This window comes from Mycetomoellerius zeteki, unplaced genomic scaffold, assembly GCF_001594055.1.
Source record: "Mycetomoellerius zeteki isolate Tzet28-1 unplaced genomic scaffold, Tzet1.0 scaffold174, whole genome shotgun sequence".
Classification (NCBI taxonomy): domain Eukaryota; kingdom Metazoa; phylum Arthropoda; class Insecta; order Hymenoptera; family Formicidae; genus Mycetomoellerius; species Mycetomoellerius zeteki.
In genome coordinates, this window is record NW_017256696.1 from 927451 (window position 1) to 980285 (window position 52835).

The following is a 52835-nucleotide window of genomic DNA, read 5'->3' on the forward strand; positions in this document are numbered from 1 at the left end:
TCTACAATTATTCTTGAGCAATTACCAGAGCAGAAATTTGAAATCAGCTTACATGTATTGAAAGATGATAATCTTGCTACAGATCTTATAATAGGCCGTGATTTTCTTGATTCACACTGCATCATAGCTGTTTACCGGCCAAATATAGAAACAAAAAATGCGCCTTCGCGTGCGTTTCCAAAGCCATTGCTGCAAATTCTCCCATACACAGAAACTTATACCAGCGCAAACAGTTATAACAAGATAGAAACAGATTTTGATAATGAAATTACTAATCAACTAACAGGCTTGTTATTCGAAATAGATGATACGAGCATCGATATCGTCGATGATGATTATAAAGTCAAAGTACATTTAAAAGATGATTCAGTCTTCGCGTATGCGCCGAGTCGATTCGCTTGTAACGAGAAGTTACAAATTCGCGAGATCACAAATGATCTTCTTGCTTGTGGCATCATTAAAAAAAGCAATTCACCATATTGTGCACAAGTCGTTTCCCTCAGAAAGAAAGACAGTTGTTTACGACTTTGCATTGATTTGCGTCCGCTTAATCAACGAGTAATTAAGCAAAAATATCCGTTTCCAGACATAGAAAACTGTATAGATCTACTTAGAAATAAAAGCGTATTTACTCTCCTTGATTTGCGCGATGGTTTTCATCAAATCAAGGTCGATGAGCAGAGCAGTAAATATTTTTCATTCGCTACGTCCGATGGGCAATTCGAATATACTCGGCTTCCTTTTGGTTTTTGTGAAAATCCTTCAGAGTTTCAAAAGAGACTAGTAAATATCTTACAACCGTTTATAGAGGACAACAGAGTCATTGTATATATAGATGATATTATGATCGCCTCAGAAACGGTCGAAGCAAACTTAACGACTCTTCGAGATGTTTTGATGACTTTAAAGAAACACAGGTTCGAGATAAATCTTAAGAAATGTAAATTCCTTCGTTGTAAAATTGATTACTTAGGTTATTCAATTTCACATAATCAAGTTACAATTAGCGTACGTCATACTGACGCGATTAATAAATTCCCGCGTCCGCGCAATGTTACAGAAGTCCAACGGTTTTTAGGTTTAGCAAATTACTTCCGTAAATTCATTAAAGATTTTTCGATCAAGACTAAGCCGCTCCGAAATCTTTTATGTAAAACTACTGTTTTCAATTTTGATAATTATTGTGTTAATGCTTTTGAAAGATTGAAAAAAGAATTAACTTCTTTTCCAGTTCTAGCGTTGTATAATCCGAATGCTAAAACTCAGTTGCATATCGACACGAGTGTTAGTGGCTTAGGCGGAATTTTATTACAAAAACAGTTAACCAGTGACTGGAAGCCGATAGCTTTTTTCAGTCAGTCTTTTAGCCAAGTCGAGAAAAAGCATCACAGCTTTGAGTTAAAAATGTTAGCGATCGTTCGCACAGTCGAGCACTTTAATATATATTTATATGGTTTGTCATTTACGGTGATAACAGATTGTAACGCGCTGATGTACGCAATTACAAAATCCAACCGAAGAATCGCCAGATGGACATCAGCTTTGCAAAACTATACTTTTGATGTAAAACACAGAACGAGTGAACGCATGGTTCACGTAGACTCGCTGAGCGGCATTAATTACATAGACGCTCTACCGCTCGAGAGAAAACTTGAACTCAAACAGTTGCAAGATGATCATCTTAAAATGATAGCGCATAAACTAGAGTTCTCCGATAATGAAAAATTCCAACTAATCGAGGGATTAGTTTACAGAAAAAGTAATGATCGTCCTCAATTTATAATTCCAGAATCGATGGTGACCAATATTATTCGTACGTACCACGACGACATGGCGCATTGTGATATCGATAAAACGATACGAGGTATTGCGAATACATATTGGTTTCCGGATATGAGAAGGAAGGTTGCAGATCACATTGATAATTGCCTTGCATGCTCAATGTCCAACGCTTCTTCTCATACTAAGGAAAGTGAAATGCAGTTAGAACCGCTGTCGAAGGACCCTCTTAAAATTTTGTACATTGATTATTTTGGGCCATTCCAACAAACAGTGGATGGTTACCGACACATTTTCGTAATCGTAGATTCTTTTACGCGTTTCACGTGGCTTTTCCCGATAAAGCCCAAGAATACTAAAGAGGTAACTCTACTCTTGAAAATTTTTTTTGATGTTTTTGGTCCGCCTTCGGAAATAGTCTCTGACAAAAGAACTGCTTTCACCTCTTCCAATTTTCGATCATTCGTTGACGTCCAGTCAATTAAACACCGACTTGTTAACGCAGCATCATTGTGGGCGAACGAATTAATCGAAAGAGTTAATCGTTTTTTAATATTATCATTAAAGAAACTAGTGGATTATCCGGAAGGTTGGAAAGCCTGTCTTACCAAGGTGCAATATGTCTTAAACAATACTTATCATTTAAGCATTAAGAATTCTCCGTCCAAATTATTACTTGGCTATGATCACCTCCATGATCATACAGATAAGGCTCTTTCAGATCTGATTGATAATTTAGCTGCTATAGATAAAGATCTAGAAGCTAATAGATGTTCAAATCGCGACATTGCAGTAAAAACTACTAAGAAATTAAAAAATTATAATAAAGATTACGATAAAGGACATATCACACCCTCTCAATATAAGAAAGGCGAGTACGTTATGATTAAGAAACTGTACACGGAACCAGGTCAAAGTACAGAAGAACCCGAGTCGGCTTATAAAGGTCCCTTTGAAATTACGAAAGTCTTAAATAATAATCGATATCTGGTGTCAGCTATACCAGGTTTTAATTTATCTCAAAAATCTTACAAAGCAATTCTTACATCTGACAAAATTAAATCCTGGATTCGCCCGATGTAATTATAGGATTTCTAGGTGCAATTAATTAAGTACTGTTATAGTTTATAAGAAAACGAAATGTACAGTTATTTTTATTTTACAAGACTTATATTTTTGTAATGTTAATAATTCTCTTTCTTTTTCTAGTGTTAAATGTACATGTTAAAAGGAGTCATTCGAGGACAAATGCTTTGGCAGAATGGCCGAACTGTAAGAATTAACTGTAAGAATTAATCGAAAAAAAGTTAAAAAATTTTTTAACATTCTTTCGATTTTAGTATAAGATCCACTGCACCACCTCCTAATTTTGCGTCTACTTTAATCCTGTAAAAGGATTTTTTATTCCTTTCAGTCAAGATTTTTCTGTTCGAAGATTTTTATACGACTGTAATGTGATAATTTGGTCACTCCAGCATCCCTTAATCATTTCATCCTTGTCGTTTATCAAATATTAAATAAGGATAAACGATGCTCGCGAGCGTTGCGAGCGTTAAGTAGAAAGCAGCCTTACAAGCCTCAAAAACATAACGCTTGTGCCTGCGATGAAGCCCGAACTCCGATGAGATCGCTGTTTTTTTACACCGATAAAATGCGACACATCGACATATCTTTATATACTATTTCATCAATATCGCACTCGCACATACCCTATAAGCGCATAATATTATTTAATATTAAATAATATTTTAGGCATATTCTCAGAATATTAAATATAACATTTTACTAATATTTTACTAAAATTATATAATATTCCTGAAATATTAATGGATGGTTATATGTCCACTCCTAATAATATTATATGATTATTAAAAGTAACATTTATTTAATGTTACTTTAATATCGTATAAACATTATAAAGTATTATAACAGCATTTACTTTAATTTGTAAAACTGTTACATCTGTTCAGTATAAGTTTAAAAACTAAAATGATTTTTGCTCTCAGTTGTTGAACTGGATACGTACTTAAAATCACTTAAAATGTTTTTTTTAGCACAAGATGCAGCATAGACTGATAAGAACTTTTCGTTACTGGATTGTGAATCTAAATTGCACAAAATTAAAAATAATTAATATTTATTAATATTTTAATAATGTTTCAGGAATATTAAAATATAATACTTAGGTTTATTATATAAGTGGACATATAACCTCTATAGAATACTCCTGTAATATTAAAAAAATATTTATGATATTTTCGAAATATTATAATAACATTATTTTAATTTTTTTAATAATATTCATGTAACATTCTAGGAACATTTTGCGCTTATAGGGTACGTACAAATTTTTTAACTAATTTTTCGTATTAAGTATATGCTAAACCTAATTCTAAGTACTCAACATTGGTTCATGTAGAGTAAAGCAGTGTAATACGCCCCATATTTTATTTTTCTTTAATAAAACATGTTTATAATAAAAATATTTTTTACTTTTATTAAACAAAACAGTGATTAGTTTGGTACATAAAAATTGCACAAATGTTTTATTAAAAATCTAGTTATGAGATGCATTTTTTAAAAGGGCGTATTTCCGTCGGTGCTGTTAAAAATGCTCCAGTTGAACTAGAACAAAAATAAACTTAATAATAAATTTTTTAAATAAAGACAGTAACAAACATCGTTATTTTAAACAAGAAGCATAATAAAATTGAACAAAAGAAATAAAACATGTTTATTACTTCGTGATGGTATTTTATACCTGTCTGCTTGCTTCATTGATATCTAATTTTTTGTTTTTCACTTTAATCATAAAGCATCTTCGAGAGCTTTTGCGCCCCACGAGCATCATCTGGTGGTCTTTCTTTTGTAAGTTTTCGGCATTATCTATGAAAAGAAAAAGTAATAATTAATGTAATGAGGCAAATTTATCTTATAGAAGTGGGGCATTTTTACATTTTCAAGGTAAATATGCCTCACTATAATAGATACTAAACCAGCAAAAACTAATAACAAACAGTGATTATGTATTGTAGATTATGTTTCATAGTATTAACAGAAAATAATTAAATTTTGCAAAAAAAAAAATACTTTTATATACTAACATAAGATACACTTAAAAAAATTTACCGTCATAAGTTCAGTTTTCCTTTGACGAAAATTTTCAATTTTTTCGTATTTTTTTTATGCAAAGCACTTCACGCGTGAATTATCTATGGCTCTGTAAAACACACATTGCCACCTACCGAACAGGTAGGTGGCAGTGTGTGTAGGTATATATAAATTATTCGGAAAAGTTACTATTTCTCTTTTATATACAAATGAATTAAACATATGTTTTATGTTCCAATGTTGAACTTTGTGTTGTCTAAACATATATACATATAGCCGAGAAATTTACACCACATTTTTTAAAAATCAAAAAGATACAAATATTAAGAAAAAGGAAGTCAATAAAAGTCATTTTTAAGTCATCTGAATCAAAATTTTAATTATAACTAAAAAATGACGTAAATTCGGTCAAAATGACGTCAAATTGACATTATTTTGACTTTCCTGTTCTTCTTGGGTTTCTAATGATATAATCTTTGTTGGTTCTACTCTCTGGATTCCTGCTACCTGCTGTAGATTTTAGTTAAAATTTCGTTTTAAACCATATGTCTAGCTCATTTATAGTTGAAGCATGAGCTATTTTGAAGACATTAAAAGTTGTTATGGAAAGAGAATTTCCTTATGTCAATATTTGCACGGATTCAAAGAGCTGCTTAATGGCTCTAGCGGATTGTAGATATAATAAATTCAAACTCTGTCCCTTAATATGGGACATTCAAAACAGAATATATTCAATTAACAAATTCTTTCCAAATATAAATGTCAGATTTACTTGGTGTCCTGCCCATATAGGCATTAAGGATAATGAAATGGTTGATGCTATGGCCAAAGAAGCTGCTATATCGAGCTTAATAATAAGGTGAATTTTAAACAGTGCACATCATATATGTCGAGTACATACGATAAGATTACAGAAAATTTTTATAAGTCTTTCGAAGCGAATGCTGGTTTATATTACATCGAACTATCAGAGTACATAAATTTACAAATTTTTAAAAAACATAAAATGAAAAAAAAGATTTCAGTAAAGCTATATATATGAGTCATTATAGGTTATTGCTATACTAATGCATATTTTTTTAAAATCAATGTCAAAGATGATTCTCTAAATGTGAATGTGGTTTTGATTTCCAAGATATCAATCACATATTATATATGGGCTTGTCCATTATATGAAAACGAAAACAGGGATAGAATGATAAGATTATTAATTGATTTAAAATTATATCCATTTCCTTTAGCGTATATAATAGCAAAGGCAAATATAAAAGCATTAAACTATATAGTTAATTTTCTAAATAATAATATTAAAATTTAAATAGGGGCGGAATCCATAGATGTTGCTTAAGATTCAATCTGGTCTTAAACTAGTGCTTAAGATCGCAATTGATTCATAGATGTTGCTTAAGACCGAATCTGAAACTGAAACTTGGGACCATGCTTAACTAAGGAAAATCTCATTCCATAGTGAAATCTTAAGTACGACTCAAGATTATTATTAATCTCAAGCAATATCTTAAAATGCTACTACGGCTCTAATTGGTTCATGCACTACCCTGGTAGCAAGCTGACGTCAAAATAACGTCTTTTGACGTCAAAATGACGACCTTTGACGTCAAAATGACGTCAAAATGACGTCAAAATGACGTGTGTTGCTACCTGGGTAGCTTAAGACCATCTCGAATCTTGAATATCGTCTATGGATTCCGCCCCTTGTTTAACATTCAGAACAACAATGAACAACAAGGATACTCGAAGGTACTTCGATTGGTACCAGTCGGTACTCAAGTTTTCGAATGCAGCCAGCAGATTGAGGCCCCTGCAGGTACCTTTTCATGTTGACGCTCGACGCTCATTTTCGGCGTCAATATAAATCACGTGATAGAAATTGACGAATATCAAGCGTTAATTTTGATCATGTGACCTACTTTGACGCTGAAAATGAGCGTCGAGCGTCAGCATGAAAAGGCACCTTGAGTGTTGAGAGCTAGTCGTGGCTAGTCGGTCTGTCGGTTGCTGATAGTTGTCTGTGGTAGTCGGGATTGTTGGGAAAATGGCAGCGTTCATGAAGGCCGTGCAGACCAGAACGAGCATGAATGGCATAACAAAATTGTTCACGAATTTGTCTTTGACCTCGAGTGTTATTGAGTCTCCTAAACGTGCATTTCTTCGCAGGTTCGTTTTCCCCTCGAGCTGCGTCATTTATATTTTGTGACATTTCGTTCAATCTACCGGTACCTCCACAATGCATATTTGTAGTTTTTTCTTAGTTTAAAAGAATATTAAAAATATTTTCGCCATCTAATGTAAATATTTAATTTTTTTAATGTATAAAAACTTTTTGTCAAGTGATTTTTTATCATTTAACATATATAAAATGAGATTGAGGTTATATCACACCCGTGTTAGGTTATATCACATTATACTTAAACGAAATTTTTGTGACACAAATACTTGCAATTCGCGGTCTCGCGTGAAGGAACCACGGTAGTGTCGTTGTATTTGGCTTAGCATCGAGACACTATCGTGTCTCCTGAAACACTGGTATAAATAGACGTGTTTGATGTAAGTTTTGCTTACTCTGCAACTCTCCGGAGCTGATGGTGGGTCTATTGAATCCATTCAATATTTTTTTATGTTGTATTTGCAAATTTGAATTATTATTATTAAAATGAACTTTTTTCATTCTTATACAATTTATTAAGTCATTTTGGTTTCTTGTAATTAGTACTTTTTAATTCATATAAATGGATCTTGCACAAATCCAACTTTAGTAATTATATTACAGTTTCGACATCCAAGGTTAAAAAATAATTAGAATGAAAGTTGAAGATTTTGGATTTTTTATCTTTTAATGCGTTTTCTTTACAAATGCAGCACACCGACTTTGCACTGTGCGTTTATACATCTCACATCAGAACGCCGTGATTTGATGGAATTTTTTGATGATCCAAAAAATTGGGGAAAGAATGAGGTACGAGTTGGTCGGTCTTGGAAAAAGGATGAATTGAGATTGAAGAGCAATTCGGATCTCCACAAATTATGGTGAAATTTACCTATCCTGAGTTGTGTTTATTGAATTTTAGATGCTAATGACTTACAGATTTATATGTATAGGTTTGTCTTATTGAAAGAACGTAATATGCTTATGACTATGGAAGAAGCTTGCAATAATGCAAACGAGATCTTTCCAAATCCTGAACGTTTGAACAAAGTACAAGACAGCATGAGTAACTTGGAGTCGATTGTTCGCGAAAGAAACAGAGCGTATCATTTGCTCGAAACTGGGCAGACAGGAGAACGCCCTGGAAAACTTGTTTATAATTGCTTAGGTATAAGATCTATACCATTTATGTATAATAACTTTCTATGTATACTTAAAGTTAAAAATGTTTGGTCCTAGAAAAATTATAATAGAAATTACATAGATATAGAAAATAACTTCTTTTGTATACCTAAAGTTAAAAAGTTTAGTAGAAAAATTACGATAGAAATTACATAGAAGTTACAATAGAAATTACATAGACAAAGAAAATAAAATAATATTAGCTCTATTATCTCTTTGTAGGTTTAAGGTTTTATTATCAAATGAGACAATATTCTATTCCAAAGTTTGTAAACACGAAATGGTATAAGACACATTTGTTTGGTTTTGGTGGATATGCAACTCGCAAGTTTCTACGCTTGTACAGAGAGCAACTGTGGAACAAGAAACGCAAAGCAAGAACGTACGTAGAAATAGTCTTTGCTATTCGCTTAATACATACACATGCAACATGATATATTTCTCAATTAATTTATTTCCATTAAAAAATTTTTTTCAGACGTAACAAAAATCGTGTTGCAATGTTAATGAGAAAATTCCCGAATATGGATCTTGAAGCTGTGAAAGAACAGTTTCCAGATGTTGACATAGAAAAGACAAAAGCATCCAAAAGAGCAAAAAGCCATACTGTACCTGTGTAGGTGCAATTTCTGTTAATGCAAATTATTAAACGTTTTGAGATACTCGATTGCTAATACAGTATAAAAATATATAAGTTTATGTATGTAATATTTTTTTTAATCATGTCTCTTGAGATTTACATTTCAAAACATTTTAAATTAATTATACAATAATCACATAAGTAGTTTGTATGTAATGTAAAAAGACAAACAAAATATAAATAGTTCGATCAAATTCTTTTTAGATACTTTTATTAATTTTCTATTCATCATAAATCATGTATAGATATAAAAATAATATTCTATCTGGTAAAACTGTTAGTGAATTATATAAATACAATATTAAAAATTATATTATCGAAAACTTTAGAATCTCTTAAATAATGCATGAAATATGTACTCTATAGAGAAAATTGAAAATATGACACATAAATAAAAGAATATAAAATATAAGATTAAAAAATATTTACTATTATATATTATTTGTATAAATTATGAATTTAAAAATGCTTCATTCTCTTCCTTTTTGAAAATGTATTACATTTCCAAATATATAATGTAAAAAGATGAACAAAATAAAAATTATTCAATGAAATTTCTTTTTATATACTTTTATTAATTTTCTATTTATCATAACTTGCATCATAACTTGGTTACGTACGGTGATACAGAATTTTTGTGTGTGAAAGATGTACGGATGTAACATTTAAAACATGCTGGCTGTAACTTGTAGAAAATTTAATTCCGTATACTTTTCACACAGCACTAACATATAAAATCGACTCATCTTCGCGCGGTACTTATTTGTTTAATTTACATAAATCTGACATAGGAATCTCATGAACTTAACAACATTAACATTTATTACTTAACGATGTATCACAATCACGTATGAAGCTACATGAAATAATGCAGAAATCAAATATTTATTCACAAAAATATTTGGAATGCATCTGTTTATGTAGCTTTGGTAACATAAGATTACAACTTAAAAGATCATAACAAATATCTTATGCCCAACGATATTAATGTATGTTATAGGTAATAGTATTATTATGTCACAAATAAAATTTATTTTCATGTACAGCTTTTCTTATATATCGTTTCATGTTGTATTAAGTATATTTAAAACTCACAATAATTTTTGAAGCATAAATTATTTATAATCATTTTGGTATAATCTTTGTGTAACTTTAATTTGTCATTATTTCATAAAACAATTCTTAAAAAATTTTAATATTTGCATGATGCAACATAAGTTGATACAACCTATATTTGAACTAACTTAATAAGTCTAATATTACATTATGTTAAACTAAATTAATACATAATGCATATAATACAATTATTATGCTCACACATTGCACTCGTACATTTATAAAATTAATAGATACGAAATAAAATTTTATCACTTTAAAACTACATATCATAAGGTGATACATAGAAAGTTTTGATACTAAAAGTAAAACTAATTTATAATTATAAATAGCAGTAGGAATGTTAAATTATACATAAATTTCAAAAGCGATTTATAAAGTATTATTATTCTTTGTTAAAGCTGCTTTAAGTGATTCTGAATTTTAAATCATCTCGGACGAGAGATAAATATCTACTTTAATATCAATCGTGCGTATTCAAATGCATACTGGTTCGTCTCTTCAAATATATGTGAATATATAGACATTCATAGTAATCAATAATGTCTCACAGTTATCATTATATTACATTCTCTGCGTATTATTATAAATTAATAATAGCTTATTATGGTGGCTTACACTACAAGAAAGATAATGCACCATTTTGCGATTTCCCTAAATAGTTATCTATACGTTTGAGGCAACTTATATGCAAGGTAATGCTCAATCTCTCATCAACACCGCAATATAGCGAGAATATACTGCACATATATTTGTATCTTGAAATTAGAAATATCACATTATGCCATAAATTAGTCCAAATAAGGACCTCTACGATTCTACTTATAAGCCACAAAATAACACCGATTGTTCTAGTTCCAAGTGACAGATATATGGCACTTAATTTTTGCAACCAGAAGCAAAGATTTGTATTATGTTGTATAAGCGGATAAGTTATATCTCTTTGGCATACGATATATTAGTGTTTGAATTTTGAGATTCATAGTTACCTGGATATTCGCGTGCGTTGTTACGAGAGTTCTGCTTTACGTTCTATTTTACGAGTCTCTTTTATGGCAATATGATAAAATAATTTCTCAAATGACGGTGTATATATTGTCCATCGGTAAATCTTCCATTTATTCTAAAGCTGGTGGCAGCAAGTACCGCCAGGCGTGTTCCAAATCTCTGCTGGCATCCGAGCAACGTCGCTGCAATTTATCCTCCGGTGGAAGTGTTGCCATAGGAAACTCACCCTTAAAAATTGAGAGATTATATTAACACTTGTATTTAATATTACAATTACAAAGTCTGGCCACGAACGATTTTGTCAAAACCTCATAAGAAAGAAATATATATCTACTATATGTCTACTATATATCTTTCTCGTAGGATTTTGACAAAATCATTCATGGCCAGATTCTGTTATAAGGTCTCTAATTATAATATGTTGCTTGCGTTATATCTTACCAAGTTTGCATCGGTCCACAATGTCTCCAAGACTTCTTTAAAAGCACAAAGTTCAGTATAATTTGTGAAGTATATAACCCAATCGCCACTACTTTCATGTACCTCTCGACACGCGAATTCCTACAAATATATGATATATGATAATAAACTCCATTGGCAAATTCCAATTAGCGACAAAACATAGAATTAACAATCTCTATGCATATTCTATTTTTGACTAATATATAATTACCAGAATACACCACGATTGCTGTAGCAACGGCACCCTGAACGTTGCTAGATCCTTGATGGAAGCACACGAGAGCGTTTGACCTCTCTGCGTACCAGGATGAATCTCTTTCATCGCCACTAGGTGTTTCGTGGTCGTGATAAGACTGCAAGGTAACGGCTCTCTTTTTTCCGTACTATCGAATAGACCTGATGCGCTTTGAACGAAGCTCTGTAACCACTCGGAAGCCACGTATTCGTCCGGAGCAGCAAATTGATATGACTTGTTGGGCTTTAACAGTATTTCAAAGGTATGCGGCCGATGAGAATTGGGAATCCTCCTGCATCCTTGGCATAAACCGCCCTTTAATGGTATGGCACGTTTGGGAAGCCGCTGATTCGAATCCGTGAACATATAAACCACTCCACCTTTCAGTACAAAATAGCCGGCCTCCCAAGGATGCGTGGGTGCATTCGGATGTAAGTGTTGGTAAGTATGTGGCCGGAACATCAGATCACCTTCTTTCATCGGCCCACATGGTGTACTAGGCGGTGACATATGTTCGTCTTCCATATAAATAAGGCTGTAATGTTCTATTTTCTCATCCTATAAAGATAATAAAAGAATTAAAAATAGATCTTGCAATATAACACAGATATCGATATATAAAATGTTTATAATTGGAGGAATAATATGAAATAAAGAATATTCTGTACCAATATTTCTTTTTAGAACTTATAATCACTGAAAATAAAAATATAAAATATTCTACCGCGTTAAAATAAATTCTATTTTAATAGAATTTTAATTCTAAATCAAAATAACAAATAAAATTTTTTTAAATGTGACTTTTCGATTGATACATTTCTTTCTAATCTATTTTCAGAGCTTATAAATTTTTCAAGAAACAAAACTTTATCATAATCTCTAAATATAGTGTACGCACTGGATGCACAGCTGTGTCAGTGAGAATTGAATTCCTCAGAATGTGCATATCTTCGTAATTCAATTCTTTAACAGCAGGAAGCCTCGGTTTCGTCGGCGATCGTCTCATGGCCATCTCTAAGTGGCTGATTAATTCTGAGGTAGTTTGCGAGCTGCCGGTGGAGAACAGATATTGCATTTCGCAATCGGCGTTGGAAATTAAAATACTTTGTGCATTTGGGCCGATCTATAAAAAACAAATGTATACTAATTTTAGTGAAATACATGGTACATCAAGATAATTAAGTATGTAAATAAGGTTGTAAATAAAAAAAGATAAATAAGTTAAGAGAAATATAAGTATGATAATTTAAATATTTCTTACCATAATAACATCTAGCTCATTATAAGGAATAACGAATTGATTACTGTAAGAATGGTCCATTTTCGAGCAAGTTAAGTATAGCGTCTTGTCTGTCAATAACGCGATCATCGGCTTGCTTTCGCCGTTTGTCATGTATGAACTTCGCACTTTGTATACTTTATATAGCTCCTCCGTTTTGTCACGATAGATATGTCTCTTGAAAAGTTCACGCAACTTTAGGCTTACTTTCTCACCACTGAATTCCTGCTTCTCGGCAGCCACGTTCTCTTGGATCTCTTTATCGAGATTGTCGTTAAAATCTTTGAATGAATCATAGCTCATCTTAATTCCTTTGATATATAAAGTATTCGCCTTCGGCGGTTTCTTGTTCTTCTTAATTTCGAATTTTCTCTCAGTAATCGATTTCAGAAATCTACTCAGTAACGACGTCTTTGACGGTGCCTGGCGCAAAGGCGGCGCCAGGAGTTTACTGCTACTCTCACCCGTTAGTATCGCCGTCATGTTGCGCTTCTTCGACGGTGAGACCAAGTGTCGACTACTCCTGCGTTCCTCCAGCTCGGATGTTGTTACACTATCCGCATCCGACCAATCATTCGAATTTGCATATTTCTTCGGAGTCAATGATTGCGGCATTTCCAGCTTAGATGGTGGATCTTCAACAATGTTACCGTATGCCTTTTCGACGATATAGGCTTCCTGGGCCTCATTCTCTCCCAATTCTATTTCCATCTTAGGCCTCAGACTCTTGCCCGGATCCTCTTGACCTTCTGGCGCCCCGCGCTCTAATAATGATAAATTACAGTTGCACCTACAATTACGTTGACATGGCATATCAATGCACAGTTTTGACAATTCCTGCTTATCAGCTCCATCACCATCAAATGCACTCGACGATGACGATGAGAAGCAGTCCGAGTAGCAATCCGAGTGCACGTTCCTGCCAACATTTTCATTTTTCTGCATGTACGGCGAATCTCCATGCGCACACCAACTGTACCTGCCTTTCTGAGCGTCCCTCTTTAAAACGGAACTAGGTAGCAAGAAACTCATGGAGAAATCGGCAAAATTCTCGTCATCTTCTAGTTTCATCGTTTTCAGTATGTCTTCGTGAAAGCTGACTCGTTTCTTGCTTTCGCCTCGCTTTTTTTTACGCTGCCTACGTTGTACTATGCCCTCTGAACTGGAGGAAGATAGAATGCTGGCGTCGGTCATATTGATCGTGTTCAGGATCCCGTAAGGTGCATCCATGTTGTCACAGTCAGAGATTGTCATACTCAGCTCTAATAGATTCGTATCATTATTGATTAAATAAGAATTACGAGGATCTATGTTCTTTTTAAAGCTATAGGCAGGACTTTCACTGTAATAAGTGCTTCTCTTACCAAAGTCCTTTACGCCGTTATCAATTTTGTTTGTTTTATCCAGTTTGGTTTCATCCAGACTCTTACTGTAGAAATCGTAGTCTTTAAGAGTCTCTAAACTGGAGCAATTCATTTCATTGTCATCCATTTTTCGCGTTACGTTCTGGTTAACTATATCATTTTTTGTCATCATAACAGTCTGAAATTTAGTAATCGCTGGTGATTGCGTTGGCGTTTTGCCATCCTCACTCGAGTCACTAGATCCAAAATTCTTATTGTCTTCCATACGATTGTTGATAATCGTCTTGTACCTACTATTCCGGTATTTAGGAATATCATCCATTGAATAATCCTCCTGTTAAAGTTGACGAATTCTAATGTATTATTCGGAGAACGTGGAGATTTTTCTGTACAGTTTTGACCAAATCTATATCTTACCTCTTTGTAACTGCTTCCATCAGTTTCATTTGCAATGTCCATGTCACTATCGAATGCGACGCCACTGTCTCCCGGAGAAGCTAGGCTCGATGAAACGCTAGAAGACCTTAGATGCAACGATAAGACTGTTCCCGATGGATTTACGCTCATAGGCCTCTGTGGCATGTAGTTGCAGATATCCAAATATGTCACATCCTGTACAATTTTTATATATAACAATGTTGCTTTATTACACAGTATATCACAATATTATTGACTGCACATTAATCTAAATTCCGATAATTTTATGTAAATATCTTTTTTTTTTTAGTAACATGTTTATAGAAATTTTCCATGAATAAGCAAACTGAGCGATATGTAGTCCATACGAAATAAAGTATGTACTCGCAAATAAAATGATAATCTCTTGCCCCTTGCAGCTCTATATATAACAATCTATCAAACTGCATATACATGTGTGATTCTTGTTATGTGATTGATGTTATTCATTAGTATGATAAGTGTAACCAGGGGGTGATATTGGTATCTGCTTAAGGATAAATAGAATAAAAATTACATGGTGTATTGAACGTTGAACAGAGAAGGAGAAAGTTGATTCGGTTCTTCATAAAAGTGTTATTGCTTGCTAAATGCTTCGTAGACTATTTATAATTTATTATTTATTACATCGATTTAACATACCAATTGCAATGTGAAGGACACGTTTTCCAGACCGGCGAGAAGATTAATCAATTGATTGGTCTTATCAGCATCTCTCACGAGTGCATGTGGAAAGTACTGTTTTTTCAACGTCTTCGTGTCTCGCAATAAACAAGCCAGATAGCTCTCAAAACTGCCTTCGCTTAGAGTATGATAAAGCCATGCTCGACCTGTGTAATATGAACAATTCAAGAATATTAATGAAGAAAATATTAAAATATGTTTATGTTTAGATGCATTTTTATACACAAATAAATATGTACTTTTAAATAAAGATGCATAAAATCTCACAGTTCACAGAAATTTTTTTAAGCTAATTCAATGAAATATAATTATATTTTGCTCATATAATACAAAGCCACGCATTATATGAGAATTTAATAGCAAAGGCACAATCGTTATTTTTAATCTGTTCAACAGCTTTATGATAAGATAGCGCTATTGAGCTATAGTTATATATGTCTATTCAGGTACATTTTAATTCGAGAGTTGAAGAATAGAAAGTGCAGATATAAAGCTATTGTTCAATACATTATTCCTGTGACAAGACTTCAAAGCATACCTTTTCCTATAGAAGTTAGTACACTCTGCAGTGCATGTATGACCACGACTGTGTCCTGGTGACTAAGCTCTCTAGCAGTACCCCAATATCCATGTCTCTCTACACGTAATCCATGGCGCAATGCACGATCCAGCCAATAGACCAACCAGGAATCGCCGTCCAAGACCACGGTACCGTAGAGACTTTGGGCATAGACCTGCTCGAGACATATACATATTACTCTCATTAATACAGAAATGTATGTACAACAAAATAAAAATGTATTAAAGCACAAAGAAATATGACTGAAACGTAATGAATCTCAATGTTTTCAATATACAATGAAATTTAGACACACAAGGTCTTGCTCTTTTCTAGATGAACTAGTTCACACTAATTGTATGCACTTAAAATAAAGATACAAGTTTTAATGCAGTCCAGTGCAATGACAAAAAAACAAGCCTATAGTCTCTTCTTACAAAGGAAACTTTTGACAGTTAAAAGCAGAATTGTTTACACGAAATACGCTTTTATATCATGCTTTTATTTTCGAATGAGCACACCCATTTTTAGCCAACACCATTCGCCTCACTTCTACTGATACGCAAGTGATCCAAAACTGTAGTCAATTCAGATCTGTTCTTTTTAATGACGTTTTGCACGGAGAAGAATAAAATAAGTGCGCGATCAATAATCACGGAGTGAAAAGGACACATGTCAAAAGGAAGCTTCAGATAAAAAGGACAGAGCTTTTATCAGCTGTTCCGTACACAACGCACATCCCGCGCGAGGCTGTCAATGAAATGTCAGCGCAGCCCATTGGTTTCAGTGAAAGTGACTCACTTCTCGGCAACGTCGTGGTCTCGTCGTTACAGACGGAAAAACGCAACCAACAAGGCTTATTGTACGTTTCTTTATCAGAGAAAAATTTTGCGTTTATTTAAAGATACAACGGTGCGACATCGGAAGACTAAGGAATGCTCACACGTTGCGATCGAGCACTCGTCTCTCTGTGTGCAAGCGTTCGATTTGGAGCCGCTGCGTCGCGATTAACTCACGAGCAGGTCGCGACGTCACAACGGTACGCATATATATATATATATATATCTCCTGAACATTACATATGTATACACACATACTCCGAAACAACTTTCCGAGGAGCGCGTGTCGCCTTTTTCGTTTTTCTTTCTTACCTTTTTCTAAAAAGATAATTTAATCTGTAATGATATGTACATCTTCTGTGTGGATACTCCGACTTCTCCCTTTTCACAAAATATGTGAAATGTACGAAAAAGCACGATCAAAACGAAATAAATTTCATCTCCGTTTTGGTTACTTGTAGTCTAGATTTTTTATTCACTTCTTTTTTTCGTGGATCATTGAGTAGCTTTCGACAGATTCTCTGAACAATTTTTTATCTTGTTTTTGTCGCACTTTCTAAAATAACACAAAAATCCATTCATTTCATGTTAAATTTCTACATAAATTTTTAATCAAATCGGAACAGAACTGAATGGGCCCCGAAACGTTCTCAGATTGGAGATGCTGTTGAATGTTACAGAAATAATAAGAGTAATTGCGGTGTGCGTGCGTACCTTATTTCGGGCTGTTCGTCACGACTAAATGATTCATGAGAAAGCCTGTATAAAAACACGACGTGCAACAAGCAGTTATAGCGATACATGCAACGAGTATATGTACATTGAGCAAGACTGGCGTTTTGCAGATCGCTCCTATTTCGAAATCTTGATTTCCGATTCCAGATTCTGACCTATTCTTACCAATACAGATTAACTTTCATCTCGGTTTAATTCACTCGTTATCTTTTTCTAATTCTCAGAACTAGATGAAAATAAGTAGTTTAGTTTAAACAATTGAAATTTAAGTTAATCTATATTGATAAAAAAAACTTAAGGAGAATAATGTCATTTCTAGAAGTTCAGATTAACGTTACCTTAATTTAATTTACACTTTATTTTGTTTTATTCTTAGAACTAGAAAAAGATAAAAATTAGACAAGTTAAACAGAGTTAACTCTTAAGTTAACTCTTAGTACATACGATTCGTGTCTTACGTAATTAAATTTTTTTTCTTTGAAATACTAGAAACACTTGGCTAAGTAATACTTGGTCTATTCTTTCTTTTTTTTAATACACAATTTTATAAATACTTTCTAAAGATGTCAAAGTAGATGTAAGAATTATTTAATAATTTTTGTATACTTGTGTTGAAAATTAACCTGGGACACGAATGCCTCACAGTGTATAATAAAAAACTGGAAAATCATCGTGTATATACATTTTGTCTTGTTTTTGTCGCACTTTCTAAAATAACACAAAAGTCCATTCATTTCATGTTAAATACATATATGATAATACATATATGATTAGGTCAATCATACATATTTCTTTTCTTCAAAAAACTAGGCATATCAATTGATTAGTTATAACATTCATATACAACTTTTTTAAATACACAATTTTATAAATACTTTCTAAAGATGTTAAAGTATATGTCATTTAATTTTTGTATACTTGTGAAAGTGTTGAAAATTAATTTGAAACACAAATGACTCATGGAAGACCAGAAAATTATTGTACGTATTAAGAATTAAACTTAACAAAAATGGATCTGGGTATCAACGACGAAACTTTTTTTCCCTAAGATGAAAAGTGCAAAATTTCTCCATTAACTTCAATGGTAAAAATTTTCACTTTTCACTTTCCATCCCAGGGATAAAGTGATTGATACCTTGACATTCGAAAATTGCAAACCGATATAATTAAACATCAACAAGGTCTGGTCTTGTGCCAAATAAAATAATCTCCACGTTTATCTTCCTGGCGATGGAAATGCGACGACTGGCACTAGGTCAGGAATGACAGACCGGTGCAACGTCGTCGAGTATAGACTTCGATATCATAGTCACGCGAAAGTGTTCTCTATAGCTGTCTCACGACTACGAGACTGACGAGATCATAATTGACGTAATAAGACACACTTCTTGCGTCTATGAGCATCCGAGATCAAACTCGCCGAGATTATACAACAATAATTCCGATTTCTCCACTGTTTTTCTCCACGTAGTGTCCAAGGCGCCCGACTATTATTAACTACATCAGTTCGATCAGCGCTCTTAGGAGGTACCCATGCTTTCAAGAGAAGAAGGGAAAGGCACGTAAGGAGCTGTACGAATCGTTGCACAATTCACGAAGCTTGTGCATCGCATGCGGCAATAGCATAGCGGCAAGCAGGTATGTAGACATATAGAATTATAGAAAGAGACGGCCTTGGCGGACCGGGTGTTCGACGACAATCAGTCGCTCACCAGTTTGACAGCCTTTGTGAGTTCCTGCAGGATCCGGCCCTTGGAGAGGACCTTGTCGGTGCAGAGATCCATGTCCTCGCGGCCTGACGACGGCATCTCGTCGTCACGCGCTCTTACATGATCCACGTCGCACCAACGTAAAAACGGCTCATACGTGCCGCGGAGAACGGTGTCGAGAGTACGACGGAGCAAGCCGGGCCAAGCGGCGGCACCCACGACGCGGATGCTGGTGTCGCACGGCTGACGAGTCGCGCTGCTGTCGTCGACGGCCTCGTCGCTGAACGTGCTCATTGATTTTAGTGGGGCGCAAGTCACCCGCGATTTTCAAGCTGCGACTAACCGGCAGAACGTCCCCGGCGTCTTTATGTCGACGTTCTTCCTCCGCCTCCTCCGCGAATGTCTTCAGCAGCTCAGCCTCTATCTTTTAAGATAAACAGTGGAAACATTCTTCCTCCATTCTGCTTTCATCCTTGCTCTTCTCGTTTTCTTTTCTATTTTCGAATGCTTTTCAAGAATTATCATGTTAAAGGAATATATATAAGCCCTGAAAAATTGAAGAAGATTTTAACATAATTCTTTCTTATGCTCACAAGATGGATTATTTGGACTTACAATTTCTTATATTTTGTTAATGTGATACTTTTGTTTATAAACTTTTATTTATCTTGATAAATAAACTTTTGTTTATCTTGTACTGCGTTTAAATTCTGAATTCATATATATGTTTAAATTTTGTAATATTTTTGTTGGTACTATCAAGTATTATAGATTCTGCATCGATTTGATTTGTTTGTAATTTATTTTTATTCATAAATTTTTACTTAAAACATTAATAAATAATATGCTAAAAATGTGATATTGTTACGCATTTTTATGAAGGAACTACGTAATTACATGTACGTTTACACAATAATTAATCTGTCTCGGTAACATTCGAATAACTTTCAGTAATTATTAATAATCATTCGCGTGTTTTTTTGCTAAAGAAACAGTTTCATTAATTAACGCAATAATTAATCCGACGTCTGTATCAAATAATTAAATAATTTTTGATAATTGTTCATATTTATTTTTACAGTTCTGCAGTTTTAAAAAAAATTATCAAAATGACGAAAGTTCGATTGTGCTTAAAAGTCGAAAGAAAATTAACACGGTTCTTTTTACACATTAAAGATTATTTAGATTTCCAACTTATGATTTACTTATGTAATATTTTTGTTGATTACATGGACCATTACCTTTTTAGTTCAAAGATGCGCTTGAGTTCTGAATTCATCATACATTTAACATTAATATTTGTAATATTTTATTGGTATTGTTGAATAACATATATGAATGCTGCAACGATATAATTTAAGGATTATAATAACGTTGTGGCGAACCAACAACGAATGAATGTTACTCCGTAATTTAAAAAAAAACAATGCTAGATAATATTTACATGTACTTTTTATGAGAGAAATAGCTTCCTTGATTAACGTAATAATTATTCCGACGACCGTATCAAACGATTGGTTTTAATTACATTTATTTCTACAACTTTAAAAAAATTGCCATATCAAAACGACGAAAGTTCGATTGTATTAAAAAATCGAAAGAAAATAAACACCGTTTTTTTTTATATAAATTGCCACATCAAAGCGACGAAAGTTCGATTGTGCTAAAAAATCGAAAGAAAATAAACACTGTTTTTTTTTTATATAGAATGTGTTATTTAAATCTTTAACTTCTTATGTTTTATTTATGTATAATATTTATTGAGTACATATTATATATATATGGACTATTCTTGTGATCTCAAAGGTGCGCTTAGCTTGAGTTCTAAATTTAAATAATTAACATTTATTTATGTTTGCAATATTTCGTTGGTATTATCGAATGCAACGATATAGTATAAGGAATGTTATTCTGTAGTCCGTATTATAATTTACAAAGAAAATTAAAAAACAATACTAGACAAATAATATTTACACGTATTTATTGTGAAACAAAATTTCGTTGATTAACGCAATAATTAATCCTCGGTCACATGAAGTGACCGGATTCATAATCGCTCGTGTTGTTTATTGACGGTTAACTTATAAACTTATCTGCATTTTGCAGGCGACGCTGTTCAGAAATAAAAGACGACGGTTTGTTTTGTTGCTGAAGTTGTCGACGAGAGAGAATCCTGCAATCCGCAGAATTTCGATTAAATTCCGCGAGTTTAATTTTAAGTGCGTCACTTCGATTCAAATGCCAAGGTTAGTTAGACCAAGTTAGACCTGGTTAGACCCTCCATAAAAACTGCAGTAAACACAAGAGAGCCACGAAAAATTTCTATGCTCGCAAAAGAGAGGAATAATTGCAAAAATACAGTAAATTTTCCTTTGAAAAAGATCGCACGACAAAAAGGAAGTTGGAATAGAAAAAGGATGTATTTGTTTTCGTTTCATACCTCAGGTTATTAATTACCTGCGACGATTCTATCGACGGACGTTAAAAGTGACGATTTAAATCGTTCGTTCAATTTTCGCGCTATAGATGGCGCCACGATTCGTATAAATAACGCTGGACGTGACTTGATCATTTTATCAATAAATAAATAGAAACGCTGGAAACAAAATGATTATACATAGAAAATTCGGAGAGAAAAGATCTATATTTTACATTATTTCTTCTTATCTCCTTCTTTTGTTTATTATTTATATTTTATGGTAATTATAAACAAGAGAGGATTCGACGAGGTTGATAGGCCGAAAAAGAATTATGATTTGTTATAAAATTGATCTCGGCAATTTATCAAAATGTGGGAGATGCATGCGATTTACTGTACCGCATTTTCTCGATTCAAATATATTCGGGGGACTCAACGATGAAAAATGTACATTGGTTCATTCGCTGGCGTGATTTATTCGTCTCTATCCGGTGCACACTGTCCCAGCTGGTTTAGTACGTGTTTTTATCGAGTATCAATTTTCAATTTCAGTTTCGATCAGCGGCGACGTTTCTTTTATCTCACATAAGATTATTTCTTCTTCTTTTATCTCCAACGAGAATCTATATAGCTTCATCACAGAGACTGATATAAGAATTATGAGCACAATCATAGACGTAATAAGAATGGACTGCGGATTTCTTATAAAGTGATTGCTTATGTAAAAAAAATCCGGTGACTATTTCCGAATTAACGTTAACATTGGGTTATAAAATATGACTACTGAGTTGATTTGTAGATTTATTGATGAATATTATAGGTAAAAAGTATCGATGCGAATTTAACATCATGCAGTATCTATATTAATTCTCAGTGTGTTGGTGTTAATATTAATACCAATATGATATGAATTTAACATCATGATTGTACCATTAGTATCCATACCATTAGTATGGATTTAGCATTTAACACCATGAGTATTAAATCTACGATGATTATATAAACACTATGGATTATAAATCTACATATTGGTGAATATTAACACCAACACAATGAAAATTATATATATATACATATATTAAACACTGCGTAATGTTAAATCCACGTCGATATTTTTTAAAGTATATTCGCCGGTTCGATTCTTTACAAGAGATATAAAAATTTTATTGTGAGTTTCGAAGAATTAAAATAATATGCTGATGTAAAAAAAAACAAAGTATCAATTGTATAATAGTAGTTAATGTATTAGGCCGAAAGCTGTATTCTTCTTATTTTTCTTGAGAAAGATTGGATAACATTCGCGATATTAATAGTGTCTAAAAGGATTCAAACAAGCATGCTTTTATACATATATATATATATATATGCGTATATTTGCTAGTTTTGAGAGTACATAATACTATTAAAATCGTGGACCGTAAGTTTATATAAATAGATAACAACACTGATTTGTAAAACGACGATTACAAATTTAATTTGTGATGATCTTCTGAGGATCCTGCCTGATCCAGTCCGGTCTTATTCTCGCGAGGGCTGCTCGAATTCGAACGTGGATATTTATCCGAAGTGCATTTGGACTTTGTTTTTGATTTACTTTTGGAGTTTCGTACGCGCCGTACAATCTCCTCGATGCATCTTTGATCCCTCTCGCTAATGTTGAAACTTACACCATTGTTCGCGTATTCTTCGAGCTCTCTGAAATAGTAATAAGCTCCTTAAAGTCGCACAATTGTTACATCGAATATACTTAATTTTAAGTTAGAGTCAGCAAAAAGACTGGCTCGCCAGAAATAGTAAAAAGAAAATTTTAATTAATTCTTAAATTGAAATGAAACTCTAAAATTGAATTCGTCAAATAGAAGTTAAGCTTCGTAAGAAATAAAAGCTCGATTTCAAGCTCTTGTTTTTTTTATTTCAAATCCTTTTATTGATTTCAAGCTGTTCTATTTTTTATGAAGTTTGATTGCTACTTGACAAACTCGACTTGAAAATTTAATGTTTCAATCTAAGGATTAATTAAAAATTTCTTTTTACAATATAAAGTGGAACCAATCATATTAAAGCATCACTAAGATTTAATTGATTAGTTTTCTGTTGAACGCAGTCAATATAAATTAACTTATTAATCTCGGTTCAACTTTCTCTTCATCTTTTTTTAAATTCTTAGAACTAGAAAAGTTGTAGAGTCAATTGAACCGAGATTAAAACTAAACTACATTAGTAAAATTAGGCATTTTCAGAATGTAGTTGTTTTCAGAGTGTCTCTCGAATATATGAAATATATTGTATGGGCCTCTTATTCTGTTTGTTTTCTGTCATAGAGATAAAAAGTTGACGAAAGAGACAAAGAAACGTGATTGTCAATGAAACAGTCGCGAAGAAAAAGGTAAAAAGCAAATAAATAACACAGAAAGTAAAAACACATTGTAGATTTGTAGATTAGCCTTAAAGCGCATGAAAGCGCGCGCGGTTACGTTCAACGCGACCGCGGCAACTTCACGGCAATCGAATCGAAGTGGAATCGCGTCGCGATCATTTCGCTGATCGAAAGAAACGATTTTCCGAGTGTTCCACGTTATTGGCATCGTTCGACGAACGTCGTGAATGGTCGCGAATGCCCCAGGATGCAGAGGATATGAAGAACATGGAGTGTGCGACCGATGGACCGTTGTAACGAATTAATCGAGGCAAGCAGTTTTTGTTCATTCGCGATGATCATCGCACCGACGCGTCCGCCATATTCGCGAGCGTTTTGCGTTGCAAAACTTCGAATCCTTCGCGATGAATTTTTTACGAGTGCGGTTACCGGAACTTTCATTCCTCGCAACCTCGACCGAAAACCCGTGAAAGATATCTTTTGCTTCAACGAAAACGCTAACACGCCGCGTGTATAATAAGCACCAGCATCGCATTTCCCGGCAACTGCAATTTTTAGACGAAAGAGAGAAAGAGACGGATGATGAGTCTACTATGAATAAAATAGATGTGAGGAGCGTTTTTACCTCTGACGTCGGTGCAGCTTCGCAATTAATTTGTTCAGGTATAGCGTTTCTTTCTGTATTATTTTCAGCTCCGATTCTTTTTCCTAAAAATGAAAAGCCACTGATACGAAACAAATTTTCATGTTTATCGATTAATTAAAATAATTCTCTAAGATATATATATATGAATTTTTTATATTTATTCTTATCGTGATATATGTTGCCATAATGAATATGAAAAAGTGTAATTTTAACTATCGCGTATTAAGCTTTTCCACGAAGATAATACATGAATAAAAATAATATATTAATTCATGAAAAGAAAACTTTTGCTGAATATCTAAAAATTTAAGTATATACATACATACAGATTTTAAAATAATTTTGTTGGATCATCAAAATAATTATGTGTAGGAAATTCAAACATAATAAGAAAAGCTGCAAAAGTTTTGCCGTTTTAGCAATCAGCTTGAGTATCTTATACAGGGTGTTCTAAAACAATAAATACTTTAAAAATAAATTCTTTAAGAAAAAAATCTCATACGAAAATCCAAGGCTATGATAGTTTTTAAATGGGAAGAATTTAAAAATTATAAATGACATTGACATGAATTTTTAAACTCTTCCCATTTGAAAATTATTTTACCTTGAGCATTTTAACATTAGACTTTCTGTTTTAAAATATTACAAAGAACTTGTCTGTAAAATATTTAGTCCAACATCGTCAGTGTTGGGACACTCTAGTTATTTTGGTAATACAACAAAATTTATTTTCAAATTCTATCTACTTAAACTTTTAACAAAACTGTTCTTTTCATTAGTATTAATTAACAGCAATTTAATTAAAAATAATCTTGTTAATTCAGTAACAGTTTAATAGAACAAATAACATTATATTAAAGCTAGAGTATTAGTACATGAAAGTTGTTTTTATTAATCTTTAGAAAGGACGGAAGTCTACTTTTAAAATCTTTTAAAAACAGTTTTTCCTTGAATAAGATTTGTTATATTTCATTGTATATTTTGCTTCAAAATATGATATTATTTCAATGTTATTACAGTAGCTTTCTCATTCTGCAAATAATAATACTGTTATTAAAATAATAAAATTATTTTTAATTAGATTGTTGTTATCTAATACTATACTAATTCAACATTATTTTTTTTCATGTAAAATGCATAAAAATATTTTTTAACACATTGATTGCCACTGTACAATTAAATAATTTTGTTCATTCTTCAGCACGATATTTTAATGCTACTTAATTAAATTTATTTTCATCGAAACAATAAAATTTTTATTTTTCTCCAAAAAATTAAATTGGCGAATAACTAATGACACCTATTTAGATTGTCAATTATTTAAGTTGATTCATATTTGGTAATCAACATGTTAATAACTGTTAACAGTAGCAAACCGATGTTTTAAATAATCAAATTTCACGCATATCGTGTGTCGTGCGTACAAATGAGACAATGCAACCTATGTTAAGGCCAAGAATTACACCAAAACATTTACATAATTAAATCTTTCTCGATACGAAAGTTTGCCCGATAACACGGCACGCCGCACGTCAATCTAACATTCTAGTTTCTGTTTCCGATGTGCTATCGAGTTGTCGGTTATCGATATTACCGTCAAAGTATCCGTAACTGCACGAAGTTCGTCCTGGCGAGTTTCGCAAAGGTGACGCGCGGTGATCACCTCTGCGGTCAGTCGTGCTAATTGCTGTCGGCAATTCTGCTCGCGCTCCACCGCTTTATCCCAGGCTTCTTCCCGGGCGATTACGGCGTCTCTCAAAGTCCTCATATCCCTTTCTAGTAACTCAAACTCCGATCTAATCGAGAATAAGTCCGCGAAAGAGAAGGTACAGTGAAAAAGTGAGATTAAGCGAGCATTATTCAAAATATTCAATCGGCTTATCAATTTCCATTGATGTTCGATAAAAAAAGAAGAGTTCAAATGATCAAAAGAATTTACAAGAATTTTCTCCGTTTTTATCTAATAAGCTTCTTAGCCAACGGAAATTTTTAAATAAAATTGCTTGAAGTAAACTGTACAAAAATGTACTGAAAAGTAATTTAGGCCTATATTGTTATCTATTTTATATAGCTTAATACAAAGATGTTTTGTAATAATTTGAGACAGAATATGAGAGTGATGAATTCATCTTCAATCTCTCTGGAGAACTTACTTCGTGATTGTGATCTGCGATTCTCTTTGGCATCCCTCCAATTCTTCATGGCAATCTTTGCAGGTTTCCCAGATTTGTAATCCGCAATTTATCTTGGAAACTAAATTCGTCGAGGAGGTGCATTTATTTTCTAAGCGTACCTCGTTATGTTTCTGAAATTTACATAGAAAAGTAAATTTTCATTTAAAAATGCATATATTTTCTTATATTTTATGTACACGTGAAATTGCGGTGATAAGAATTATAGAATTTTGCATTTCTGAAAATATTAACGTTTATGATTATTATCATCTTTTTTCTACATTATTAATTTTAATCTTAAGTTGCAGTTTTAATATAAAAAGTTTTTATATAAAAATTTAATTAAATGTGTATACATATATAATAAAACTTGAGATTATAATAAACGAGAAAATAAGAGAAAATTTATGACAATAAATAATAACGTGATAGAATACCATCAGAAAGAATTAATATAATTTAGGAAAAAGTTTAAATATATACTTTATTTCCTCCGTTGTTATTCTAATAACATAGTTATTTCATTCTTATGTTGGTTATTATTTATTATGCAATCTAAATATTGCAGCTTAACATCTTCACATATATCATTTAATTATATTTTAGAAACATTTTTTTCTTATTCAATAAATATTATTCCTACCGCTTGTTTCGCTAATATATCAGCTAGCTGGAATTTCTCTTTATCAAGTTTGCTTTTCAATAATGATACATTCTCTAATAGCTTCTCCATTTTAGTCTCATCTTCTTCCAGCCTGTACATCGTTTATCTTGAGGGGACTTGTTCGAAACGCACTTATCAAAACGCGAATGTAATTGCATTGCACAGGGTATTTATTTAACGAAAACGTAATTACGTAATCACGATGGTAATCTCACCGCTTCGCCAAGTTCGTATTTTCCGCGACGAGATCGCGGTTTCTGAGATGCAGCGTTGCGTTGCTGTCTTCTAAGAGCTTTAGACGAATTTGCATTCTCTCGATTGAAACCACCGGTGCCGATTCATGATGCCTCGTCGATTCATACGTATGTGCATTCGCGATTCTCCTCATTTGTATATTCGAGTCTGGAAACGGCGGATCGCTCCTGCCTACGACGCGGGCGATTCCGAACTAAATTAATATTCATATTCTTCTGCGACTGACACGCTTCGAGTCGCATTGTTTGAAACGTACGTTAAAGTAAGACCAAGAGACGGTGGATTGATTGTATCACATAAGTTGTAGAAATTAATAAATCGGTTAATTGTAAGTCAAAAAATGAGTAAGTAAATTCCATGATCGAATTCTGTTTTTTATTAATTTTTATTTTATTTAAATAAAAATGTACTCAAGACTCTGTAATCTTTTAAATATAATTGATCTGAAGAATATAATTAGATAATGAGGTAGCAAACATTAATGATATTGCAATCAAATTTAACTGGATATTATTAATATTCGTATTAATATCTATAAATTAATGACAATGCAATTAAATTATTAATGTATGTAATAAAGTCAGAATCACTAAAATCATTAAAATAATGATTATGAACATTTATGTCTGAAATTTCATATTTTTTAAATAATTTTATAAATAATTTTTTTGAACGTTTTTTTACCTTCTCTATATATCTCATTGTTACTTTTGTTTAAATTTGATGACTTCCAATTTGCATGATTTCTGGAGTAACTTCCTGAAAAATAAATAAATGTATTACTGGTTAATATAAAATAAATTATTGGTGTAAAATAAAATAATATTGAGTCACATTTGATTCAGAATATTGCATCTTTTATGTAAGGAGAAAGAAAATGTAATAACAGAATTCATACTTTGAACTTTTTTGTATTCTTAATTTTTCATATTACTTGTAAATCATAGAAGCAGTCTTACTTTTACTTATTTTTTTATGCATATATCTAATTTATGTATATAATTTTTTTGTTCTAGAACTATATGATAAAATTCGTATTTATAGCAGTTTTAACTGTATTTGGAAATTAAAAATACAATTAAAACTGCTACAAATATGAATTTTATAGAGAAATTCTGTTGAATATCTCTTTTTCTAAGAGATTTTATTCTAATAGAATTTCTCTCGAGGGAATATAAATTTTGCTTCTATATTTATTATGCATACTGCATCTCAATGCAATTAGGTTTTCCTTGAAATGTAAAAAACTACGCACTATTGCTGCAGACTGTAGGACAAAGATTTCTGACAGCAGACGTATGGCAGGCTGTTGTATAGCAGCTGTGAGGATACTTAAAATCCAAGTGCATTCGATCTCGCTGCGGGTCCATTATTCGATAACGAGTGCACGACATTGTGTTTTCGCATTCATGCCAATTAGAATGGCAAAAATCTCCTTTTGTTATGATTTTTCTTTTTTTATTGTGATCTTTCCACACTGATTTTCGGAGCCACTCGCTATTCTGGAAAGAAAATTTTTATTTCGTATTTTGACTAACGCATTATTATTTTTTGTGAGAATGCATTTCTTATTTTGATTAGTTTTTGAAACGGCATAAAACGAAAATACAAAAGTCACGTCGTATTCGAATTACATTACTTCTTCGTGTTCAGTCGTTTCGAATTTATTCCACCCTTTCCAACTAAGAATAAAGCAACTTTCGCACTTTTGTCCCTGACGTTCACCAGAATGCTGACACCTCTTCTCGTCCCTTTTCTTCACAAGCAGTAAATAACGATTACTGCGAATCCGCTGGTCATGGGATCGGCAGGTCCCCCACAGATTTGAACGAAAACCCTTTCCCTCGAGTCTTCACATATTCTCGCTAAAGGGGATGGGAATGAAAAGAACACGTTACGTAAACCGCATTTGCTGCATATTCCATCGTGAAATTTCGTTGAATCTCTCAAGTGGGTTACATTAGTTACTAATTTTCTTTGTTTCTTTTGTTTTTGGTATCTTTTGCGGCAGAGTTCGTGACTATTAATAGGCAAACTCGAGGTATAAAAATTATAAAAACCCTGCTAAGTATTATTATTTTGAGAGAAATGATATTTTTTGTATAAATTATTCCGCAGATATTGTATGTATGCCTTAAACCCGTAAGCCTGTATCAAACTAAAGATTGAGATTGAGATTGGATTAGAATTTAATCAATCAAAAGAAAGAAAACCAATATCATATCAGCTTTAGTGAACTTTGCTTTGACTGGTCAAATTCTAATGCAATTTTCAATTTCAATCTCTAGTCTGATACGGGCTTTAAACAATTCAGAAATATTTAATTTTAACTAAGAATAACACGCTAAAAATGAAGTATAATGAAGAAGTTAAATTCGATATTTTGTTGGATATGAAGTGCATGTAGATAATACATGTATTACCGAAATGAAGCGATGCAGATATTTCCGTGTAAAATGAGGAGCGTGAAACGATTATTCTGGCCGCGTTTGACTTATCATGGCGCCGTTGGTCTTTACAGCTACGATTATACGGGCCGTAAAAGTGAAGGCAACGGAGGCAACGAGAAATTTTATTTCAACCGAGCAATACACGTCGCGTTTTATCCGTGCAATTTGACGTCGTCATATGTAATATCTATGTATTAAAGACGTTTACGCGTTTACGCAAAATGCGTATTATGTGATATAAAGAAAATTTAAGCAAACGATTTATAGGGATATATTAAAAAATTTTGAAACACTTGTTTTTATTTTGCTTTAAATATAAATTTAATATTGATATAAATTATAATATACATCAGTATGTTAATATAAATTAATGTATTAACATATATTCAAATGTAGGTAATTATAAATTTTTTTATTTGCATTTGTGGTATACTCGTGATATGTAAAATGTAATGAGCAATAAAACACATAATAAACATAATAACGTATAAACAATAAAACACGTGAAATTTATCGGCGTATAATTGTGAGAACAATAAGAGATTTAATTTTATTTAGCTTTTGAATTTCTATAAAATATCTCAAATTTAATTAATTAAAGTTATGTAATGTTCTTTATTATATTGTATCTATTATATTATTATTACAATAGAAAACATATTAAATTATTCATTAGTAAAGGTTTTATCAGAACATTTTTACAACTAAAAATTGAAAGAAATAAAGCATTTAATAAAAGAATAAAGTACTATATAGGAATCACACACACAAAAATTAAATTAAATAATTTATAGCTTTATTCACTTTTATCTACAGTACCATTATCGATGTGTAAACGAACAATGTCACATCGCGTGATAATTTACATTTTACATCATAATAATTTATGTCTTCCTCTTTAATACGATACGATTAATAATAATATAATTTTGAGTATATACCCGTCTATTTTGCGTTTAAAAGATATATTACATATACATCGTTGTACTCATTGTACGTATAATTAGCATGGAAATCTTACAATTAGTTCTGCAATACGACGAATAGTCAAAGTTTAGCGAAGATATGAACAAAAGTTTCTGAAATTCCATTTTAAATACGATTGATAAATTAAATATATACAGTTAATACAGTTGCGCATAAATAGATCAAATGAAATATGTGTTGTCGTAAACGTTAAATAAAAAGCCTTGCATTTACATCAAATTATCGATAAATTAGTGAAAAGGCACAAGAAATTCCTATATAAAAGTCAGTCTTAACAAAGAATAAAGTAATACATTGCATACAACCATAAGTAGGTAACAAAATGTTTCTTTATCTCTGATATTATAAAACAATCCAATTTAAGTTATTGAACGAGTGAAAAGATTGCATATAAAAAAAAACCTACGCTCGTCGTGTAATTAGGCATTGCAACAAAGTGTAATCATTCCCTCTATAATTTAATTGGAAGTGGTTACATAACAGGATAGCCATATAATTTCTTGTTTTTTTTTCTATATTTTCGTTTTCGCGCAGGTTTGATTAAAATTTTCGAAATTTATCCTATAGAGAATATTAAGACACATCGACGATCGAACAATTATATTATACTCGGACACGCGCGATTATTATATCTATGATAGCGGGAACGTAATAGGGACAAAATAACCATCAGATGTGCTGCTGTATTTTTTTACATATATCTAAGCATCTTCCTCTCTATTTATCATAAATATTTTATTTATTCTACCGTTTACTGACGTATAAATCCATTCAATTTATCGGAACAGCGCGTCGTCGATCACTGCGTAAATCATAACGCGGAGAGATCATGCAGAGAACATTGTGACGCTTTAAACAATCATAGCGCTCTCGTGAGAAGAATATATTACACATTAATATGTCACACGCCATTGTGCATTATTACATTACGAAGATATATATACACGCGGTAGTTTCGTTCAGTTTTTATTATATTATACACACATAAATGCGTATGTACACGTATACTTTGAGCGTATTATTTTCCACATAGGCTGTTCGATGGCTGGTTAGATACCTCTTATTCTGGTGCCTTGAAACGTAAAAGAATATTTATTTTTTTCCTTTGGAGCTGACGTAAAAATCTGTAACAACGTCATTACTGACGCTAAGTTTGAAAGATTCATTTAATTTACATTAATTAAAAGGCTAATTGATTTTAAGGAACTAAAAGGACATAAAAGTACAAAAAAGAATAAATATTGATTGTAAGTATATTTGAATGAGAATAATCCGCAGATGTAACATAAAAAAATTAAACTATTTGATTTTTTTGACAGTGGATACAATAGATCCACCACCAGCTCTAAAGGGTTAAGATAATATAAAAAATACACAGAAAATTAATTGATTACAATATATGCACACAATATATGCAAACCACAAAGAGAACTGCTTAAAAATTAAAATTTTTTTCCTCATAAAATGTGTTATCTTTTTATTCATATATGCAGGGTACCCCAGAATTCAATATATACCTTAAGGTCAATCAACTGATTTTAATAACATATTCAAGCAGCTTTAAAATATACAAGAAGGAATAGTTCATATATTCCAGGCAAGCAAATAAAATGTATGTCAAAAGCAGACGAGGATAAAAGGTATCTTTAACAATCGATCGAGCCCGAAAAATAAAAATCTATCTAATCTGATTAATAAATCGCACAAGTAGCAGGAAACATATATATTATTATCGCACTTCAAATGTTCCTCTTAATACTGATATCAATGTTTATGCCACTATTGACGCATACACAGTTATTTTAGACTACTTTACGACTATTTTTGACTTAAGCAGTTTTCTAAGTCTAATTTCTGTGAAAAGAAGAGTTATATATATAATAAAAGAAGATAGTTATAAATGATGATCATTTTAACGTTCTTTTACATCATCGTAATCAAGAAAATAAGCTCTGAATTACAGTTAGATCCATGCTAGCTAATACGATTATTGCAAGAATGCAATACAATCTATTTTACTGTAAAAAAATAGCTTCAAGTAAATAATTTATATATCTCTGAGATAAGAACTATTTCATTAAACATCTGAATTATATATTACTTTACATATAAGTTTTAACTTGAACTATTTATATTTATTTATTTAATTTATTTTAGAAATGCGTGCAATTACATGATTTTGGTCTTTTTCTTGAAATTTATTCTTGTTCCTGAAAAAAGCTTTTTGAATTTACATATCTTTTAGGTTACATATATCTAATTGGAAAAAATAAATAATGTATAATAGTATGATATGTTAACATTACATATAAATGTTAAGATATTCATTTATAAATTTTGAACGAAATATAATAGATAAATTACACAGTTTTCTTGATCGTAGTGCTTAATATATATATAAAATTGTTAATATTATTTAGCACATTTTCGAATAAAGAAAAACATTTAAGTAATTTTTAAGCTCAGAAAAAATATAATTGCACAATGTGAATTCACGATAGTTAATAGAATAGTTAGCATTGCGCGTTTGAATCTATATATTAAGAAAAAAAACCTAGCTTTATCAGTCCTTTGTTATTGGACGGTGCGAGGAAGTTATAGGAGATCCATCGCAGGTAATATTATGAAAAAGTAGCTCTTTTTGTTGTTTTTGTATGCTTTTACATAATTTTTATTTTCTACAAGATTGAACCTCCTTTTTTCTCCTATCCTTTCTTCCTTTCTTTTATTCTCTCTCTATACTTATTACGCAATAAAGTACGATAATTCTATGATAGTATTTCAGACAATCTTTTCTTTAAAGTTTAAACTACGGCTAATTTGTAATTTATATAAAGTTGATTCTTTGTTTAAAGAAATTTTATTAAAATTAATGTGAAAATTTTTTAGCGAACTTTGGCTTAAAACTTAAATTTCTTGTACATTACTTAAAAACTTCCTAAAAGCATTTTAAAAAGTCAATATCAAATATTAGAAATATTTGTATAACTATTTCCTAAATTGAAATTATTTATCAATACATACATCATTTGAACATAACAATAACCAATAACTAATAAAACTTTGTCATTTATTTATAACCTTCAAGTTTAATTTATAAGAAATTGAACTACATTGAATTTCTAATATATCATAATTTGGAATAAATAATGACTTACAATTAGTCATAAATGCGAAATAAACGACGTTTTTTTTATTTTATTTCTTTAGTACTTATAGCTTTTGATAATAATAATAATAGTTCTGACAATGAGATACAATGAAATATATACGTCCAAACATATTGTATGTCTACACTTATTTCATTTTTAATAAATTTCAACAAAATTATATAATTACTGACTGCTTCTAATCAAATTGAAAGGCTTTACAGTAGAATTATAATATAAATACTTTTATTTTCGCTACAATAGATAAAATAAAATTGTCATGTTACGTAAAATTTTGTAGTATGAGATCATCCATTTATATAAATAATCGATATACTTTACATATATAGTTAAAGAGATGTCAATTCAAGACTGTTAACTGGATTATCAGTTAATCTTATTTCTAAATTAAAATAATTGTTACGTTATCAAGTTGATAGTCGCGCATTGTTAGAAGTACCTTATACATTTTTGCCTAAATTTCTGTAATCCGTGAAAATTGATCTTTGCAGAAAAGATATAAAAAAGCAATACATTAAAGCACATATCATTCATAAAGCACAAAAGCGAAAACTTTTCAATAATAAAAAAGTTCTTGCAATCGCGTGTTATTTGGTTCTCCCTTTTTTTGGAAAAATTATGTAGGAAAATTTGGAATTGATATTTGGCTTGCATAATTTTTTCAAATTGCATATATTTGGTCATTATGTACTTTTAAATAAAATTTTCCGGAATATAAATAATTCATTTTTCTGAATTATTCATAAGAAATTTACGTTTTTTAAGTAATAAATATAACCGATTCAATCACTAGCATAAGCGAGTTAGTTATACTACATCTGTTCCGAATATCGGTCTAAAATATCAATCTACGAAGAAATGTATGCGCTTGAATTTTTGAAAGTCACGATTTTTAAACTAGGGAGACCATAACGCGTTTTCGCGACGTAGAGTGTAACATAGTAAAGTGTCCGCTTCTGCGAGAGGAATGGGCCGTCAAGGATGTCGTCACGGTCGTTCTCGTACTGCTGGTCGTCGTCCCGGTACCGAAGCAGTGTTGCGAATTCGTCGGGCACCAACCCGAAATCCAGGAGATTGCCTGCATGTTCCTACCGAGCAACAATTGCTGTTTAACGGAGAAATTCCGAGGCGAAAAGTTGCTAGGGAAACGTTGCCATCTTTGCGGACGTTGTTTTGAATTTATGAAATTTAAGGCATTAGAAAGTTTTAAGGTGAACGCACATAGAAGTAGAAGTAAGCAGTAAGCAATGAGACGTAAGACTGCCATCTTTCATATGTATAGATATACTGACAATGTTAATTACTTACTTCGTACGTCTTACTGTTTACTGCTTACTGCTTGCTACTTACTTCTACTTCTATGTGCGTTCACTTTGAAACATTTTACTTTCTATTCTGATTGTTTTTAAAAAGAATTTTACTGTTAAAATTTTGTTATAAGATCTTTATAAAAATCCTGTTTAATTCTGGTCAATTGAATGGTAAAATAATGATCATTAATTATTGTAATGATTTATTACTTATTTTGAGTATTAAAAGCATTGCTATTCAATACTTTTCGAAATTTAAGTTTACGTCTCACGTAAATATAAAAAAAGCGCTTTTAAATAAATCGCGCTTTTAGAAAGTTTTTAATAAATCCGTTTTTAAACGCAACAGGATTAATTATTGTACTATATATGAAATAATCATCAATTACGTTTAATTAATATACTCACCGTACGGTTTTGCAGAAAGGGGTACTGAAAAGGCAGTAGATGATTGGATTAGCGGCCGAATTGAGTGGTGTCAAACTTTGTATAAAGGTAGCGACTGCGATATTTGTCTGAGTCTTTCGTATGTGTCCATAAACTTGAAGAAGGTCGAAGACTATGTATGGACTCCAACAAAGGATAAATACTGAAACACAGAATTATTTTCGCTCATATTGCGTGAATCTGACAATTTATATTGTGCGTGCATAGTGCTAGTTAATTGAAATTTACAGAAATATTAGGACAAAAAACAATAATTTCATGATATATATTAATAATTGTTCATTCAATAAATTAGTTAACCTGGCAGAATGCAGCAGTAATTATAACGTCACTTTTAATGCATGCGCTGTAAATAAACACGATTGTTCGCACGATTATTCGCTTTTAATTGAGAGTAATTGTTTCTATCGTAAATTACGAGAATACTACGAAAATCCAGACAAAATGATAGTTTCAAGTTTCTGCCAATTCCATTTTATATAACAAATCTAACTTAGACTATAACGAAACGCTCCATTTATCTTTTTGCAAACACGCTTTGATCTGATTTATAGATGTGCTGGCTTCTATTTTAGAGATAGCACTCATGATTTTTTGTTCAAAAGAAAAGCTTATATGTAAAACAATAAAATCTCGAAAAGATGGAAAAAGAAAACAAAAGGAAAGAAAACAATGAGATACATCGGCATAGATTTATGCAACGAAATATAAAATACGGAATGGATTTTTTATCTGTAATATAGAGTTCAATACATTCATACAAATGAGGCAAATATGATTATGTAAAAAGAATAAATTAAATTACAAAATAAAATTAATTAATTTTATTTTGACTTTGATTAAAATAAAAATATTATGAATTCTAAAAAATGGATCATGTAAAATATTTACACTTTCATACATTTGCACTATTAATATAAAATTTTAATTTTAGAATGCGTTAAAACTATTATAAAATATTATTATTAATGTTTCCGGAGCTAACATGGATCTATTAATTAGATATCACTCAATTATAAATAGCTTTGTTCAAAAATATCAAATAATTCAGTTTTTTTAAGTTACATCAATATTATTCTTATTAAAGTATACTTATAATTAGTATTCATTTTTTATGCTATTTTGATTACTTGTAATTAATGTTTTTTAATAAACATAAATTAAATGGATTTTACAAACCCAGCAATAGCAGTTAGGATAGAATAAGACAATTCCGAATATAGGGTAAATACGAACGATATTATTGCAATAATATATTAAAATATAGAAATAACCTCTCTTATTTCTCGAATTCAATGATAATCAATATACGTTTAATATTTTATTATTACACGTGACCATAGAACGCACTCATCGTTTAAGATAAATATTATTGTTTTCAACTATTTTGATATAAGAGAAAATAGGAAAATTGCGAATACCTAAGGGAAAATTTAAATATATCCAACGGTTATTTATCAATTATAGAAGTCTTTATTAAAAACATATTATAGCTTTAAACTACAGTATAATTAACATTCATAAATTATTTATGTAAACTAAAATTTTAAACAAGAAACAAACCTGATTGCACAGCATTGCTTCGCTTGGCGACACGGCGTAATTGCGAACGGTAAGGTTTTGATCGTTTTTTACAATTTTAGTTTACATTATATATACATATATATAATATTATATATATAATATATGAATGTTAATTATTGTAGTTTAAAATAATTGGAGTATTTTTTTAATAAAAATTTTTATTATTTGATAAATAACCATGGTTTTACATATTTAATTTTTCACCGATATTCGCAGTTCGCCATTTTGAATATGTTATAGATTTTGGCGTCAGCTCCAGAGGATTATGATATTTATAATAATTTGATTGTAGTATAAAATTAAATTTCTATGTTAACTTTATGAATATGTGAAAACGCAAATTGGATTTTTAACTTTAAATGATCTCTAAAATATTAAAATCCTATTAAAATTTTATATATCGTATACATATATGTATACATTAATCTCCAAAATTCTCTGATAGTACTTCGGAGATTAATTAAAAGCAATCATTTTATTATAAAAATTTCGATACATTATAATTACAAATAATAGTTTTCAAATTGCAGGCAATCAAGTTAATTATTACGTAGAGCTCTTTACGCAAAAAAATATTTTGCTGCTTCAGCTAGAATTATAGTTGGTTTTTGTATCCAATAGAAAATTATGTATCATACGCATAGAATTTATAGCACAAATCTAAATTCTATCTCTGTCATCTATATGATTAGATGCAATACATATACCTAATATCGCAGTACTTGCTAGAAATTTATCTATCCTAGCTATTTTTCGTACTTAGATAATTTTCGCTGTAACTGCAAGATCACTTTTTTGTGAATGTTATATACATGTATTATCTTAATATCTGTTATTTTCACTGTTCAGCTGATTGATGTGAACGATTATTGCTTCGATATTATGTACATTATAGCAGTTAACTAATATTATTTCTTAACAGCAAATTTTTTAACTGTTAGACGTAGATTATTTGGTCTTTTTTTTCTGATTAAGATTCTCAGTCAAATGGAATTAATTATTATCTTAACGTTATATCTAACACTGATGAATGTCGAAAATGAAGCTTGTAATGCATGACAATAGCCCGACCATTAAAATCAGTTTAATTGATACATAAAGTCCAGATTGTATATTTGCCGTTGTATTTCAAAAATACGCACCGACGAAAGTAGGGTTGGCGCGTGACCTCGGTAATTGTTTGTACTACACACACCGCGTTGTGTTTACCGCGCGCTAGGCGTACAGATTGCCGCGTCATTCGAGACTCATCAAGTGCGTGTAATAGATAAAGCCAGAAGCCGTTCCACGTGTCGTTGTTTCGTTATTCCTAGGAATCCGTTCGAAACAAATTCTATGACAAAAGGTTTTCTTGTTATGAATGATTAGCTATTGTATTATTTATTATCCACCGCGATTTAATTTTTACGATGCATAAACGTATCTAAATGTCGATTACTTTATAGATTCATAGATAGAAATCACGACGACAGAAGCTATAAAAGCTGTTTCATTACAATATGTACGAACGATAAATATATTTTTCTCTTATAGAGATTTAATATTGGAAGTGATTAATTAGTAATTACTTATTAAAAACATTATTGTTCAATCGTCATTGTTTTTAATATAATTAAAATAAGTAATTAATCGTTACCTTCCAACATTGAATGGGATTTCTATAATATAAAAGCTTGGATTTGAATACTGGCATTGCTCTTCGAACTTTCAATATTTGAAGTTTATTCGAATGTTATTTTAGGATTGAAAGTATGTTTTATCGAATCTAATGAATATATAATAAAAAGCAATAATTATTAAGTACTTGTTTTTTTCACAAAGTTCATACATTAATTTATGAAATGTGACACATGCGAGTCGTAGTTTTATATGATCGTACCTTCTTAAGGTTTTTTTTGTATTATATCGTTGCGGTACAATGATTGCATAAAAGCATAAAACTTCGTGCACGGTATTATATTTTAATAATTAATGCATGACTGTAATTTACAGTGTTATCGTGAGGGGGTGCTACAAACAAGGAACAACACCTCAAGTGAAGAGGAGGTTTGAGAAAGCATCGAATGACGGCGAAGTAACCGCATAAGGTAAATTTTAAGTACTTGCTATTATATATTACTTGTTACTTGCCGGATTTAGCCGTTATTTTCTGTTTCTTGTTAATTAACCGATTATTTGGATAGCTCACGAATAAGAATTAAAGGGAAAAAGACTTTTATCTATAAAGAAATTATATATGTAACAATTTATACTTAAAAGAAAAAAAGACATTTTTTTTTAAATTACATAATTACTTTATATTAAATATCTATTTGAGAAAGATGAACAAAAAATTCAATGCAAGCAATTATTACTTTTTAACAGTATAAATTTTTTGGAATATTACAGTTTATATTTTATATTTGCATTTTACAGATCAACGCAGTTTAAACTTCGCCACTACGATTGAGGTATGAGTAAGTAAAATAATTTTTTAATTGAAATAATGGATCTATGAAAAAATTTTTTAGATATTTATATAGACATATATATTAACTTTAGAATATAAATGTTACCAACAAATGTGTAGCTCATAGATTCAGTATATGTATTCAAATGAATGGGCTAGGATAGATCAATATTATCATTTAATCCTGGAATGCGTGTACATTTATCTGTAGATTTATTGTGTATATCCTTCCCCGGTATGCACTTGCACACATACCAGCTCATTATATCAATTCATAATTCAACGATGCATTTATTGACACATTCTGTATCTTATGATACAGAATATTAATTATACACCAGTCGTCTCAAATTTATGGGATAAACTCGCAAGCGTGCATATAAAAATATTAGGAAATATTCCACATAAATAAGTTTAGCAGACAGTAAATAAACGATAATAAAGTATTATTTGTACAAAAAAGAAATTTTTAAGTTAAATAAAGATGTAATATCTATTGTACTTTTTACCAAACAAATTACACACAGAAAAAGTTTTAGGAAATGTAATTAACGGATATCATAAACACACACACACACATATCATAAAATTATTTAAACAATTTTTTAATATCAAATATAGTACAAATAATTAATTTTTCGAATTTATTGAAAAATAAACGAGAAGGATAAAAAATACAATATTATAGTAAGAAAATTGCTATAATATAATTTTTAAAAATATAGAAAGATATATTTTTCTTCAAACTTCTTTATATCTAATAGATATAGAAATAATCAATTGTTTTCTTTATATGTACGATAATTGTGTAAATCAAAATTAATTGATATAAATGATTCAATAATGAAAAGAAATTGGCATTGACAAAACAAGGTACGGAAAAGTTAGATTTTATTAGCTGTGTTGGTTTATTTATCTTCCTAAATATTTGAAAAATAGAATTCTAAAATGTGTGTTTATTCTCCACTTTTTGCAGAATTAAATGTTGTATAAACTAGTAGAGAAAAGTACCTAATCTATTTATTATATATATATATATATATATAGAAATTTTTTCATAGTGCATACATCAACAAAAGAAGGACAACAAATATTTCATAACCACGTGTATTAAATTTTAACTATTTTATTTATTAAAATCAACGCACTAATACTAACTGTGTTCGTTTTTATATTGTATCAAAGCTAACTTAGTATTTCATAGCCCAGCCATCCATGTTAGCTCAATAGTAATAACTTTTATTTATTTAGATAAGCTACACGTAAAAAATTAAAAATCAATTCAATAATGAAAACCAATATTATCGGAGAAAATAATATGATAGCAAGAGATAGTACGTGTGCTATCATTGACGAACTTAAATGGAATAGCTTATAATTTGAAAATTACTATTGCGAATGTGATAATTTTTCTATTAAGAGATTTTTTGTTCTATACTTAATTTTTAAAATACTTTAACTAATCTAATAAATCTATTAGATAAATTTTTAGTATTATGTATTGTAAGACATACTCTATATAAATAATATAAATAATTCTAGAGTCATACAAAAATTAATATTTAAGAAGTGGTGTTTTAGAGGAAAACAATTAGATTCAAACATTTCGCTGCTTCAATGAATCAATAAAAAGTAATTGTATTTATCTGCAAATATTTTTTATATCAATGGTTATAAAAATATATATACATTAAATTATTTGTTATCGACTTGTACATTATGGCGTTTGAATCTTATAAAAGCTCTAATCTTTTCTAAATCTCCTTTTTTTTTTAGGACATCTTCATTTAGTTTTTTCGATATATTAACGAACTACTTGTCATTTATTTTTGTGATTCGTTAATATATCGAAAAAACCAAATAAAGCTTTCTCAAAAGAAAAGGAGATTTAGAAAAGATTAGAGCTTTCGCAAAGTTCAAACGTTTTACCGCCATAGTATACGAATTGATAAAAAATAATCAATATATATATATTTTTATAACCATTGATGTAAAAAGCATTTGCAGATGAATACATCACTTTTTATTAATTCATTGCTAAAGCAACAAAATGTTTGAGTCTAATAATTTTTTTCTGAAATATTATTTTTTAAATATTATTTTTTTTGTATAACTATAAAATTATTTATATTATTTATATTGAAATGTTATTTATTTTTAATTACCAAATAAATAATATTTCAATATGACAAAACAAAGCATTTATGGATTATAATATCAAGATACTTTTAATAACAGCATAAAGCACTTAATAACTTATTAGGAATTAAAATTAATTATGAACGAAGAATTTTTGATCTTTTTCTCTATTTAAAGTTGAAAAGCCAAACATCTGTCTTGTATAATTTCGTTAAGAAAAAGTCAATTTTAAATTTATCTTATTATAAGTTGTTAGGAAGCTTCATATTAATAGATATTATTCGAGGACAGAATATATAGCTTTTTTCCTTTTTCAATACATCTGTGACCAAAAAGAAAATTAAAAATTGCTCTTGTAATATCGATATTGGAAAAACTACAGAGAAAAGTCGTCAAACGTGAAAAAACTGGGTGAACATCTGACGCACACAGAGTAGGATAACTTTTTTTAAAATAGAAAAACAGTTTCAAACAGCCTACGGCTAATTCATTTCTCGTTTGAGAATATTTATGTGAATTCTGTTATTCCAATAGTTATTGTTAATGCATTAATAGTTTATAAAAAGTAGAATAACGATGTAATTGTAAAATTCGTTAATGTGTAGTTTCATTATATTATTGCTAGTTTGAATGAAAGATTCGTAACGACTGTAGTAGCAAATAATATAAAAAAAGTCTCTTTGGAAAATTTTTACAAGTTGTATACAAAACGTAATTCGAAGAAATCTTTTAATCTCTCTCTGTTCTTTTAGCTCTTTTAAATCGCTTTGTGAATATAAGAACATAATGTTATTTTTCGTAAATTATAAAGGAGGTTATTTAAATTAAGTTAGAAAAATTAAATATTTGTACGTGAAATAAGAAACATCTAATATTTTTTATATTACATTTTTTTATTGAATTTAAATAATTAGATATAATAGACAAATTAATGCATGCATACTTGGAATTTTAGCAAATCTATCCAAGACTTTTTTTATAATATAAAATTTTCGATAGAAATATTTCATCGTGCATTCTCAAATATTGTTACGATTATTGAAAAGAAACTGTATATGGTATTTTTCACCATGTTACGATTGATAATTTTACACTCGAAAAATTCGATTAAACATAAATTGGATGGTTCGATTTGTAATTCGCGACGAGTGCACACCTTTCTAATAACCGATCAAAACGTACAAACATTTCTAAAGAAAGCGATGAATGATTACATCTCTCACAACTGATGAACGTACGTATATATGTATTATTTCGAGAGCGAGGATATTATCTCTCAAATATAATACGTACACATTAGCAAGTTTTTTAATTCGATATATTGATTTTATGATTTTAAAATGAGCAATTAAAAGAAAGTTTATCTCGTTATTTTATTCAAAAAAATTTGTAAACGCTAATGAAACTAACATAGAAATTAAAAACATGTGATCTTTTCACATTGAGCATAAAACATTGATTAAAAATACGCGCTTGTATGTCTTATACTTCGTTTAATGAAAATTTTTTTTATTACTTAAAGAAAGAAAGAGAGAAACATTTTATACTAATATAATAATAATAATGAGATATTAAATCTGTTATTTTTGAAGTAGAAAAGCTAATTCCCTATAATTATAGATTAATTTAAAAAGTAATTTTTAAGAGAAATTTCAAGAATAATATGTGAAAAATTTTATATCTTCAGAAATGGGTTAATCTCACTTTTACTTTTCAATATCAATGTTTACATTAGAATAATTCTTAGAAATTGATATAATTATCCGATAATCTTGCTATTATTACAATAGCGATTATCAATTTTATTATTAACAATAATAATAGAATAATTAACAGGAGTAAATTACAAATGTATTAATATATTCTAAAACAATAAGATGATTTCCCAGGTAGCACATATTCGTTTAAAAAACGTTTCACAAATGTTTCTTTGAAACGTTCCAATTGGCTCTTGAAAACGTTTCTGATTGTTTAAAATGTCCATTCGAAAAACGTTAAGAAAAATGGTTTTTTTCTGATAAAGAACGTTTAAGAAACAATCGAAATATCGCTTAAGAAACGATTAAAATACTATTTTTGTATATATATATATCTGTGACAAAATTTTCTTTTTCACAGAATTATTAAAATAATGTATTCACATATATGTATACATACGTATTTTTTAAAATAAAGTTGAATAAATCATTAAAATAATGATTTTCTATAATAATTTATTCAATTTTAAAAAATGTATATGAATACGTAAATACATGATTTTATTATTAATTCCGTACAAAAGCGAACTTTTAAAAAACGAAATAAAGAAAATATTGTTCTTTTCTTCTTCTTCTTCTTCAAAAAAAAATATATTTATATAGATTAATACACTAACATTAGAGAAATATCATTTTACAATTTTCGCAACAGTTAACGAGATATTAATTACTAAAAATTGTCAAAAATTGGTATTCAATAATTTTTTACTCAAACACTATCTACTTTACAGAAAAACTGCAAGAGACAAAAATTGTTTATTTTCTTTTCATAGAACTCTAAGAATTTTTTCAGAATTTTTTATCAACTTTTTAGTATTGCATTTTTTTCTTATTTTTACCAACATACAAAAATATTAAAAAATTCTGGAAAAATTCTAATCTATGTATTAGATATATTACAATATGTACAGAGAATATTTCATAACTCATTATGTCATAGTCTGTCTTCGGTATAATATACGATCAGCTAAAATAATCATGTCTCGTCAGAAATTTTATGTTTCTACAAAATGACTTTATACTGAGATTCCACGTGTCAAGACTGATGGCTCTATAAAAACGTTATAGATACGGTTTATGAGAATATTTATGGAATTCAAAACACATACACACGCGTACTAAAATATCTGTTAGATATGTCTTTTAAAAAAGGATTATCTAGGTAAGCTCTTTTTATAAGATTATTTTTGGCATTACAGTAATTCTTTTTCATATATCAAATGTCCAGTATTTAATTAATGAACTGAAATTAATTACACTGAGAATCTCATCGCTCATGAAATAAATGAGTAGAATTCATATTTTTCATCCGAACTATATTAATTTCTTTAGCCCGTTTCTCTCGGAAAAAAGAACATTTCGTATATAATATACGATCCCTTCCATCTTAGTAGATTCTCACAAGAATATCAAATAGCAGGATCGTTTGCTTATCTCCTTGTGGTACGCCGCGCAAATAAAACGGCTCACCAATTTCGTATCAAAGAAACATAGGAGATGCTGGATAGAAACTTATTACTTTTTACTGTCGCGAAATATTGACGTAGTCGTCTTTCTGTTATCATCATCTACGAAAGTACTCGTATACGTCAAAGGAAAAAAAGGAAACTTCGTACCTTAAAGCAGATATATTATGGTTTGTCGGGACCTAATAACTTTCCTCATACCCATACGAATTTGTGAAAGAATGGTCATAAAATTATATGCCAGACGCTGAAGTATAACTTCATACGAAGCCGAAGAATCTTATATAAATATTTGACTAAAAAGATTTTACTGCAAACCCGAATTCCCTTTAAAACGAATCTTGACACAATATATGTAACAGAATTTTTAAATTCTAAGCGTCTTATGCGGGACGATTATTTCTATCGCTTGATTTTATAATGTGATTTTTTCAGGCGAATTTAATTAAAAAATTGTATTTCTTATAAAGATTATTATTCAATGATTTACAATTATTAACTAAATAATAACTTATTTTAAGAACGACATTTTACACTTGTATTATATCATTTCTCTATATGTGATTTATATCTTACCGAATACTATGACGAAGGTCATTTTTACGGTCTTGATTTTCGCCTTGGGAATGAGACCCCTCGAGGACGCCCTCCGAGTATCTCTGGTAGGTCCCTGACGTAGCGCTGCTCCTTGCGACCATATCGTGACTACGATGACCGTGTAACAGCCTCCTATTATCAGAGTGGGCGCTATAAAGAGGCTAAAACTCACCAGGCTCATGTAGATCTTCCATTGAGTCGGATCTAAATCGATCCAGCACTGCGGCGTATCCTAAAAATGATTGTTTGCGATTACGCTCGTCTTGTGAGCGCCAAGCTTTCAAATTCTTATCATTAAAAGAGCTTTTAAAAAAAAATGAGGAACGGTTGTGTATAATATGTTGATGCTTTATCTAGCAAGATATACATAATTTTTTTTATAGGTGTGTTGATACGCGGTTTTCAAAAGTGTAAGAATGTAAATTATAAGTAAGTAAATCGAAGACGACTTTTTTTCTTTAACAAAAATGTAAGGAAATGTCAAAATAGGTTTTTTTTTTATCGTTTCGATATCTATTTAACAAGAAAAAGAGAAATGGTCCTCCTCTAATTTTGATGAGCTTTTAATTCACATTTTTAGGGGGTGAAATAATTAGTTTCTTTCAAAGTAAATTTTTCATGAATAAAATACTTTTAAAACCGTTCAACTTTTATTACAAATTTTTTTTCATTTTTTATAGTTTCGACGATATTTGCTTAAAAAAAAAAAACTAACCAATTTTCTTCAAAGAGATGTTTCACCCTCTAAAAGTGTAAAAAAAATACATTTTTTATTTTGGCGGACAATAACTACTAAAAGCTTATTAAAATCGGAGGTTGATACTTCCTTGTGTTTCCTTGTAAAAAATACGTGTGTGTACCTGTATTTGTTTCTCTTCGTACAGGAATACAATCGGCATACTGAACAATGCTGATAATGCCCAAGCCGTAATCACCAAAGCTCGGGCTCTCCACCCTGCGATCAAAATTAATGCCTGTTAATAATAGATTATATTTCCAATTTTGTGATTAATAAATAAAAGGTATCACATATTTTTTTATGCTCAACGGATATTAAAAACGTAACCCGGGATTTTTATTTTTAATTTGTTTTTTATATAAACATTTTTTTTACGGAAAATTGACGCAGCATGTGCAACTTTGTATGCAATGTTATGAAAGAAGCGTAGCTATTTTCGTGAATGTCGGGTTTTACGTCAACTAGCGATTCAAAAAATCAAAAAGGAAAAGGTTCGTCATAGCGAACGGTGCTCATGACGAGTGGCGGAACCAGTTTGAAAAATTGAGACAAGAGTCTGTTACTGCTGTAATAAGCTTGAAACCTAAAATAGCGGTGTAGCATGATATGATTATAACATGCTACATCATTTATTTAACTTTTTGGTAACATAACGCAAAGAATGATCGATTACACGTCGATATCATATTATGACATGTTTTCGTTATTCTCATGAGTGTCATTTGTCTGTTATTTTCAACAACGTATAATTAGTAGCATCAGCAATTGTCTCGGTTTAAAACCGACATAAAAAGATATAACATGTATCATCGATACGAGTCCGTTAATCCTGCTACTATGTAATTACGATGTGCACGATTGATAATTATAAATCGTCGATAATTGGAAGAATGATCGCGTATAGAAATTCATAACATGATGGGTAAATCTGGAATTAAAGCGAATCTGATTGAATTATTGTAATAGTCCCGTGCTGATTAATCATGTTCTCTCATGTCTCTTCGATAATGCTACAGTTACTTTAATCTCTGTTTAATGACATATGTAACAAGCGTATGGTTTAACATTAACAGATTTAAATCTACCGCTTTAAAACCTGATTCAAATCGTAATTAAAATTTGCACGGATTAATACAGAATGCATAAAAAACAGTTTTGCTAAAATTGTTTAAACATTTAGTTGAATATAATTTTGTTAGGCCATCAAAATAATTACGCATAGGACGGTCAAGCTGGTTTTTTTTAATCGTTAAACGTTACATATTTTAATAAGTATAAACACATTAGTATCACGTTTTTATGATGTAGAATGATTAAAATTTTTTTTTAAACAAATTGGATTTGTTTTAATTTACAACGGTCCGTATAATATTGAAAATCGGGCTAATGGCAAAAATACTTTTGTATTAAAATCATCTAGTGATGAAGTACCGTGCGATAGTCGAGCGTGATTGGTTGTGTGTGTGTGTGTGTGTGTGTGTGCGTGTGGATTCTGACACTTCCCAATTTCTGTAATTCTAGCTATCAACAAGCCACAAGAATATCGATATATAGAAGGTAGAAGATAAATTTTATTCTGGTGCGGAATACCCGCCACAACGATTCGTGAGATGCCTCCGTGTGATAGACGATACGACTAAGCAGAAAGATAAGAGAACCTATCTTTTTCTTCAGCCTTTATCTTGTCACAAAAAGAAGCTAATAAAAAAAGAAAAAAGGAAGAAACATGCGCGATCTACAAAGTACGCGATATTAATTCTGAAAGGAACTGCGGCGAAGATATTATGTCACAGATCATGAAATAATCTGGCCGTCAATATTGATAGTGCCGCTACCGTTTGCAGCTAGGATATTTCTAAAGAAAGTCTCGGATAGATCGATTTTTATTACTTTTTACTTAGCTCTGTCGTAAGTTTCTTGAGCAAAGATAGGCGCATAGCGTATATCTGATATACGGAAGTCAAAGCAATTTCTTGACGGTAAATATGAATAGAATAGAGGAATCCGAAGGATATCAAAGTGATATAAGGGTGAGGAAGGGCACCCATACTGTGAGGTAAATTGCACTGTACAGGGGCGGATCCAGACATTTGTCAAGGGGAGGGGGCCATTGACGCGCCGCAAGCAAAATTTTTTCAAGTTTAAATATAAAATATGAGATATTTAAGTTACTATTGTCATATTACATTGAAAAGTACTATATAATTATATAATCCAGGAAACGTTTTATTTAAAATTATAAACATAAAAAGAATAATATATTTTATAATATATATATATACGCACAATAAAAAAAAAATATATATAACATTTTATAGCAAAATATCTAATTTACGTTTGTAGCGCGAACGAGTGGAAAATAAAAGCTGTAGCACAGATTTTAATCTTAATTTACTTACTTTTTGGAATATATAAAGGAATCTATATTTTTGTACTTAGAAGATTCTTAAAATAAAAAAATATTTTTGGAATATCAAAATCGTGATTAAGTATTTCAGAAATATTAAAAGTATGTATAACCTTTTGCTATAAATATTTTTAAAAAGGGAAACTCAAGGTGAGAGTGAATCCGCCCCTGACTCAGTATGTCGGCTGGCTGACAGATACTAATAGTCTTTGACTTGCTGTGAGCAACATTCGAAATCGCATATTGACGTATGAAATAACTCTGCTATCATACAGTTGTGATTAGATTGACGCGAAAATAGTGATCGACTATTCTATTCCTTTGTATTGATAATTATTGAAGATTTATATTTTTATTCATAAGGTTATACTTTTTATAAAATTATATTTTTGTTTTGCGTTTGCTTCAAAATTTATTTTTTTATTGATTTATATTCACGGAAAGGTCAATTTTATTGATATATACCTAAAAATTTATAAACAGATTTGATAATAATTTTGTTGAACCATTAAAATAATTAATAGGACGCTCAAACTGGTTGCTAGTAGGACATTAAAATTTTTTAAAGTATTGAATTATGCTTGAAATGTTTATATTTCTGATTATTTTAATAGTTCAACAAACTTATTTTTAAAGCTGTATCTAGCTAATTTTTTAGACTTTAACAAAATCGTTATTTCCGTGCATTTCATCTAATTTTCAGCTGTTTGAGCTGAAAATTTAAAATAATTTGTCTTCTTTTAATATATTTTATCCGGTTTACAAAATTTTTTTAGAATGCCTTCTTTTATACAGTAATGATAATTTAATGCATTAAGCTGTTAAGAATTTTTCTTCTCTCTCTCCCCCCCCCCTCTCTTTCTCTTCCTTTACTCATTTCAATTAAAGATTTTTGCTCGAAGATAGCCTTTTGACTTCGAGGTTGAACATTATTCATGTCTCAAGAGAATCTATATATTCTGAGTTTCAACTAAACTATATTAATGAGTTTAGCTCGAAGTACCGCTTTGTGAAGGGATCCAACATTAAAGGCTGTGATCATAATATGCGCGCTAATGTACTCACAGCTGCCGGAGAAGTTCATCGGACGGGTAATGGCGTCGTATCTGTCGATTGATAAAGCCACGAGGACGTAGGTCGAGCTGTAGGTTACTACGGCCTGCATAAACCTTATCAGTTTGCAAGCTATATTACCCGCATACCATGCAACAGTCGTTCTCCAGATTATATCCGTTAACACGGATATTAGGCCGACCAGTAGATCTGTAACAAGGTACACAACGACGAAATGTGATACAACGTTTACGAACGCATATTTACTAATCAAGATTATCAGTTAATGGGGCAGCTCTGTTTTCAATATTTTACATTTAGTCTTCGAGCCTAGACTTCGAGTATCCTCAAAAACACACAAGCGCAATACTCATTAATATTTCAGAAAATCTCTTCGTTCGAAATTAGACGGAAAGTTAATAGATCTACTTTGTGCATTTCATATTTTTTCTTCATTATTACAAGAATTAGCCATTAAATTCACAGAAACTTGCCGAAAATAATTTTCGCTAAAGAAAATATTGTACAAACCTTAAGATTATAACAAACTTATATAACCGTTATGTGAATTTTAAAGTTTGTCGGATATTAAGCGTAAGATTTTTGCAACCGTAGAGACGCCGTGCGACTCTTAACTAACTTGTGAAGACGCGTTTATGGAATAACACCTTTAACCGAGAAATAAACCTCCAGATACGTGATCAGTTTATAGCTCGTTTCGATATTTTACGTCATGTTGCTCTACTTTTATGCACGAGTAAAAATACGGAACATAAAATAAGATCAAACGTTACGTAATAATGCATTGGTAATTTCGACATTTCTGTACCGCAACATCTATATCATAAACGTCACAATAATAAGAAATTATTTCCAAACGACGTAAAATTTTTTCATAAAAATATAATCATGCCACGTATGTTCTGTAACGTTTTGTATCGCAAAAGATTTTTAAAAAGGTTATCTGAGTAAAATATAAAAATATATAAGGGTAAAAATAAGTTCAGTCTCGGTTATAAATATAAAGCATGATTCACAAATTGACGTATACGAAAAATAAATTAAAAAATAGTTTCATAGATTTTAATTTTATGAGCGAATTCTATGCTTCGTGGAAATTCTGTTAGATGTGGCATTACGAGTCGAAATTGAGCGGAAATGAAAGTGTATATATTAATTCAAGAAATAGAAGATGACACACGAAATGTCATACCATTTATTTTATACAGGGTAAGATTACTGTCATTGGAATGACGTCTTGATTAGATTTTTTAAGTATCTTAAAAGCTAAGCAAACTAGTGATGATCTGTTTACGTAGGAAGGTAATGCACATCTCCCCACAATTTTCAACGCAACAAGTTCCGCCGTGAGCGCTGTTACTAAATGATGTATGTCAACGTAAATTAGTCTTACAAAAATTTTATTTTACGCTGCAAAATTATTAAATTACCAACATAAATGCCAGATTTGTAAAATTATTGTATTTTTTTAGGTTTTGGTTACATAATATTTTTTATTTTAACATTTTTTAGAAAATATTGAAATTCTCGTAATGTTGTGCCGCGAGCGACACAAGGAACGCCGGAAATGGGAACCGGAAAAATCACACGAAGTGTTTTGCAAACGGATATAACTTTATTTGGAAAATATACTTTCATGTAAGGAAGTACCGGATATCCGGGAAGGATTGCTAGATATCCAGTTCTATATTTCTAAAAAATATGTCAGTGTAATGATAAAAGTTTTCAGGTATTCGTACCATTATACACATCATTTTAATGTAAGGTTTAATGTAAGGCCAAATATATTACCAGAAATCAGATATTTGGCAATCCTCAGATGTCCGATACATCCTTAGGCTGCATTCGCTTTACCGCTCACAGCGCTTGTGAGCATCAATTATCCTTGTTTAATATTTACTAAACAACAAGGATAAAACGATTCTTAAAGTGTTGTGAACGTCAAAGCGAACACAGCTTTAGTTCAAGTAGCAAAGATTCAGCCCTTTTATCTGCCCGAATTTATTTCGTAATAGTGATGAATTGACGTGTGTACATTGTGAATTGATTTGATGTACATTTCTAAACGTTTACCGATAATTGCATAGTAATAAAAATATATAAGAGCTGTATATTACATTTTTCAGATGATATTTTCCCTCTCACGGGTACACCTTGACGTGGTGAGAGGGCTCAGTACCCGGAGGATATACACGAAAAGAACGGTTTTTCTTAAGTATCTACAAATTTTTGGATCTATGAATCATATATCTAGTCAAATTTTTAGATATTTAATAAAATCTTTCTGTTCGTGTAAAAATCCAACGACGCGGAAGCTAACGTACCCTCGTCGCCGATTTAATTGAAAGTGAACGAACCGCAGCCGGTTCGTCGCGTCGCGCGTTTGCTTCGGGAGTGCCGTT

The 52835-nt window shown here is 30.8% G+C and overlaps 4 protein-coding genes and 1 long non-coding RNA gene across 6 annotated transcripts; 2 read left to right on the forward strand and 3 right to left on the reverse strand.

The window, feature by feature from the left end:
* The first annotated feature begins 6880 nt into the window (after positions 1–6880).
* On the forward strand, positions 6881–8912 carry mRpL47 (mitochondrial ribosomal protein L47). Of its 2 annotated transcripts, none has more exons than XM_018446235.1 (5): positions 6881–7065; positions 7768–7935; positions 8008–8230; positions 8467–8618; positions 8715–8912. In XM_018446235.1, the coding sequence occupies exons 1-5, from the start codon at positions 6944–6946 to the stop codon at positions 8854–8856; spliced, it is 807 nt and encodes a 268-aa protein (XP_018301737.1). In that variant the 5' UTR covers positions 6881–6943; the 3' UTR covers positions 8857–8912. The 2 variants fall into 2 exon arrangements, with proteins under 2 accessions (XP_018301737.1, XP_018301736.1); XM_018446234.1 differs by having other exon boundaries at positions 8008–8222; positions 8459–8618; positions 8715–8911.
* Positions 8913–10333: 1421 nt separating this feature from the next.
* prd1 (pleckstrin homology domain-containing protein pruning defect 1) lies at positions 10334–19864 on the reverse strand. The gene is made up of 9 exons (XM_018446233.1): positions 19326–19864; positions 16019–16214; positions 15439–15626; positions 14758–14952; positions 12959–14674; positions 12596–12820; positions 11674–12255; positions 11442–11561; positions 10334–11227 (listed from the first exon to the last, which is right to left on the reverse strand). Exons 1-9 carry the CDS (start codon positions 19614–19616, stop codon positions 11111–11113), a joined length of 3630 nt encoding a protein of 1209 aa, XP_018301735.1. The 5' UTR covers positions 19617–19864; the 3' UTR covers positions 10334–11110.
* LOC108721598 (uncharacterized) lies at positions 16617–19419 on the forward strand. Its single transcript, XR_001936576.1, has 3 exons — positions 16617–17078; positions 19085–19251; positions 19356–19419. It is a non-coding gene; the product is annotated as an uncharacterized lncRNA (long non-coding RNA).
* Positions 19865–23204: 3340 nt separating the features above from the next.
* Positions 23205–28598, reverse strand: LOC108721451 (cingulin). Its single transcript, XM_018446001.1, has 7 exons — positions 28542–28598; positions 27818–28028; positions 27582–27693; positions 26918–27069; positions 26359–26560; positions 24744–24826; positions 23205–23436 (listed from the first exon to the last, which is right to left on the reverse strand). The coding sequence occupies exons 2-7, from the start codon at positions 27988–27990 to the stop codon at positions 23205–23207; spliced, it is 954 nt and encodes a 317-aa protein (XP_018301503.1). The 5' UTR covers positions 27991–28028; positions 28542–28598.
* A 6758-nt stretch (positions 28599–35356) lies between these two features.
* CCAP-R (Crustacean cardioactive peptide receptor) lies at positions 35357–51147 on the reverse strand. The gene is made up of 6 exons (XM_018446002.1): positions 51143–51147; positions 50425–50678; positions 47074–47168; positions 46193–46445; positions 36183–36363; positions 35357–35552 (listed from the first exon to the last, which is right to left on the reverse strand). The coding sequence occupies exons 1-6, from the start codon at positions 51145–51147 to the stop codon at positions 35357–35359; spliced, it is 984 nt and encodes a 327-aa protein (XP_018301504.1).
* Between the last annotated feature and the right edge of the window lie 1688 nt (positions 51148–52835).

Bases quoted from the DNA above. Each gene is read 5' to 3' on its own strand.
- LOC108721451 (XM_018446001.1), bottom strand. From the start codon at position 27,990: ATGAGGAGAATCGCGAATGCACATACGTATGAATCGACGAGGCATCAT. The intron at 27,694-27,817 runs GTGAGATTACCA...AACGATGTACAG, and splicing joins AATACGAACTTGGCGAAGCG to GCTGGAAGAAGATGAGACTA. The intron at 23,437-24,743 runs GTAAAAACGCTC...TTACTATTTCAG, and splicing joins AAGCTGCACCGACGTCAGAG to AGAGCTCGAAGAATACGCGA.
- CCAP-R (XM_018446002.1), bottom strand. The intron at 47,169-50,424 runs GTGAGTACATTA...TTTTGATCGCAG, and splicing joins GATGAACTTCTCCGGCAGCT to GGTGGAGAGCCCGAGCTTTG. The intron at 46,446-47,073 runs GTACACACACGT...AATCATTTTTAG, and splicing joins ACGAAGAGAAACAAATACAG to GATACGCCGCAGTGCTGGAT.
- prd1 (XM_018446233.1), bottom strand. From the start codon at position 19,616: ATGAGCACGTTCAGCGACGAGGCCGTCGACGACAGCAGCGCGACTCGT. The intron at 16,215-19,325 runs GTGAGCGACTGA...TGTCTCGAGCAG, and splicing joins TCACAAAGGCTGTCAAACTG to GTCTATGCCCAAAGTCTCTA. The intron at 11,228-11,441 runs GTAAGATATAAC...TCAATTTTTAAG, and splicing joins TGTGGACCGATGCAAACTTG to GGTGAGTTTCCTATGGCAAC.
- mRpL47 (XM_018446235.1), top strand. From the start codon at position 6,944: ATGGCAGCGTTCATGAAGGCCGTGCAGACCAGAACGAGCATGAATGGC. The intron at 7,936-8,007 runs GTGAAATTTACC...TTATATGTATAG, and splicing joins TCGGATCTCCACAAATTATG to GTTTGTCTTATTGAAAGAAC. The intron at 8,619-8,714 runs GTACGTAGAAAT...AATTTTTTTCAG, and splicing joins AAGAAACGCAAAGCAAGAAC to ACGTAACAAAAATCGTGTTG.